General features: G+C 38.9%; 1 protein-coding gene across 1 annotated transcript; it reads right to left on the bottom strand.

Moving 5' to 3' along the window:
• Window positions 1-18,142: 18,142 nt before the first annotated feature.
• Window positions 18,143-67,163, bottom strand: MTCL3 (MTCL family member 3). The gene is made up of 7 exons (XM_003932401.4): window positions 66,422-67,163; window positions 63,016-64,209; window positions 62,321-62,545; window positions 60,379-60,537; window positions 27,616-27,687; window positions 20,209-21,384; window positions 18,143-18,253 (listed from the first exon to the last, which is right to left on the bottom strand). The coding sequence occupies exons 2-7, from the start codon at window positions 64,111-64,113 to the stop codon at window positions 18,143-18,145; spliced, it is 2,841 nt and encodes a 946-aa protein (XP_003932450.1). The 5' UTR covers window positions 64,114-64,209; window positions 66,422-67,163.
• Between the last annotated feature and the right edge of the window lie 941 nt (window positions 67,164-68,104).

Below are 68,104 nucleotides of genomic sequence, written 5' to 3'. Positions count from 1 at the left end.
AAGTCACAATTTAAAATACCAGCTATGTAACCCTGGTATAAGTCTAAAATTTCTGAGATTTAGATTTTTACATTAAAATAGGAATAGTCATAGGGCTGTTAAAAAAGATTAAATGGCATACTGAATCCAAAGTAGTCTGAGAAATTTAAGAAAGTTTTCTATTTTGGGCTTTACAAAATTTTGTTTTGACTTCAATTAAAAATAATTTTGTATTAATAAAGTCATGTGCCTTTTTAGGAGGTAGAATGTTTAAAACGTTTGAATCTCTGTGTAAGATAATTATGCCTACAAGATGTCTAACTCTGAATTCAGTCACTAGGCCATTACCAAATTGCTATGACTTACTGGTGGCAGCTTATGCTAATTACAGACAAAGATCCCAATAGTCAGTAACTTTGTGGGTACTGGCATTGCCAAATTAAGCCCACATACCCAAGCAGCAAGTGCCAATTTTGTATTCACAGAAGATAATGGCATATTTCATATCCTAAATATAAGATAAATATCGAAGGCTAATTTTATTTTTGTCAGACTGTTCTGAACATACATATCTGAGTGGTAAACAGTTTTGAACACATATTTTTTTGAGTCACAGTCAATGAATTAGAATAGAATAAGAATGAAAAACATTAGCTATATATGCAGGGTTCTACCTTCAAAAACACCCTAATAATTTTGGAATCTATATTGCAACTCTACTTTCAAACTTTATTTGCTAAAGACACTTTGATAATTTTTTCCTATGTCTTTGGCACTAACAGTATCATGATTAATTCAGTCAAGAAAAATATATAATTTCAGATCCATTAAAGGTGCTATCATGTCTCATTTTATCTACTTAGCCATGCTCAATTTCTAACCTCATTTTTCCACCCCCTCTATTACCCTTTCTGCTCTCTTTCCCACTTATAAGCCAGTAACCTCAAGTACTTGCCATAATAAATGTCAATGAAGAGCAAACAAAATGAAGATAGCAAAGAACATAGTTTTTTGTTGTTGTTGTTGTTTGTTTTAACTAATCTAATTTCCATTGATGTTGATTACCTAGTAATCTTTTAGGTTCATCTAACAATCTTTCATAGGAAATGCAGATAATGTTTGTCCTGAAACTAGCAGACTGCTTTAAAACTGTATGTAATTAACTGTGTGGTGAAACTATCCTGCTGACTAGAAAGTATTTGCCACTGGAATTTCTTAGGAAGAATGGTGTGGTTTGAGATAATAAGAGATAACTGCAGATTTAACCAAAGAAGCTAAAAAAAGATGAGGACTAATTTCAAACTACCTGGAAAAAAGGAGCTATGATATGTCATGTTTTATCCCAACTGTCTTTAAACACTGGAAATGTTCAGAACTCACAATAAAGTCTTTTCTACAATTATGTAGCAAACGGCTCCAATTTTTCTTTCTATTCCTAACTCTTTTTGAACCGCTTCCACATGACTGTTGAAAGATGCCAGACCTTTCTCTTTTTAACCTATCAGAAGATCATCCAGGAATACTCTGAATAAGTCTTGCCCCTGGTAAAAGGACTATATTTAAACCCAGGTAACAGTCCTGAAGCAGACTGAATCCTGCACCTATTTGCAAAGAGCCAAATTCATCACTTAATATGGAGAAGAGACAATCTATGGAGCTTTTCCTTTCCAGGCCCAGAGCAATTGCTAGTGCCAAAAAATATAATAGTTATGGATCAAAAACAAGCATTTGCAAGAACATTTCTATAGAGAAATATCTGTGCCAATTTTTTTGTGGAATGATTTAGCCTTATTAGAATCTTAGTCTTGTCATAAATATAATGTTAGATGTAATGCAGCCAAACATATTGCTTCCACCTCTAAATATAAAGGGGGGGCGGGGCATAGAATTGTTTTGGACATTAAATGAGCAAAAGGGAAGATGCCTAAGAGAAGTGCTTAAACACTGCTCTGGATTATAGCAAATGCCTAATAATATTTGCTTCTTGTTTTCTTCCTTCCGTCCCTTGTTCCCTCCCTCCCTCTTCTTGTCTTCCCTCCTTCCCTTTCTCTTCTCTTTTATCTATCCCTCTCCCTGTTGTTATCTAGAAAAAAACCCTGATTATTTTGATCTTTATTTTAAAATGAGATAGAAGCAAGTGTAACTGTGTGAACGCTCACCTTCTCCATGATCATCTTTTGCCTTTTTTAAGTATTTTAAGGATACATGTCAAATTAAGTATTTAAAGAAAAGAAGTTTTATTGTTAGTAAAAAGTTGAACAAATCTTATGTAAAACTGCTTTTGTTATAAATATGACTTAAATATTACATAACAAACTAAAGGGGCAACTTTGTAGAGACATAATGTTTCGTAATGAGAAGTTATGGGGTAAAGTGGATCAGCAGATTCAAAACCTGATTTAAGTGCTCTCTACTGGGGCAAAAATAAAAGTTCTGTTTGTTCTTAGTTGTCACTCATTTTCTCCCACAGATACTGGCATCTATGTGGGAGAGAAGAAAGGATTTCTGCTATCTGTGCCCCCTACCCCATATCTCTTTGACTCTCCAGCTTATGTTTGTCCTTCTAGAATTCCATTCAGAATAAAAATTTATTAGAGCAAATGTAAAAGGACAGAGTGAGCTGCGTTACTTAGTTACACACCCCAACTCTAGACCAGCATTGCATAATCCTTTTTAACTTACTTCCCCTTTCCAAGGGCTGAAAGCCAGAATTATAAAGAGTTGTGAGTGGGTTGTGTAAGTATGGTGATGGGAGGCAAATAGTTCTGCTAGCCTTCCGGGCCTACCACTAAGCAAACTTTAAGAGTAACACACAAGTCTCACAAGAAATTATTTTTATCCCCCAAATTAGCCTCAGTTTGGTCATGACAGCAGTTCTTTCTCTGAGAGGGGCTCCATTCTTAGGACACCTTGGTCATTACCCTTTCAACCTCCATCTTGCCCATTGAAAATTGGATTATAGCCAAACAAACTCGACAGCGTTCCTTAGGGGTGACTGCTCCATTTCTACTTCTCTCTTTTTAGATTATTGTTTAGAGTACTTGTTTCTTGCTGTCCTTTTTTCCTTTTGCTAAACATACCACTTTTCATGTAATTAAAGACTATTCATTTATAAGAGGTTACATATTCCTATAGAAATGCCATACATAATAGGTGCTGCTAATCTCACAATTCCTAGAAGACTCATTTGGCCTGAAGATGCTTTGCTTCTGATTAACTTTGAGGGATTAGGAATTTCCAGGCCTATAACGTATCAGAGTAATGTACCATTTATCCCCTAAATTATTTATCCCTTTCTCCAGGCTATAATGAATCACTTGAGTTATTTCAACTAATAGATCTCATTCCTCTCTGTTTTTTACTTGCAACTGAATCTTTCAAAAGACCACCATGATTTGATTTTATTACAAAGTAAAAGGGAAATTTTTTTCATTGCACTTTATTGCTATTTCCACACATTCCTCATGCTCCAACAAGGTCAAAGAGACACTACCACATGCAATTCCAAATGAATCAACTTTATTGTCTCATTTAATTATCTTCTTCCTTGTTTTCTTTACTCAAATTAGAAAACATCCAAGCTGTAAGCATACTGATTTTACTTAACTTAAAAAATGCAAACTTTAAAAGCAAATGTCTGCTTTGAGTAAACAAATGTCTAAAAGTAACTATCATGAACAAAATATATAGTGGTAAGCTTCCCTCCTAACGATAGATTATCCAATTATAAATGGCATAGACGTCAGCTCAAATTACAGAAACACTCTACAGTGAATCCACCACCACCTTAGAGAAAACTAAAATTTATTTTTTGCTGCAATTTTCAAATACCAACAATCTCGAGGATTGTGAACTTCCATTTGCAAATGTTAAAAGTCTTCATACTAATAAAAAAAAACCCACATTCAAATAAACATACTTAGTGAAAATCAATGACGGGCAAAGTGCTTTTCAAATAACTGAGAAGCAGTGTTGGAAAAACAGAGTCTCAGACAGCGAATGGTACTGTCAGTCCAGAGTTGGGAAACTTACCCACAGCAGCTGAACAGCATTTTTCCTAAGAGTCAGTACAATCTGTTATGCACCCCGCCCACTGTTTTTAAGCCCAGACACAGACAACAGCAGGGACAGACGTTGAAATTACGCTCCACTTAAACAGCATGCGTAGTTTGAAACATCTCAGCAGCAGCCCCTCTGCATCCTGCCATTATTAGTCACTTCCTTGTAAGCTTGCCAGAAAGAAACATACCTGTTTGCACTGGGGAGAATTCCTATGGATGCTAGACCACTGGTCAATCTAGCAATGGAAGGAAGTAGAGTGGAGGACTAGCTGTCTTCAAGAGAAAAGTCTCAGCTCGGTGAATCTCGATTCTTTACAAGAAAAGGGGATGCAAAATAAGTCCAACCATTCCACAGAGCAGTACTGACAAGTCCCTTTGAAACCTTCACCACTTTTACAAGTCAAAAAGCTGCTCAGCTTAGTGTCACAGCAGCAGCTGAGACTACTGTGACGTCAGTTACTTGGAGGCGGCCTTCAAGCCACCTCTTCCAACCAGAGCTCTGTAACTTTAGAGCAGCTCATGCTCTGGGTAAACAACTCCAGGTCCAGGACATTTTTAGCTTTTATGATGGAGCCCAGTATTTCCAAACTTGCCAAAAGAGCTGGTTAACATCACACGATGACAATGGCCAATTTTAGATTTATTTTATTAGGAAAGTAAACTCATTTTTTTAACAGGCAAGAATTATCTCCCTTCTTCCATACTTCTCTCTTTCTCCTTCTCAGCTGGTGGCAGGATGTACTCTGCAGCGTACTTCTTTAGAAGTTTGCATCTGGGTGTGGCAGAACAGCATGTGTAGCGTAATTACATATATTATGTGCTCTCAAAAGATCTGTGAAAACTTATCAAACTTCTGTCTTCAAATACAATGGAGATGGGACCTAGGTAAACTCCAGCCTCTTAGCTCTCCGTGATTCTGACAGTGTGTTGCTTTTATCTACAATAACAGCGACATCTTTACATTAGAGAAAATCAGAGCCCATGGGGAAGGATGTGATTTCTTACTGTGGGAAGACAAAACACACAAACACCCCCACCCCTCAAATGAGATATCCATGGGCTTGTTTTCCATTAAAATGTGCTGCAGCCATAGGAAAAGAAAGCAGCCCAAAGGTATGGAAGAGCTCTCTAAATGATGATCAAATCAGCCTGTTCTGAAATGCTAGGAGCTCTTGCCTCCCCAGGGACATTTCCAGGTTTATTGTGGCTTTGTACACACAGGCATCTGATGATATTTGGTTTAATTTAGTCAAAAAAGTCTCTAGAGCAATTTTGTGCCTAACTTTCTGCAAATATACAAGTTTAAATAATAAGACCTTATCTTCAAGTCTGAAGAGCTTCCCTGGTGTAGTCTTTAAAGCAATACAACTTCACTCACATTATTTTCACTTACTTTCAGATAAACATTTCATGAGGAGCTACAATTTAGTAGTAGTAACCTGCTCATAGTAGGACTTTAATACATGTAGGACAATTGAATGGAACTTTCCAGACAATTGTCTGGAAAACCTGACATCATAATCTTAACAGCTATAATAACAACAGTGACAGTTATAGTAATAATAGTGATCATTCACTGAAGGACAACTCTCTACAAGGTTCTGTGCTAAGTACTTTAAACAGACATTTATCTGAGTTCACCCTTATAGCAATTCTGTCTGTAGATACTGATAACCTGATCTTACTAAAAAACCCAAGGCTCATAGTGGTAAAGCATCCTGCAGAACACCCTTATAGCAATTCTGTCTGTAGATACTGATAACCTGATCTTACTAAAAAACCCAAGGCTCATAGTGGTAAAGCATCCTGCAGAAGTTCATAGAAATGGACCCACGTGGAGGAAAAGGGCTTGAAACTGGTTTCTCTGATTGCAAACCATGGAATTTTGTCACAGAGATCTAGGTTTCAGTTCTACTGCCACCACTTATCTGTGTGATCTTGCAGACCCTGTTTCCTCCTTAAAGGTATAATTATATTTACTTCAAGGGGCCATAAGAATATGCAGGAATATATATAGTGCCAAGCACACAATAAAGGTTAGCTCATGCCTACCTCCATGCTTATGAGGCTAGGAAGAAGATTCTGTGAGAGAAGAAGAGAGGGAGGAGGGAGTTGCCCAAAAACATCAATACAGAATTATCTTAACATTGTTTCCGGCGGGATGGGGTGGCTCATGCCTATAATCCCAGCACTTTTGGAGGCTGAAGCAGGAGGATTACTTGAGGTCAGAAGTTCGAGAACAGCCTGGCCAACATGGTGAAACCCCGTCTCTACTAAAAATACAAAAATCAGTTGGTCATGGTGGTGCAGGCCTGTAATCTCAACTACTTGGAAAGCTGAGGCAGGAGAATTGCTTGAACCTGGGAGGCGTAAGTTGTAGTGAGCGGAGATCACGTCACTGCACTCCAACCTGGGTGACAGAGCAAGACTCTGTCTCAGAAAAACAAAACAAAAAACATTGTTTACTTTACCTTTTCTTCTACTACAAACTTCTTAACTTCCATGTATCACTTGTAAATCAAATTAAGGCTATTTTCTAAATCCTATGAAAAATTCAGATAGTATGTGTCTAAGTTATAAGAGATGTTACATTGGGCTATACTTCATAGTGTACTCAATACTACCCATTTCAATCTCTTTTTCCATGGATGTCCTAGTAACTGCAAGTGCTTCATCTTCTTCATGACAAAGCTGATCTTACATTGTACACAGAGTCAAAAACTAGTGAAAGTCTTTGACAAAAAGTTTACTCTAAGTTTACCACTTATCCTAGTATTTGCCAAACTTTTCTATTGAATAATATATATATATATAATTTATATTGTGTTATTTATATATAATTTTCATGCCATATTTCATACCCAAAAAATAGAAAGTAAGACAATGAGATGATAGAGTGCAAAGGCAAAAAATGTTCAGCACAGGTTTTGAGATCTTCCCTTGAAAACTTTTTTTCATTTAAGAAAACTTTTAAAGGTGCCCACAATTATGTACATAAATGAGTGGATTTAAAAGATTGGTGCTGGTATACTCAGTCCTACAATTATATTCAGATATCTTGAACTGTCTGAGATTTTCAAGCAGGTGTCAGAATGACTGAAAACCTTATGAAAAAAAAATGCAATTTGTTGTGTAATAAAGTTTATCTTTAAACCATTTGAACATTTAAATCTTCAAATATGTAATTCACAAATGATTGCCCTAAGTTTTAGAAAGAATTACATCACTCATACCTGATGAGATACTACTCTTATTTCAGTGTATAACAGATATGTAAAGAAATGTACATAATGACACTTAATTAAAATAAATATGGAAACACCACCTGCTGTCAAAAAACAAAAAAGAAAATTCTGAAGAAAACTGGACAAGAAAATCTATGTTAACAGTAATACTAAGCCACAATAAAAAAACATTTTGAAAAGAGCAGAAGAGAAATACTGCGGGCATAAATGTCACTAGCAGGTGTTTCCAGACTTAGGGAATTTTGGAGCCAGAAAGAACTTCTGAAATCATCTAGCTAACCTTCTCATTTTACAGTTGAGGGAAGAGGCCCTGATGGTAAGTCATCTGCTCAAGGTCACAAAGCCACTTACTGGCCATGCCAAGAATAGAATCCAGGTCTTCTCATTCCTAGTGGAATGGCTTGAAGTTTAAAATTCCAAGAAGTGAAAGGAAGAAAATTGAAATAAGAATGCTGGATATGAGAGGAGACTGAGAAGTTGATTTCTGGCTTTGGCAAATTTTAAATTCAGTTTTCTTCTATGTCCAAATGAGAGAGATGATACTGTCTTCCAAGTATGACGTAAGAGTCATATAAATGAGTGTTTATTTTGATAATTATCTAAAGAGGCTTGTGTCCTTAGCTAATATAAACACTGGGCCAAAATAAAAAGGCAAACAGATTTTACCTTAGCAGTTAAAAAAATCTGAAGGTAAAAACAGCAACATGGCCTTAAGCATGTCAGCCCTTATTTAATCTTTAGTTTTCTGTTTGCAGAATGATCCTGCAGTGTTACAAAGCAGTTACTCACTTGTTCTCTTTCTGCTATGACAACCTGGTTGTTATGAGACTGGAGAGCTTCTGACTTTTTGCTTGTATTGTTTTCCCATTGCGTATTCTTTTACCCTTTAAACATATTTAACTCTAAAAGGGGAAATGTGTTTCTATTTTCACGGGAAAAAAGACAGAAAAGATTGAAAAAGAGAACAAGTTTTTAAAAATTGAACTTGTTCTTTTTTGTTTTAGTTTAGTTTTGTTTTAGAGATGGTCTTGTTCTATTAACCAGGCTGGAGTGCAGTGATGTGATCATGGCTGACTACAACCTCAACCTCTGGGGCTCAAGCAATCTTCCAGCCTCAGGCTCCTGAATAGCTGGGACCACAGGCACTTGCTTTTTTTTTTTTTTGCGATAAGGTCTGGCTGTGTTGCCCAGGCTGGTCTTAAACTCCTGAGCTCAAATGATCCTCCCTCCTTTGCCTTCTAAAGTGCTGAGATTATAGGCATGAACCACTGCCCCCAGCCTAAACTCGTTCTTGTGTGTGTTAAAGTTCAAAGGCTACTTTAAGGGACATATTTTAAGTGATCTTTCCTTCTTGAATAATGTCTGCCCCTTGCAATTTTCAAAGTACTTTAAGATCATGTGATCTCAGTTGTTTAGCAAAACTTTTTTTTTTTTAAACTTTTTTTTTTTTTTGACAGAGTCTCGCTGTCACCAGGCGCCAGGCTGGAGTGCAGTGGTGTGATCTCAGCTCACTGCAACCTCCGCCTCCCAGATTCAAGAAATTCTCCTATCTCAGCCTCCCGAGTAGCTGGGACTACAGGCACGCACCACCACAGCCAGCTAATTTTTGTATTTTTTAGTAGAGACAGGGTTTCACCATGTTGGCCAGGATGGTTGCAAGATCTTGACCTCGTGTTCTGCCCGCCTCGGCCTCCCAAAGTGCTGGGATTACAGGCGTGAGCCACCACGTCCAGCCTAGCAAAACTCTTGAATCTTACATTATCTTTAATTCCTAAGGTCTTGGGTAGTTCAATTAACATTCCATTTAACAAATATTTGTGAATACCAACTCTGTGCCGATTAGACCAAGAGGACTCAAAGAAGAGTAAGAAATCCTTGTCTTCAACAGGCCTGGTTGGCTCTGCTGAAATGTGATTCCCTGAAATATGACATGTAGTGTGACTGTTCACCTGCTGAGTAGCCCACTACACTGGTATAAATCCACAAATTTGGAGAGTCTCTCCTGGGAGTACCCACAGCATTCCACCAAGGCAATCACGGTTTAGTGTTACTCTCACTCAGCCCTTACTGTATAGGATGATCACACAAAGAATGAAAATGAAAAAAAGCAATGCTGGAACTCTCCTTCAGACTTCTGACTCAGACCATCCAGTGGTGAGTTCCAGGCTTCAGACTTTTGCTAAAGTTCCACAGCTGATTCTGTCAAGTTTAGTCCTATGTTATTTGAGTTCTAGAATGGCAATTTCAACTGTGTGTTATAATTTTGATCTTCCTAAAATACTATTTTAGGGTATAAAATTATGAGGGTCACACACAGAATATTTACTATCCATAGAGGTTACCTGTTTAGATTATTACTTGCTACCTAATGTACTACTTTTCCAGTGGGACATGTTTATCCCTAGAATCATGGGACGCTGGCTCTCTCTTCTACTCTGAAGGCTGATGACATGTCAACAGGTTTTTTTAGCCAAGAAGATCTGTCATAGGGCTTAGGCACAGGCATTTCCAGACGACAAAAATATCCAAAAGATACACATTTGAATGATCTATTCTTTTAAGTAGTGGTTCAAACCAAACAGTTACATATTTGAGAAATGTGGGCTATTTTAAAAATAGAAACAGAGCTTGCTCACATTTTTCAAATTTGTTTTTAGCATTTCATTGTATTATTTACAGATTCTTGACTTGGAGGATATTCATAATGATGACAATAAAATCAAAATAATAAAAGGACTGTTGGAGGGCTACCTCTTCTTTAGCCACCAGAAGAGTCCTGGGAACGTCCACCACAAGAGGGCTACCCTGCGCCACTTCTCTCTGCTAGGATGTTTCAGCAGTAAAGCATGGCTCAGACTTAGTGAGTGTACTTTGAAGGACACAGGAAGTAACTAATCCACCTATATCTTCTACGAGAAATGTTAGATTTATCACTACCAGGTGATAGCATTCTATTCCCAGTAATTGCCTAGTAAAATACCACTGATAGAGGCAATAACTATTGGCTAGTCACACTTAGGCACAGAAAAGAAGAGGTAGCACATACTAAGGACTAGGAGGAACAAATCAATATGGGTAGGCTTTGATTAGAGGTCGGGAAAGCCATCTGTTTCATTCACAGGGCACGGAGTGGGGAAATAGGCAGAAGATCTGAATGGAGAACTGCATAGGTGGGTGTTAGACTGAGCACTTAGAGGTCAGGTAAAAACGAATGTGGCATCATGATATGATAAGGATACAATATAGGATCTGGAGGTAAAGCTACAGAAAGGGAGGCCCAAAGTCACACTTCAGTGTAGCCCCCAGGTGCACTCTAATGAGACTTCTGCAGAACCAGCCAGACCCATTTTCCATGGCCAAGGTCCCTTAGTAAGTCCCCATTAGCATGATACCTTGATGAGTAATTTGCCCATGAACATCTCAAAAATTCATAAAGGAAGAGGGGTAAAAAGAGAGTTGCAAAATGGTGATATTGTGTAGGGCAAAAGCTATTCAAGTACAGGAAGGAAGCAGTAGGTATTTAGTACAACCCAAAAAGCAGCTGTGTCTGACCCACCCACTGTATTCTGTTGTTGTTGAAGCTATCAATATACATTGCAAAATAAGATTTCTATAACCTTCTTTTGTTGTTGTTGTTGTTGAGATGGAGTTTTGCTCTTGTCACCCAGGCTGGAGTGCAGTGGCATGATCTCAGCTCACTGCAACCTTTGCCTCCTGGGTTCAAGCAATTCTCCTGCCTCAGCCTCCTGAGTAGCTGGGATTATAGGTGCCCACCACCATGCCCAGCAAATTTTCGTATTTTTAGTAGAGATAGGGTTTTGCCATGTTGGCCAGGCTGCTCTCGAATTCCTGACCTCATGTGATCCACCCACTTTGGCTTCCTAAAGTGCTGGGAATACAGTGAGCCCCCGTGCCCGGCCAACCTCACTCTTTTATATGCAACTCTTTTTAATTCTATTTTAATACTATTTTGAATCTAGTCACTTTCTACAAATATCAGGTATTCTCAAACAAATAGCTGCTTCTGAATCAATTATGTTCCTCTAAAGTAAGGAGGCTGAACAGAGACTTGAGTTTCCTCTCTTAGAGAGTTTTCTCACATCAAGACTTGTGAGAGTCCTCAGTTTCCTCAACTACCTCAACTAGCTTCACTGTGGCCTTTTCCACTAGATGGAATCTAAGCTTGTTCACAAGTGCTAAGGCCTTCTATATACAACAGCTTCAGCAGGTACACATTTCCTTCCAGGCAAAGGCTCAGCAGATAAACATTTCCTTTCCTGCTTAGATTCCCAGGAGTCACCTAATAGCCAGAAAAAAAAATTGATTTTGGTAACTTGTCATGTTGTAACCCAGTTATAAATGACTGATCTAGGCCAATACACAGGATGTTCTATTTATAAAGTCTAACTCTATTTTGTCTGTCCAGGAGTCAATGATACAAAAGGAGTAACACAGAATCTGAAAAACTGTTTATAAGAAAGAAGGAAGGCAGTTATAAACTACAAACTAAACTGAGTTTTCTGACTTTAAGAAATAAGAATATATAAGGCATTTCTTTCAAAAAGCTCCTAAGTTATCTTCCCTTATTAAATCATTTGAGGTAAGTAGGTAAATTGATGAGCTGCTCTCTGCCCCTTATACTCTCTTAATATTTGAGTGCACAGGTTAAGGCAGGTACTTTTGGCATGAACTTAAAGAGCTGACTTTAAAGATACATCATGTTGGACAACTTCAAAAAAAAAAAAGATGCAATTTCCCAGCCTTCAGTAATCACTTATGCAACTCGCTTGTTAAACAGTTTAACTCAAAAACATTCAGAAGAGACTACAGAAAATAAATGTATAAAGCGCACTTTCTCAGAGTCAATAATTTCCACAGCTATGTATCTGGAGTATGCATGATATTGTAACACTTCAAACAGTCAAGATATTGCACCACTCCTGAGTACCTCAGGGTGGTTTGCCATATTCTTAAGTGAGTTGGTGTTCTATATTTTTCTGAAAAGTTCTAGTTTTTAAATTAGTGTAATGCTCTACACTGTTACTGTTTATTCGATGTTTATTTTAGTAAAAAATAAAAATTATTTAAAAGGATTTTTAATATATTGTCTAAAAACTTTACTGATAATTTAAAGAAAAATAATCAAAACAAAGGCAAATTTTTATTATCTGAGTTTAATATATGCTAAATAGGAATCTGGATTAGAAAACATTGAGAAAAACATTCAAATATGCAAGTCAATAAAATTATATGAACATTTTTGTAAAGGCTGAATAACTGCTAACAACCACTGATTATGTATTCTTAAGTTAAACTAAAAGTTTGCAATTTTATCTTCAGATGTTGGGTTTTTTTGGTACCTTATTTTGAAAAATAGCTATAGAAAAATACATACAACTCTGAACTAAAAAAGTTTATAACTGTTATAAAAAGTTTTTATAACAGTGGAATTGAATAATCTGGAAATGTCAATAGACTTAAGTTTATTAATCATAATTATCTGGGATATAAGATCAGATAGGGCTCTTTAAGGTAACACAGACTGGCTTAATAGTAAGCAATGCAAGACAGAGATTTTTGAGGTTTATCTTTATTTCTAAAGAGTAATGTTACATTTGTTGCTCTTATTCTTTGATCAAGTAGGTTATAACAGTATCTACTCAAAAGGTGCTCCCAGAAATATTTAAAATATTACCCACAACTTCACTAGGACAGACAAAAACTAGAACTGGCAGTGAGTACAGAAAATACACCTTTAAGCAGAGAAGACATGGATCAAAATGTATTTAAGTTACATGGAAAGGACCTTTAGAGATTCTACGATTTGCACACACTTTCAAAACGGCTAACATGAAAAACGGCCACTACTGCTTTCCCTTCTGTCAACTGATCAACACGAAAGTACTGTTTAGAAGCATTTAAGACATTATCGCCGGGCGCGGTGGCTCAAGCCTGTAATCCCAGCACTTTGGGAGGCCGAGGCGGGTGGATCACAAGGTCAAGAGATCGAGACCAACCTTGGTCAACAAGGTGAAACCCCGTCTCTACTAAAAATACAAAAAATTAGCTGGGCATGGTGTTGCATGCCTGTAATACCAGCTACTCAGGAGGCTGAGACAGGAGAATTGCCTGAACCCAGGAGGCGGAGGTTGCGGTGAGCCAAGAACGTGCCATTGCACTCCAGCCTGGGTAACAAGAGCGAAACTCCATCTCAAAAAAAAAAAAAAGACATTATCACATTTATCACTATAACTACAAAGGTGTTCTGCCATGTTCAGGCCACGAAACATTCTATTTTGCATGAGTTTCTATTTGAAATTCTACCAGTAGACTGCTGAGAATATCAGGACATACCCATGAAATGTGAGTTTCATCAAAATGTAAATGAAATTACCTATCAAAAGCCAGATCAAAATTAAAAACCTAGAATTAAATCTATCTTTCATTAGACCAAACTGGTTTACAACTACGGTTTAAGCAGTTATGTCTTCATGCATACTATGTTTTAACTGTACCATATCCCAGTAGTTTAATAAATGGTTGACTTTTCTTACTTTCTGGTACTATTCTCCACCACCTTCTCTTCAACCTCTACCTTCAGTTATGGTATCTGACCCAAAGCATGGCTCTACTAGATGAACTGGAATCCAGCTACAGACACTGCATAAATATTTGGAATTTAGGCTGAGCTACCAAATTGACACTCCAAAATTCGCTGGCAGCTGATTAAATAACCATGTCCCATTCTACCACACAAACTAAAGTGAAGATTGGAGAATGCAGGCCAAAACACATTCCACACTCAAGACTGAATTTTCCTTTGTTTTATGAGTTTAGTTAATTATGCTTAAAAATAGCCAACTGAATTCCGTTTTTCTTAGATGTAGGCCAAATTAACAAAGACACTTCTTCCTATGGTTAAGAATGTGCATACAAGGGAATTTTCTAGAATAAGCCTTGATCTTTTGAGTTTAGTTTGGTGTGATGTTTAAATAGCACAGCTTCAAAGGTGCAAACAAAAGACAATGCCTTGTCTTGGTAATTGAGAATCTCTGACCTCTTGGTGAATTGAAAAGCCTGATTGTTCCTCTTTCAGAAACAGCTTAATACAACAAAAATAGTGCAAGCAACAGGATTAAAGGGGAAGATGCTGGGGACTCTCTTTCTGAGGCTGTGGGCACCATCTTTGTTAACTTATCCTCCCAAATCTATGTTCCGTGCTTTAAGAGACAGGTGCATCCTGGATACTGGGTGCTCACTTTACAGCTTAAAGTTATAGGGAAAAGACAGCAAGGAAAAAGGTTACTTCGTGCTTGCTGGCAAATTTGCTGACCCCACTTTCCATCAGTTGGTCCCCAGCATGTCCCCTAAGATACAGGCAGGTCTGAATGCCCTGATCCTGGATGCGTTTCTCATTATATACCACAGTGTGAGGCACAACTGGGAAGCTGGTCTATGCAGAGTCGGGCAGAGTGGAAAATAGCCTCCCTGGAATTCAACTGCTCAGTTAAGTTGATTCACCAACTTCAGAAGAGCTGTTATAACAATCCCATATCCCCAAGAATCTGCGAGCAGTAGCCAAGTTGGTCCTGCTTGAGCCTACTTTTCCCTCCCCAATATTTTATGGGCATTTCACATATGGAGGATCTGGATGAGGTTTAAGAGTCTCATGAAATTCTTCTACAAAATCACTGCCTGTATTAGTCTACCTTTACACTGCTATAAAGAACTTCCCTGAGACTCGGTAATTAATCAAGGAAAGAGGTTTAATTGACATAGTTCTGTATGTTTAAGGAGGCCTCAGGAAACTTACAAGGGGAAGAGGAAGCAGGCACCTTCTTCACAAGGCAGCAGGAGAGAGGAGTGAAGGAGGAACTTCCAAACATTTATAAAACAATCAGATCTCATGAGGACTCATTCACTATCATGAGAACAGCATGGGGAAAATCACCACCATGATGCAATTACCTACCCACCCTCTACATGTGGGGATTACAGGTCCCTCCCTCAACCCGTTGGGATTACAATTCAAGATGAGATTTGAGTAGGTCACAGAGCTAAACCATATCACTGCTTTAGAAGTTCATAGGTAAGATTAATACCCTTGTTTCCAGAATGACCATAGTTTCTAAAAAGAGATCTACAGTTGAGGATGGTGTTTTGGTTAGCCCAGACATCTCTCCTTCCCTATTCAGGTCACAAGTTATCACTGAGGTATTTGCACCACCCTTGCATATATTTATGGTGTAAGTCCACCTAAAAATGCCTAGGGATTTTGTTGTAATAGCATGTTAGATCACTGTGAGATCATCTTGAATCTTGAATTCAGTGGGCACACATGTCTATGCCTCTCAGTGTGTGTGTGTGTGACCCTGTGCCCATACACTATTCATCTTGGTTCTCTTTTCTGTTAGGTATTATTACTATTTACCTCTGATTTTGTGGTTTTAAGAACCTGTATTAACGCAAGCCAAGTTTCCTGACACCACTCCCAGTGCGGAAATAGAACTGCTTTATCCCTGGCGGTGATATCTCTTCTGGCAAAGGCTATACAACTAAGTGGAAATGCTCTAGTGAGAATTCAGACATCCACTGTGTGGCTGAAACTTTGAAGTCTACTCAAACCTAGACAACTGAAGATTCTATATCTTAGTATCACATGGTTTACTGTAAGCTTTGTTGGGGGATGTATAAGTATTTTAGATAATTCAAATATCTAAAAGTAGTGGTTCTGGAGCATTTAAAAAAATATGAATGCCTAGGTCCATATATTTTATTTCTATTAGTAGGGAGTAGATCCCCGATTGAAAACATCCCAGAAATTCTGATGTGCAGCTAGCGTTGAGAACTAGTGATCTAGTTGTTTCATTTTTTATTCCTCTCATGATAAAGAAAGCTAAAATCTAAAGCCAGTTTCTTAAAGTCACATAGGGTAGTGAACAGGTGTGATGCTTCTAAAGTGAATGAGTGCATACCATATCATGTTTCTCCACAAAGATAACATCAGCAATTTGGACAATTCTTTATGATGTGGGATTTCAGGGATCTTGAAATTTTGATCCCTTGCCCTAAATGCCAGCGAGCTTCCCAGTCATTGTAATAATCTTCCAAATGCTCTGTAAGTGGCTGAGAACCATTCAACTTGTGTAACTGGCTCCAAAGGCAATAACTATTTCAGCTGAATTTCAGCCCTCAAACATTTACTTTTAGTTCCTGAAATGGTGGCCTGGAAATTTATCAAGGATCTAACAGACAAATTTTAGGTTTTAAAGTGGTTGTTACCCCTGAGATGAAAAATTTTAAAAAACTAAACACTTAAATTATATATCATTGATTAAACATGGCATTTATCTCATTTCATTCATTTTGTTGTAATGAAGTTTTACCTAGCTCTCTGTCTCTAAAATGAAATGTCAGAAGTGCATACTGACAGATTCCAACAGTTGATTAACCACTCCTCACTGTCTCTCCTCCCTCTACCAAAAAACAAACAGAACTGAAAACCAAAACCAAACAAACCCTATAGAAAGAGCAGTTGTTTGAAATTGAAGTTTTAAATTATTGTGAAGGTTTTTTGTCTGTTTAATTAATACTCAAATGGATGTGTGGGAGGATGAGACTATCAATAAATCGTAGTCCCTTGAAAGCTAAATTCCTAGGATTCCAAGGGCTGTTACTAGTAGCAACTTTTATGACAAAGTTTTTCCACATATTCTTTTTGCACAGGTGCAAGATACTTCACTTTCCACAGATTTTCATATCCACCAACCAACCTGTGAATATTTACAAGTATTTGACTTTAACAAGGGCAGAGACTGCTGAATCTTGGGTGGCACTGGATAAACTATCAATGAAATGGACAGAATAGGTCCTTTGGGTAGATGGAATCTATCCAGGCCACTTTAGGTATGGGGAGAAAGGGGGATGCTCAGGTTTACTGAAGTTAGTTTATGTCGCAAGAGCACCTCCCACCAGAACTATGCTATGGGTCTTGGATTGTGATCTAAAGAAATTCTAGAAAATGACTGTATTTTAATGATATCCTGGAGAAAGACTGTATTTTTTTTCCTACTCAAAACAATTCACTTATCATATTTATAGAGTATTTCCTGTTTTGGAGGTAATCTATTGTAGAGGCGAGGACTCTAAGCAATAAGTTTGATTAGCAATACACAACTTCAAGTATAATAAATAAAAGTAGAAATGGCAGGTATGGTGAGAATATGGTCAAATAGAGTAGGATGGGGGTAATTATTTCCTAAATGAACTAAGATCTAATCCAATCTCATGCTTCCAAGCATATCTCTATAGACAAAACACATCTGCATTACAACACATTACTTAGTGTTCGTGAGGGTCACATTTCATTTCCCATATTTTTTCAAATATTTATTGATGTCAAAATTATCTTGTTAGTTTGATGTAACCTGGCAAAGGTACTTTACAAATTTATAAACTTTTTGGAAGTGTGACCAAAATGTGAATGTCCAGCTTTTGGATAATAATAGTTAACTACTGAGAAATAATTATGAGACATGTAGTCCATTTTTATATTCAATATGCCAATTATTTATCAAGAAGAGACCAACAGGATGAAAAAATGGAAGCAAAAATTAAAATAATTCATACAGAAAAAAGACACACTTAATATCTTACCTGAAATATTTTAGTGGTTGGGCTTCTTATTGAATTTGATAGTGGTAAGATGAGTTGTGTCTTTTTAAAGAAATAAGCAGTCTTCAGTGTTTTTATAGCATTGGTTACTACAGAAATTATACTTCTTTTACTTCTTGTCTTGAAGGGTGAACAAAATAAACAAACTGAAAATACTACAATGAATGGTAAATGATGAAAGATTTACAGTACAAAAAACAGCGTAAAAAGGAAGACAAGTTTAAATATTGTTGTGTAAGAAAGTGATGAAAATAATACAAGAATGAGAATAAGTAAAATGATAGGCTGGAACATCTGGGAAGGTAAACGCAAAGACAAAGAGAAGAGTTAATTAATAATAATTTTTAAAACTTAAATTCATAACAACTAATTTAAGCATTCATTCAACTTAAGATAAAAAAAGAACCCCCACTCTCCCTTAAGTCTATAGCTATAAAATCTGAAAGCTTAATATTAGTTATACACTGTACTTTCTCTTACTCTAATTTCTATTATTTTCCCTGAGGGTATAACTGAAAACTTATCAAAATTCAATGTTTTATCATAAAATGATATTTATTCATAGCAAAGCGGAGCAACATGCAAGATAAATAAGCAATAGGGTTGCAATCTGTACCAACAGGCAGTTAATTTAAAATCATGCTTCTGTATGTAAACTGGCTTTTAAATGTCTTGCGTGTCTTAAAAGCCATGCATGCTGTTGTACTTCCGTGGGTTCTCCAATGGATACAGGACATCAGGCTTGCCAGAGGAAATAGCATTGCCTGTTTTATTTCATAAATTATCTTTCATGTGGTTAATTCTGACAAAATGCATTGGTTTTTAAATGGCCACCATACCTGGCCAAAGCAGCTCAGTCCAATTCATCCGGTGTGCCTCTACAAATCAGGATGGAGGAAAAATGCTGGTTTTCCCTGTTCTGGAATAGTTATTACTATTTCTCTGAATTAGTGTTGCCTTCAAGCTACTGTATAGACTTCTTCCCCACTCCTGAGATTCTCCACTATACAACTGAAAGTGATTTTCTCTGGAAATAATGATCATGTTACTTCGACTTAAGGTAAAAAAAAAAAATGGCTTTCATTTGTTCCTTTCTGGGAGGTTGTAGACACAAAATCATGTCTCTTTGCCACTGGTTTCTACATTGATCAGCAGTTATCCATTAATTTGGTTTTATTTAATTAAATTAATTTATTTTTTGAGACAGAATTTCACTCTCACCTGGGCTGGAGTGCAGTGGCACAATCTTGGCTCACTGCAACCTCGCTCTCCCAAGTTCAAGCGATTCTTCTGCTTCAGCCTCCCAAGTAGCTGGGATTACAGGAGTGCACCACCACACCCGGCTAATTTTTGTATTTTTAGCAAAATGAGGTTTCACCATGTTGGCCAGGCTGGTCTCGAACTCCTGACCTCCCGCACTCCTCAGCCTCTGTGATTACAGGCATGAGCCACAGTGCCTGGCCGTCAATTCTGTTTTATTTAGTTTTAGTTTTAGTTTCTCTTTCTTTCTTTCCTTTTTTTTTTTTCTTTTTCTTTTTCTTTTTTTTTTGGACAGGCTCTCACTCTGTTGCCCAGGCTGGAGTGCAGTAGTGCAATCACCACTCACGGCAGCCTTGATCTGCCTTTGGCTCAGGTGATCCTCCCACCTCAGCCTCCTGAGTAGCTTGGATTACAGGTGCACGCCACCACACCCAGTTAATTTTTTGTATGGTTTGTAGAGACGGATCTCGCCTTGCTGACCAGGCTGGACTTGAACTCCTGAGCTCAAGCGATCCGCCCTACTCGGCCTCCCAGTCTAGTCATTAAAAAAAACCCTAAACTCAATTTAGATCTTGGCTCAAAAACCACAGATCAGCAGTTAAAGATTCCTGTTCAGGACCATCTTGCAGTTCCATCTGCTAGCAGAGTAACAGAGAAAAAATATTGACCTGCTAAAATAATAATGTGCCTCAATATCCTTTACTCTTTCCACAGAAGTTGAGGGTACCGGTGTTGAGTTTTCCTTTTAAACAAAACAAGAGGAAGAAATGGTGACTACGTGATGGAGTCACAGAAACCTCAGGTCTGCAGAAGGAGAGTGTGGAAGAACGGGTGGGCCGGCCAGGGGCTTTCAGGCCCCAGCGCGGCCCTGAGCGGAGGGGCTTCCCTCAAGCGGGGCGCGGCAGTCCGGGCGCCGAGACGCCCCCCAGGGACGCGGCTCCGCGGGCCAGCCTGGCCACCGCCGTGGCTCGCAATAGGCAGAACTGTACCTGACTCACGGAAATGGGCTCCTCGGCGCCGCGGTCGTCCGCAGACTTGGGCACCTCGAGGCGGTCGATGAAGGTCTGCAGCTCCTTGCGGAAGGCCTTCATCTGCGCGTTGATGCGGTAGAGCAGCTCGTGCTCGCGGATGCGGCTGCCGTCGTCCTCCTCGTCCATGAGTCCGAACAGGTCCCCGTTGGCCACGTAGATGCGCGCCTCGGTGATGATGGTGCTGGTGTCGGCGATGAGCCGGTCGATGGTCTTGCCCAGGCGCTCGGCCTCCGAGCGGATGTCCTTCATCTGCTGCCGGTCGGAGAAGCTCTTGGGCCAGGGCCCCGGCGCGGGGTAGAAGGAGCGGGTGGGCGTGAGGCAGCGGATGTTGCGCACCTCCTCCGAGTCGCTCTCGCCGCCGATGGGCCCCTCGCGCTTGCGGTGCGGCGGCCGCGAGTCGTCGTCGCTCTCCTTCTTGCCCGCGTCGCTCTCGGCGTCGCTGTCTCGGGGGCTGCCGCGGATGCCCAGGTGCGAGGCCAGGTCGTAGCGCTGCATGTTGGACATGAGCACGCGGTTCTCGTACTGCAGCTGCATGACCTTACCGCTGAGCTCGTTGATCTGCAGGCGCGCCGCCTTCAGCTCCTCCTGCAGGGCCTCGGTCTTGGCGTTGTCGTGGTGCCGCGCGCTGTCGTGGCCGCCGGACTTGTACTTGTACTTGTTGAGCTCCGCGGTGATGCGCTTGTTCTGCTCCTCCAGGTCCGCCACGTTCCTCCGCAGCAGCTCGGTCTCGTCCTCCACCAGCTGCAGGTGCTGCCGCAGCTCCGACAGGGATTCGCTCTGCTCCCTCATGAGCGGGTTGGCCGAGCCGTTGAAGTCATCGCCCCTCAGGTCGTCCAGCTCCGCCTTCAGGCCTCTGTTCTCCACCTCCAGTTCGACGATTTTCCTGCCCAGGATGTTGGCTTCTTCCTCCACCAGCCTTAGCCGTAGCTTGAGCTCAGCCTCCCTGGTGCTGGGAGGGCCCCCGGCTTCTCCTTTGGGCAAAGGACTGTCCAGATCCCCATAGAAGGATCTGTACTTCTGGAGCTCGTGTTCGAATCTGTCCTTCTCTTTATCAATCTTGGCCATTTTCTTTCTCATCAAAGCGGCTTCTTCCTTAACGAACTGCAGCTGGCACTTCAGATCTTCATTGTCCTCCTCATTTGGGGGAAAAAAGAGGAAAAAGGATAGGAGATCATTTTTATGTAAATCAAGGAACAACCAAATGAGGACACCTGGAAAAATAATTTCTTTTTCTTGCAATCAAGATTTAATGACAGAGAAACAGAAGTAGATACTGTGTATTTTCTTCAGATCGCTTAACTCTTTTGGCAAATTAAAGATTAGAACAATATTACATCCTGGAAGCAAAAAAGGAGAAGTAATATGAAAAGAGAAAAACTGTGGTCATCACCATTGAGAGGCTATTATATGTTGTAGCTGCATACAACTGTTTGATGATCTGATTTCAGCAGTTTTTTTTTTTTTTTTCGTTTTGTTTTGTTTCATTATTGCAGTAATAAATATACAAGCTGTTCAAGGAGCATGTGGTTCATATGCATTTGCTGCCACTTTTTTTGTCACACTGAGCCAACCAAGTTCTGTAAATTGTTTTACAAATATGACCTAATTTGATATTCAGAGTAAACTTAGGAATAGGCATTAAAATTCCTGGTTTAAAGATATTCAGTAACTCTTTCAAGGTTACACAGCTAGTGAATAGCAAAGGACAAAGGTGAAATTTGAATCCAGTTCTGTCTAAAACGAATGTTCAGGCTCTTGATTTCTGTGCCACTTAGAAAATAATCTGCCCCCTGTTTTTATTCAAAGGAGAATTGTTTTAGAGGCCTTTAAATCAGGAAAGTTTGGTACTGGAATGGTCTATCCAGGGATAAACTGTTATCGGTTTTCCATCTAAATCACATTTAAATTAGGATGTACTCCCATCTGTCCGAAATGGATAAAGTTGGTTCAGCCTGGTGAAAGGACAGTGGAACTATAGAAGTTATTCTCACATATTCTTATGACAATCTCAGAGTCCAATCATTAACTAAATTGAAAAGTACAAAAGGAGAAATGGAAATCTTTCTCTGAGGGCTATTACAGAAGCATGTTATTATGTCTAAGGACATATCTCCCAAGGACAGTTTCTCAAACTATTACGTTATGAGCCAATCATGTAACTTGTGAACTTTGGTTTATTCATTTAAAAAGTAAAAATAAAAATTCTTTCTTTACCCAGTACTCAGTCATCTGTGTTTGAGATGCATTCTGGTAAAGAAGGAGCAACCACTGGTGAATAAGGTGAGGAGAATAATGAACTTCTGCAAGAGATGCTCAGTAAATACTGCCCAGAGCCTTTGAGATGGAAGAGATGGAGAACAGGGCACAGGCCTCCTGTCTTTCTATCCGCTAATGGGAATACGAAGGGTTTGAGAGCTGCTGGGTGTGCAGAGCCTGAACATCCTATTCCATTCCATATACAGTATTATTAAATCCTTATATCAGCCCTTCAAGACAGGTGATGCTCTCTCCCCTTTACCAATAGGAGAGATTTATTAACATGGCAGTGCACAAGTGAAAGAGCACAATCTGTATTCAGGCTGAGTCCCAAACTCATATTCCTTCTACTGCACATGTTGCCTCTAGAAAAGAAGCATAAAAGAAGAAAAATAGGGCAATGGGGTAAAATCAAAGAAATAAGATGTGTTGGCTTGTACACTTTCCTCTAGAAGAGGTTTAGAAGAAAGGAGAGAGGGATTGCCAGAAGAGATGAGAAAGCCTTAGCAGCATCCAGAGAGGAGGAAAAGAGGGTGTGTCATGGAAATCTTTGATGGAAGAATTCGTTTCACAAGGGAAGAGAGAAGCTGCCTGCAATATATATGTGTTGGGATCCTCCCACTAATTCAGTGAGGATGAGACCAAGGACATATTACAATGCTTCAGATCACATCACCAGTGGAATCATAGATAACCCTGAATTTTTGAGTTGAGGTGTCTCATTGGATTGTATGGCCAACAGCAAGGATAGAGAATGAACAAAGAGAAGCATTCCATCTAGATCATTTTAAAAATAAGATGTACTCCCATCAGTCTGAAATAGATAAAGTTGGTTCCGTCTGGTGAAAGGATAGTGGAATGAAACCTGCAGAAGTTCTCATACATTCTCATGACAGTCTCAAAACTCAACCATTAATTCAATTGAAAAGTACAAACGGAAATGGTTTTGTATGAAGAATATGGTTAAGTTTTTAAGAATGTTGTCTGTGAGGCGTTTTGGTGGAGGGATACGGGGTGGAAACATCCATTAACAGTCATGTTGAATCTCAGGCTCATGATTAGGTTACTATGATTACATCTTGGCACTTAGAGCTCAGGTCTGGAAGTGAGGCCATGTGGATGAGAGGTATAGAGGTGATGGCTGAAGCTACCATAATGGTCACAGACGCAACCAACAGAAGAAAAGAAAGGGAGATCGACAAGAAATGGTCAAAGGTTTGGGAGGGAAAGTCTAAGGTCATGCAGGCCAATAACTAGAAACAACGTTTGAACAGAAACACGACCAACAATGTCAAATATGCTTTTACATAGGCTAGCTTTTATTTGACATGTAAGAGTGGATACGACTGGGAAGCAAGGTAGGGTTACATGTGGTAGAAATCCTTGATTACAAGGCAAGGCCTTTATTTGCTAGTATAAAAAAAAGTTGGCATAGGTCACAAATTGAATCTAACCAAAACAGCAGTGGGTGTGATACAAGGCAGAAACTGAAGCAGAATAACATTTCACTGGGCTATGTTAAGCAACTAAAAAAGAGAGGAATATCTGATTTGTGTATATGTAAGCTCTCCTGCCCAAAAGAATGAAAACAATTATTTTAACACTTGGACATAGACTGCATATAATAGACTTATTATGAGGGAAGGAGCTGCGTCAAGGGCTGATGGGCATGGTAATTATTTCACTTATTTAAAAATAATTTTTTTCAAGATACAAAGTGTGCTTGTTTTTGCAATGCTAAAAGTTTACAACCTTGTATGCCAATACGGCTTGCATCCTCATCTTGTAACCTAACTATTGTAGGCTGCATTGGAAACTTGGCATAGAAGTATCATATATAATTATTGAAAGAAATAGGAAATTGCATGCAAAATGCCTGGTCCGCAGTAATTGAGCAGTATATACTTGTTCCTATTTTCCACAGTGAGTGGTAGGCAAGAAAAATGAAAATGCTCTGAGGTATGACGTAAGTTACTTCTTATTTTTGTGTATGGTAAAGACTCACTCATAAGAAGATGTGAATTATATGTGAAGAGGGGACCATAAAGATATGATGAAGGCCAGTAAGAAATGAGCGAAGCCTGGCTTTGACTTTAAGAGCCACTACGAGAAACTAAATTGCATTCTAATCAATTACATATGTTAAGTCATTTAGTCTGTACAACACCTCTTTATTACGATTCCAATTTTATAGATGAGGAAATAGAGGCACACAAAAAAATAAGTAATGGGCCCAGGTTCATACAGCTAGTGTATGCCAGGGATTTCAACCTAGGCAGCCTGGCCCTAGAGCTACAGTTATTAACTGCTGTGCAATATCATTTCTCTGTAGATAAAGTCACTTCGCTGCAGGAGGAACATGTGAGGAAGTGATCAAAGAAGGTGAAGCAAATTAACAAAATAAAATACAAAGCTAAACGAATAATAGAGGGCGGGACCATATGAAATTGCCATTTCTGGCAGCGTGTGGTGGCTCACACCAATAGTCCCAGCACTTTGGGAGGCTAAGGCGGGTGGATCATCTGAGGTCAGGAGTTTGAGACCATCCTGGCCAACATGGTGAAACCCCATCTCTACTAAAAATACAAAAATTAACTGGGCATGGTGACACACACCTGTAGTCCCAGCTACTCGGGAGGCTGAGGAAGGAGAATCACTTTAACTGGGGAGGTGGAGGTTGCAGTGAGCCGAGATTGCACCACTGCACTCCAGCCTGGGTGACAAGAGTGAGACTCTGTCACCAAAAAAAAAAGAAAAAAAAAAAAGAAATTGCCATTTCTGTAGATCAAATTCAATAGCATATTGGCAATTTTGTGTGGTTTAACCTAGAAAAAGGAGACATGGGAGTATTTAAAAGCATGTATTGAACATGTGCAGAGTGCCAATCACTAGACACAGATGATTCAAAGCTGAGTAAGATGGCCCCTGTATACAAAAATGCCCTGGTGAAGTAGGAGAGATGAATACATAAACAAGAATTACAATAGAATGTTATATTTGCAGTAATACAAATACGTGGATTGATGGCCCGCAACCTTGACTGAGCAATGGAATCACATTATAATTTTGTAAAAATGGACCATTTTATAATTGAGATATCCCATCGGAGATAGCCTGATCAATCTCCTGGGGTGGGTTTTTTGAAAAGTGACAGGTCATAACCTCTGAAAATAAATGTGTTAGAAATGATAGTAGAAACTTCAAATGCTGCAGTATACTTATAAATAAGGAAGTTTTTGCCCATGAAATAAAAGCTGGTGGATTGCATGGCATCTCGACTTTTGTAAGGTCCCTGACCTCACTGAGAAACTGATGAAAGTTGTGGATGTTTTTGCAGAAAGTTGCCTACATGCATAGGGGTTGGAGCTTCATAAAGCCAAGAATAAGCAGTTAAGAATTCCTTCATCAGAGACTATGGTTGAAAACAATGTAGGAAAGAAGATTCATGGTAACATGTGAAATGATTCACAACAAAATATTTAGGGTGAGTTGAATAAAGTGACAGCGAAGACAGAGTGGAGAAATGGTAATGACAGAGCATACTGGGGCTTATTAAGGGAACAGAGAGAAAGGTACAAAAAATGGTATCATGGTCTTGGTTGTGAGACTCAGGGATTCTGGAAATGCTGAGGTCTATACATACTCTGGTACAAGTACCAGCAGAAAACAGAGCAGGAACAGAGCAGGTAGAGGGAAGAAAAAGGAAAATAATATACAGTTAATATGTTATGCTTAAAAAATATGGTTGAGATCAACTTTTTCAAATTTTAAATATTTAAGATCACTTTAATTAAATTATCTATCTAATGTGAAAAAAGCCTTGTAGTCGTAAAAGTATACTACAGTACCATAGATTCCAACTGACATAGTTTAAAGGTTAATATCTAGCCAAGTGTTTCTGGAGAGTCATAATGTCAGAGGAAGGTGACCCAGAACAACCACATCTTGAATAGGAGCTGGGTAAAAAGAGGCTGAAAGCTATTGGGCTGCATTCCCAGATGGTGAAGGCATTCTGAGTCACAGGATGAGATAGGAAGTCGGCACAATATACAGGTCATAATGACCTTGCTAATAACACGTGTTCCAGTAAAGAAGCTGGCTAAAACTCACGAAAACCAAGATGGCCATGAGAGTGACCTCTGGTCGTCCTCACTGCTGCACTCCCACCAGTGCCATGACAATTTACAAATGCCATGACAACATCAGGAAGTTACCCTATGTGGTCTAAAAAGGAGAGGCATGAATGAGACACTCCCTGTTTCGCATATCATGAAGAAATAACAATAAAATGGGTAACTAGCAGCCCTTGGGGCTGTTCTGTCTATGGAGTAGCCATTCTTTTATGCCTCTACTTTCCTAATGAACTTGCTTTCACTTTACTCCATGGGATCACCATGAATTCTTTCTCGCACAAGATCCAAGAACACTCTTTTGAGGTATGGACCAGAATCCGTTTTCTGTAACAATAGTGTTATTTTTATCCCAAATGTTTCCTCTTCCATTTAAAAATCGTCATTAGAACTATCAGCACCTCTGTTTACCTTGGAAGCAGAGCCAGCCTGCACTGTGGCTGTGTTTGTAAGGTTTTTTAAAAGCCCATGTTGAGTACATCTTTCAAGTTTCATTTCTATTCCTTTGTCTCCTTTCTTTCGCTTCTCCAATCACTGGTATGGAGAATTACTTCATTCCAGGGCTCTCTAAAGATAAAACGAGCCTTTCTCTCCCTTTTGACTTCCCTCTGCAACATTCCTTTCTTTGCTCTCCCCTAACACTATAGGAACAGCCATCCTATTGACCTTATTAATTATAAAAGGACACGATTAGCATCACGGGTATAGATCTCAAATATAGCAGCATATAAAGGACAAATGACATTTTTTTTCTGTGGCTTACAATGTAAAAACAATTAAAATAGGGATGTTAAGGCTGGCTTTAGAAGTAAATATACTGATTTATACTATCTGTATCTATAGCTACATAATTAATATGCAAATTTGACTTTGTTTTGTGTAAGTTTTTCTGGACATTATATCTATTTATAAATGTAGCTTATTATTATATACACTTAGAGGTACCTGATATACTAGTTGAAATTTTATTTCCACATACCTCTGTGGGAGTCTGTTGAGCCTTTTTTTCAGATTTCGGCAAATCTTTGCTTCCTCTTCTTTTTAAGGATAACTGAAACAAAGTACAAATATATTTAGTTGGACACACTATAATTTTAATTCAATTTTATATATTTAAGTATTATAGTCTCAAATGACAAAACCAAAGCAAATAAAAAGAGTTAGTTCAATAATCAAAAAAGAAGGAAAATAATTCCTAAACCAGATAGACTTAGATATACTTTTACTTTGGACTAGGATACACATCACAGTAGAATGTAGCTGGCAATTATTTAACTAATTTGAGAAATACAGGAAACCTACCGTGAAAAATGCAGAAAAAAACAACAGGCAACATTTAGATTGATGACTCAATATGCTATATAGTTCAAATGAAAACAAATGCTTGTTAACATTCCACATCACTGAAGAAAAAAAGTAAATTATTTCCAATGTTGGAGTTGCTATAAGCTTATAAACACAAACTTTCCGTGAATTTATGTAGAATTGGAAGAATTTCATTCTCCTCTCACCACATATCACCCCCCTGCTCCTCCCTGACACGTGCAAAATGATAGGGCACACTAGGGGTTGCAGTGAAATGGAGAAGGCATGACCCATCTCAAGGAGCAGGTGGACCAGCAACAGCTTCAGCTCAATGTGTGATACAGGAATGTGGGCTTTTACAAGAGAAGCTGGAAATCTGGATTGTTATGTAAAATCTCCCACATTTTACTGGTTGATCCTAATTTAAATTCAAACGAACAACACTTGGAAGTCAAAGAATACACATCTTGTGCCAAACTGTTTCAAGGACAAGTGTTATATGATCTCTGGTGCTGAATTTCTCACATCAATATAATAAGAAGGGTCTCTGTATGTAAACGATAATTATCCAGATGTATGAATGTCTACCATACAGTAGACACTGAGGGGGAGACTCAAAGTTCAATGAGATACTACATCTACCATCAGGAGGCTCAAACTTAGCAGGGGAGGAGACAGAGAAGCAAACAATTACAATTCAAGTTGAAAAATGTTATGTTATGCTTTAGGTTCTGTGAAGCAGTATTTTGTTTTAGAGTGGCATCACCACTGTAAGAATAGTGCTTGCCACATGGCAGGTGGTGAAAAAAATACTTGCTGAACTAATAATGCATGAATACGAAATATGAGGTTCTGAGGTCAAAGAGAAGGAGTGAGGATAGACTGACAGTAAAAATAGGAAAGGCTTTTCCAAAGAGGAGGCTTCATAAATTTGCAAAGAACTGAGAATTAAAGTCCTCACATGTTAATTTCTAACCCATATCCCCTGTTAAGTAAAGGCATATGTTCAAGCACAGAAGGCAGGGGAATACTTTGCTGTAACTGCTTTCATTCAGTATGAAACTGAAACTGCAGAGACAAATGAATAGCCCACGTGGTTATTCATTTCTAGTTCTTTATAGGAAGAAGTTCTTTCTGTTGCTTGGATAATCTTCTTAGAAAGGAAAGCTTGGGGACTGACTCACCATAACCAAAAAGTAATTTAGGAAGTAATCAACAAAACAGTCCCAAGAATATCATAAGCAAAACTAAGAAACCTGGAATATTCTAGGGAGGGGCTACCTACAAGAAGCGTTCAATTGAGATGAATACTTATCGAATGCTTGTATTTGAATTCACTCCATTATATGTTTATTTAGTGAGTACTAATGCACTTCATAAGGTACCTGTGACACAATAATAATAAAACCAATCTGATCTTTGCTCTTTTTGGGTTTCTCAGTTTACTTGGCATGATCTCTTCAGTATGCAATTCAACACAGTGTGATGAAAGCAATGATAATGCAAAAACAATATTAACTGTGACTGAGCCCTAATTCATGTCAACTCCTTCACATACATTATCTCAACTAATTTTTAAACACTCCTTTTATCCTTACTTTGCAAATGCCGAAACTAAAGTTTACGTGGGTAAACAGAAGTAGATGAATAAATTATCGAAAGCATCAGTTCTCTCTGTGTTCCTCAGAACATCATCATCAGCGTCACCCAGAAAGCTCTTGGAAAAGCAAATTCTCGAGCCTCATCCCAGACCCACTGATTCAGAAACTCTGGGGATGGGGCCCAGTGATCTACGATTTAATAAGCTAAAGTTTGCAAGGGTCTAAAGTTACTAGTTGGTAAGCAATAGCATCAGATCTTGACCCAAGTCTTTCTGATATCTAACTGTTAGCTATTAGATCACTAAGGAGAGAGACTTAATCTCGTCTGGGGCTGGAGATCATGTGGGAAGCTGGGGATAATTTCCAAAATGAGTAACATCTTATCTAGAATCTGGTGCATGAGTAGTCAGCCAATGGAAGACGAAGAGGAGGAATAGGGAAAAACAAGGCATTCCACATAGAAAACCCATTTCTGGGACACAGAAATGCTGTATGGGTGTAACAGAGTGAAAGAGGAGGAGTGACGTGAGATTTGCTGGTGGCATAAGTCAGATCTTAAAGGGCATTGAGTGAAGATAGAATTTTATGTCATTCAGGTCAAATTATTGTCCTAGGGTCAGTTTGGAGCACTACATGCTCCTAATTGAGCAAGGAATGTCATAATTAGATTGTCATAGAAGACACACAAAGACACAAGGGTGGCAGTACAAATGGCTGTGAGATAAAGAGACGACATGCAAGGGAGTCAAGGGAAAAGTATGTTCTAGTTCCGGAAATGTTTTTTGGTCTTTGTGTTTCATTCATTTCACAGATATTTAGTTTCTGGTTTATATGTGGTACTGTATATATGCCAAACACATAGGACTAAGAAATATTGTACTCCTTCCCCAAAGAGCTGTTTATGATGATAAAAGGATGCAATTAGCGAAAACAGTGGGCAGAACTACCTCAGGGCAATAAATGAAGAACGAGGGACTGAGAGAGCAAAGGAAGAGATCCGGGGAATCAGAGAAAATCATCCAAGAGAACTGACATTTGAAAGACGTGCAAAATTTCAAAAGGAATAAAACTAAACAAACTGTTTCAGGAGTTAAGATATAGAGGAATGAGTGTGCCTTTCAGATGCACTAAGTTCTGAAAAGAAGTAATGGAGGTAGGGCCACTGAAGAGATGGGGTAGAGGAAGATGCAGAAAAGATTGAGGTCATCATGTGCAGCTGAGAAATTTAGACTTTATCCTGTGGGCAATGTTAAAATGAGACCTCTAAATTAATATAAGAGAAATGCTGAAATTAGGGCATTCTTTCCTAAGAGGCATTTTCTGTTTTACTTTTATTTAAATATCACTCAAGTGGGGTGTTAAGCTCAAAATAAAGCTCTGAAGTAAAGCCTTCCCCTCAAATAAAGGAACACTGGCTTTCAGGTTCCTTTAGGGCTACTAGGACATTTCAGTATCACATTTGCATTTTCAATAAATATTTCATCATCTTTTTATATTCCAGTAGGTTTTTATTAACCTTCTGAATCCTATGAAACAAAGATGAGACATTTCTGTGGCTACAGAGAGTTAAAGAAACAATGTAAATCCAAGTAGTTCCTTTCCTGTGAGGACGAAACTGTGTAATGTTCCCCCTTGTCATGCTCCCCCACCATTGTCCACTAATTCTAGTAACCTCTGCTAGGGAAGCAGTTTGGGAGGCCACAATGAGATCTCAGATTTTCATCTTTGCTGGCAAAGCAGGCACTTCTCTAGATGGTTCTGTAGATAAATATGTTGAAAACATTTCTTGTCCACTTCTTAATTCTTTACATTCCCAGCCTCAGCTTGTCCAAAAGAGCCTGCTGTTCTTTTTGACCATGCGAAGGCCAGGAATTAGAGAGCTCTGCCAGTGATTGTGTTTGCACAGCAATGATATAAAATGGGTTGCTTGTTTTCTAAAAAATGTTTTGAGATTACCTTCTTTTTCTCAATTAAAATTTACTCCACTTAATATGTAGCATCCTTATGTTTTCATGAATTAAACAACAGAGAAGAATGGGCCTAAAGATACATTATTATAAAGATATATTGTGTACAAAGATACATTATGTATATAGTAATCTCCTTTGCTGTTGATAAAATTAAAGAGAGATTCATTTGTGTGGTGATTAAATCAAGAAGGAAACTATGAGACATTAATATCTAAATTTTTTGAGCCTTAAATATGTGTCATGCAATTTTTTTTTTTTGAAATGGAGTCTCACTCTGTTGCCAGGCTGGAGTGCAGTGGTGCGATCTCGGCTCACTGCAGCCTCTGCCTTTCAGGTTCAAGCGATTCTCCTGCCTCAGCCTCCCGAGTAGCTGGGACTACAGGTGTGCACCATCACACCCAGCTAAGTTTTTTATTTTTAGTAGAGACAGGTTTCACCATGTTGGCCAGGATGGTCTTGATTTCTTGGCTTCGTGATCTGCCCGCCTTGGCCTCCCAAAGTGCTGGGTTGATAGGTATGGGCCACTGCGCTGGGCCATCATGCCCTTTTCTAAGTACTTTATATGTATCTACTCATTCAGATGGACAAACAGCCTTATTGACACCATTGTCTGAAGCACACAATGGATATATCACTCAGCTAACTAGTAAGTGTTAGAACCAGGATGCAAATTAGCCAGTTTCAGAATTACCGCTCTGAACAACTACATTATACTGGTTTTTTTTTTTTTTTTTTTTGGAGACGGAGTTTCGCTCTTGTTACCCAGGCTGGAGTGCAATGGCACAATCTTGACTCACCGCAACCTCCGCCTCCTGGGTTCAGGCAATTCTCCTGCCTCAGCCTCCTGATACCTGGGATTACAGGCACGAGCCACCATGCCCAGCTAATTTTTTGTATTTTTTAGTAGAGACGGGGTTTCACCATGTTGACCAGGATGGTCTCAATCTCTTGACCTCGTGATCCACCCGCCTCGGCCTCCCAAAGTGCTGGGATTACAGGCTTGAGCCACCGTGCCCGGCTATACTGTTATTTCAAAGGGAAAAAGGTCCAATTTAGAGAGCAGGCTTATATTATTTCTGAATATATCCTCTATGGTAACAGAGCATGACTGCAGGGTTTGGGACACTAGGTTATTTATATGACACAAGTGTGAGGATTATCATATTTTTGACATAGTGATCAGCAGAAGGAATCACCACTTACTGCTTCTTAAATCAATCTGCAAACACTGTGACTACAGGGTAACACTGGGAGGGAGGCCCAGGGAGTGCTGGCTAAAGGCTGGAAGGAAACTAGAAAAGGTAGGAGCTCTGTCCCCAGACTTGCCTTGGAAGGGGACAGGAGGGGCTCTGGTTCCTAAAAGTCTTCCTCTTTTCCTTCTATTACATTCTTGACACTTATTCAGACAGCCTGGGGAAGGCAGAATGGGTGAAGTGCCCAGAGAGCTGGCTCAGGACCATATTCGCTCTCTTCCCTGAAAGGGTGAGGCAGGATCCCAAGCTTCATAAGGTATATCATGCCTCTTCTTCACCCACATTCCCCTCTGGACCTTAAGCTCACTCCCAAGGCATGAGCTTAAGGTCCAGAGGGGAATGTGGGTGAAGAAGAGGCACACGCCAGGGCGATCAAGCTGTGTCATTCGGTGCAAAATCTTTCAGTGGCTTCCCGTCTCACTCAGAGTCAGAGCCCATGCTTTACTAAGGTACACCAGGCCTTGACTACACACTGCATTTATAAAGACTTGACCAGACTTCAACCCACACCAACTAAAACAGATTTTGAGATTGGGCCCAGTCATTTTTTCAAAGCTCCCAGGGTGACTACAATGTGTACTTGGCTCTGTGAACCACCAGCCAACTCCACGTGGTCACCCCACCTCCCACCCCACATCCCAAAGGAGACCTTCAACCTCATCTCCCGTCACACTCCTCACTGCTTTCTTTGCTCCAGTGTCACAGGCATCCTTGCAGTTCCTCAAACACGCTGAGCATGCCCCTGTTTGGGGCCTTTGGACTATGGCTTCCTCTCCCTGCAACATTCTTCCCTCCTACACTCTCATGACCACTCCCACAGTCTCCTTCAGGGTCCCTAATCAGAGAGAACTTCCCAGGCCATTTCATATAAAAAAGCAAATCCTTCCCCCATTTCCCTTCCTCTGCATAAGCCTTGTCTTCCTAATCCTGCTTTTCTTTTCTCCTTAGCTCCTCTCACCAACTGACTTGTACATTTGTCTGTTTCGTGTCTGTTTTCTCATTCTGCATTGTGAGCTCCACAAGAGCAGGCTCTTAGAATTGGTCTCTTTTATAGCTCCTGCTCTTGGAAACACACCTGACACAAAGTAGTTGCTCAGTCTGTGTCAGTTCAATGAGGAAACAGCTCCTGTGGCTTTATTTCTTACCTAGATTTGTTTTGGAAGCATTGCTAAAAGTTGATAAATGATAAAAACAAATAAACAATAAAAGCTCATTTGAAAAGGTCTACTTTTAAAGTTCTACTTAAAGCTGGAAAAATAAAAATGTCTCCGGCTTTTCAACGAAAACACTAAAGAGCAAAAATTGTATGAGCTGAAAAGTATTTAAAACAGGACATATTACATATAGCAGGCCCTCTGTATCTACAAGTTTCACATCTGTGGATTCAACCAACTGCAGATTGAATTTTTTTTTTAAAGTTCAATAATAAAATATAATACAAATTTAAAAATGATACAGTAAAACCACTATTCACACAGCATTTACATTGTACTAGGTATCATAAGTAATCTAGAGTTGATATAAAGCACCTTGACTTACTGAGTTTCACTGTATTGTACTTCACAGATATTATAATTTTTACAAATTTAAGATTTGTGGAAACTTTGCATTGAGCAGGTCTCTCGTTGCCATTTTTCTAAAAGCATTTGCTGATTTTGTGTCTGCGTTACATTTTGGTGATTCTCTCAATATCTCAGACTTTTTCATTATTATTATATCTGTTATGGTAATCTGTATGAATGATTTTTGATTTTACTCTTGTGGTTATTTTGGGGCATGATGAACTGTGCTGATATAAAATGGCTAACTTAAGTGTTGTGTGTGTTCTAACTGCTCCACCGACTGGGCTCTCTTCCTCTCCTCAGGCCTCTCTATTCCCTCAGACACAACAATATTGAAATAAGACCAATTAATAACCCTACAGTGGCCTCTTAAGTAACCAAATGAAAGAAAGAGTCATATATCTCTCACTTTAAATCAAAAGCTAGAAATGATTAAGCTTGGTGAGGAAGCCATGTCCAAAGCCAAGACAAACCAAAACGTATGCCTCTTGTGACAAACATGTAGACCTCTTAGCCAAGTTATGAATGCAAAGAAAAAGTTCTGGAAATAAATTAAAAGTGCTACTCTAGTGGACACACAAATGATAAGAAAGCAAAACAGCCTTATTGCTGATATGCAGAAAATTTTAGTGGTCTGGATAGAAGATCAAATAACCCACAACATCCCCTTAAGCCAAAGCTTAATCCAGGGCAAGGCCCTAACTCTTCAATTCTGTGAAAGTTAAAGAAGAGAGGTGAGAAAGTTGCAGAAGAAATGTTAGAAGCTTGTGGACGTTGGTACATGAGGTTTAAGGAAAGAGGCATCTCCATAGCATAAAAGTGCAAGGTACAGCAGCAGGTGCTGATATAGAAGCTGAAGCGTGTTATTTAGAAGATCTAGGTAAGATGATTGGTGAAGGTAGCTACACTACATAATAGATTTTCATTGTAGATCAAACAGCCTTCTATTGGAAGAAGATGCCTTCTGGGACTTTCATAGCAAAAAAGGAGAAGTCAATGCCTAGCTTCAAAGCTTCAAAGCTTCAAAGACAGGCTCTCTTGTTGGGGGCCAATGTAGCTGATGACTTTAAGTTGAAGCCAATGCTCATTTACCATTCTGAAAATCCCAGGGCCATTGAGAATTATGCTAAACCTAGTCTGCTCTGCTCCACAAATGAAACAACAAAGGCTTTATGACAGCATATCAATTTATAGCGCAGTTTACCAAGTATTTTAAGCTTGCTCTTGAGACCTATTATCCAGAAGAAAAGATCCCTTTCAAAACATTACTGCCATGGATAATGCACTTGGTCAAACAAGAGCTCTGATGGAGATGTGCAAGGAGACTAATGTTTTCATGCCTGCTAACACAAAATCCATTCTGCAGCCCATAGATCATGGAGTGACTTTCAAGTATGATTATTTTAAAAATGTATTTTCTAAGGCTATAGCTACCAGATGGTGATTCCTATGATGAATCTGGGCAAAGTAAATTGAAAACCTTCTGGAAAGGAATGGCATTCTAGATGCCATTAAGAATATTCATGATTGATAGGAGGTTAAAACATTAACAAGAATTTGGAAGAAGTTGATTCAAACCCTTGGGGATGACTTGAGGGGTTCAAGACATCCATTGAGGGAGTCAATGCAAATGTGGTGACCGTAGCAAGAAACTAGAAGCATAGTCTGAAGGTGTGACTGCATTGCTGCAAGCTCCTGATAACACTTTGATGGATGAGGAGTTGCTTCTTATGGATGAGTAAAGAAAGTGATTTCTTGAAGTGAACTCTATTCCTGGTGAAGATGCTATGAACTTTGTTGAAATGACAACAAAAGATTTAGAATATTCCATAAATTTCCTTCATACAACAGGGGGGGTTTCAAAGAATTTATTCCAATTTTGAAATAAGTTTTACTGGGGGTAAAATGCTGTCAAATAGCATTGCATGCTACAGCGCAATCTTTCTTAAAAGGAAAAGTCAACTGATGTGGCAAACCCCACTGTTGCCTTATTTAAAGGAATTGTCATAGCCACTCCAATCTTTAGCAACCACCACCCTGATCAGTCAGCAGCCATCAACATTCAGGGAAGACCCAACACCCAGGTAGATGATGACTTGCTGAAGGCTCAGATGATCCTTAGCATGTTTTAGCAATAAAGTATTTTAAAATAAAGGTATATACTTTAAAAAAATCATGCTATTGTGCACTTAACAGATGACAGTATAGTATAAACATAACTTTTATATGTACTGGGAAACCAAACAATAGTGTGACTTGCTTTATTGCAGTGGTCTAGAACAGAACCTGCAATATCTCTGAGGTATGTCCATAAATGGGAATATGTCAATAGACCAGCCTGGGTAACACAGTGAGACTTTATCTCAAAAAAAAAAAATGTTTAAAAGTTAGTCAGTAATGGTGGCATGCTGCTAGTCCTAGCTACTTAGGAAACTGAGCCAGGAGGATAGCTTCAGCCCAGGAGTTTGAGGCTGCCATAAGCTATACACCCACAACTGTACTCCAACCTAGGTAACCCTAGCTAGATTCCAGCAAGACCCTATCTCAAGAAAAACAAAAAAAAACAAAAAAAACACGGCAGAGTCTACTTCTATACTTCTTCTAACTGAGCTCACTTTGTGACTTACTTTGACTTGTAAAATGTGGTGGCAGAAATGGCATGCTAGTTCTGAGTCTACTCTTGAGAGATTGTACACTTTTGCTCACTCTGTCTTGGAAATCTGCTACCCTGTGTTCTAAGTCTGGGCTAGCCTACTCCATGAAAAGTCGTGTGGCCCAGTTGCTCCTATTGCCCTAGTGAACAGCCAGTCAATCCCTGATGCAGAGCCTTCTAGCTGTTAGCTCACCATAAATACATGCATGGACCTACCTGAAACCAGAAAAAAACAAAATAATAGGCCACAGAATTATGAGGCACATAAATGTTGTTGTAAACCACTAAGTTTTGGAATGGTCTGCTACACAGCAAAAACCCACTGACACACCTGCCAAACATTTCTCACCACTGGGATTAAAAAATACATTGGGCTTATGAATTTAGTCCATATTTATAAAAAAAATCCCTTATGCAAATTCCATAAAAGCAAAAACAAAAAAAAAATGAATGTAAAAGGTTAAGAGGAAGAATTGAGAAGGTTATCATATGTAAGAAAAGAAAGCTTAATGTGTTTTTCTTGTTTTTATTTCTCCCCTGCCTTTGCCACTATTTCGATTCCAGAAAAAAATTTTTAACGAAACTGAGCTTAAAGAAATTATTATTATTATTTTTTTTTATTTTATTTTTTTTTTTTGAGACGGAGTTTCGCTCTTGTTACCCGGGCTGGAGTGCAATGGCGCGATCTCGGCTCACCGCAACCTCCGCCTCCTGGGTTCAAGCAATTCTCCTGCCTCAGCCTCCTGAGTAGCTGGGATTACAGGCATGTGCCATCATGCCCAGCTAATTTTTTGTATTTTTAGTAGAGACGGGGTTTCACCATGTTGACCAGGTTGGTCTTGATCTCTCGACCTTGTGATCCACCCGCCTCGGCCTCCCAAAGTGCTGGGATTACAGGCTTGAGCCACCGCACCCGGCAAGAAATTATTTTTAAAGTTCACTTTTGCAGTTCTAAATTGCAGATTCTTCCCTCAATAATAGCAGGTGTTCAATTAGCATCAAAGGTATATATGGGTTAAAAGCTAATAAATATCATTCTAACAGTTAAGCTTATTATTGAGTGTGAATCAGTACATTTTGGAAGTATTTCTTTTATTTAAACTTTGCTTTTATTATTCATTTTTAGGAAGAAGTAATATATACATCTTCACAATGCCTTTATCTGTGGTTCCAATTTATATTTGTCCATTCCACCCTTAGTTTTGGCAAATTTTGTTTATCATTCTGTTTCTATAGTTTTTTTAGGCAAGAGAAGAAAAATAACTTTAAATTTTACAAAGTTTCCTACTTACGTAAATTTATGGAGTTGAAGCACAAAGACAAATACAAACGGAACAATACCCAGAAAATTCTCAATTTTAATTTAAGGATTAGATTTTCCACACTTACAGTGATAATTTAAAAAGCCAGACTTCAGAAAAGAAAAGAAGAGAGGAAAAGAAACATTAGTAATTCACTGACTCTAAGAAACAATGTTGAAAGATATGGGAAAGAAAATGGGCTGGCAATTTAAATCTGGAAATCGTTTCCAGAAGGTAATAAATTTTAAAAGTCCTAGATTTTCCACTCTAACTCCCTTCTAGAGACGGTCATAGAGGTACATGTCATAAGTGAGGAGGTATATCTGGCATACAGATGTTTATGTCATGAAGGCAGAGACCTGAATCTGCCAATAAATCAACCAACCCTTTTCTGCCAGGCAGCTAAACCCTTCCTGCATCCCATAAGCCCAGGCACCTTTCCTACCTTCTGAGTTATGAGGCTGCCAAACTTATTTTATCCTATCAATCTCCAGTGAATGCCTTAATAAAAGCAAATTTTAAAAGCTGAGAAAACTATTTTTCTTCCTTAAAAACTGATACAATGCCAAACTAAAATAGCTGTGATTGTGTATTTTTATTTTTTAAATTAAAGAATCCAATGAATTTTCCTTTTCTTAGCTCCTCTATGCTTTTCCCATTGTGCTTAAGTAGATATCTACAGCAGAGATCTGATTGACTACAGAGTTATGTGGATTCTTTATTGTTAAGGAATATTAAGGAGTCACTTTGTAGAGCATATTCTTGAAGCAGGCTACCAACAAATGAAAAAACTTTTAAGTCTTTTTCTGTGTGAGAATCAGAATTACCTTCACAGGGCCAAATAGGTTTCAATGGCCCTTCAATTGTACAGTGTCTTTCTAAGCCATTCTTTGGTGCCAGTAATTACTAGAACATCTCTGCCCTTTTCCTAGTGCATTACTTGGTAGTAATGCTTGGAACTCATGCTTTGTAATAATTAACGGCATTAAACATTAAAATGGCAAAACCACAATTACTTTTGCACAAACGTAAAAGTACAGTGAAATTTAGGTACATCAGAAACTTGGAAAGTAAAATGCTGAACTTAACTCCAGAAAATCTACGAGATCTTAAAAACCATGAGATATCAGCAAGAAGAAAATAAAGTAGAGGGTTCTCTTGTTAATGGGATGTGGTCACAATAGAACTGGAGGAAATATAATTGACAAGAAACGGTAATAGTTGAGGCCTACAAGATCTTTATTAAAACATCGCCTTTAAAGGTCAGGTTTGAACTCAATATTGGCTGCCTTCCATTGTGTAGTTCATATCGTATGATCAAAACATTTTCTGGGTCCTTAGGAAGAATTGGCCTCTGTATTTTCTAAGCTTCTCTGGGATTCTCCAGGAAACTCCAGGCTACCAATGAAATAGTTTATGATACAAATAACTCTTTCATCACTGTAGAACCTTCTTTTGGAGCAGGGTATGGGTTATTAGAGGGTCTGCCAAACTGACGATAATAAACTGATCACAAAGCAAGACAACCTTGCTTTTAAAAAATCAAAGCCAACATGGTAAGGGCTTCTTTTCTTTTTTCTATCTTTTTTTTTTTTTTTTTTTTTTTTGAGACAGAGTCATAATCTGTTGCCCAGGCTGGAGTGCAGTGATGCAATCTCGGCTTACTGCAACCTCCGCCTCCCAGGTTCATGCAATTCTCCTGCCTCAGCCTCCCCAGTAGCTGGGATTACAGGTGTGTGCAGTGCCACCATGCCTGGCTAATTTTTTTTTTTTTTTTTTTTTGGTATTTAGAAACGGGGTTTCACCGTATTAGCCAGGATAGTCTCAATCTCCTGACCTCGTGAACCGCTCACCTCGGTCTCTCAAAGTGCTCAGATTACAGGCGTGAGCCACCATGCCTGACCCTGGTAAGTGCTTCTTTAATGTATCATGTATTACACTTGGATGGCACCATGCAAAAGCCTCAAAGAACTCCACCCAAACAAATGGATTTAAGACTGGGATGTTTCTCAGTTTAGAGTATTAAAAAATCTGAAAAACTTGTTAATGACTTTTGAAATAAAGATTATTAAAAATTACTTTATATCTTAGAGCCACAGCAAAGGTATGTTTAATAAACCATGGATGACAACAACAAATGCAGAGATGTATTCTAATTTACTTTTGTTAATGGATTGGGTTCTAAGCATCACTGCATTGAGTAATTAAAAGACACTTAGAAAATTATGTCTGGGTAGTGACCACAGTTCCTTAAGGCCTTTGTTTATAATTGAGGCAAAGGAAAAAACTGTGGTCGACATTTATAAGGTGAAATGATGAGCTGTCCAGTTTATTCTACGTTGCATCTCAACCAGCTTTGAACTCATTAATGCAGTGAAATTAGCAATATTGTTCTATCATGTTTAGAATCCTGTAAGAAATATGCTTGAATGTGCCATTACAAGATGGCAGGACACTAAGGGATGGGCATTACACGAATGTTTAAAAATCATTCTTTACACAATTACATATTTATGATATTTCATAATAGAAATTTAAAGGTCAGAGAATTCATTCATTTCCAAAATGCACTGAAAGGATGTAGAAGCAAGTTTCTGAGGGTAATTCCTGGAGTAGCTTAAAATGTGATAGCCCTCAATTGTGCCATAAAACTTTTGGAATTAGTTACCAAATTTAAAAATGTAAAGCATTTACTTTTGAAAAATCCAAATTTTCAGTTTCACCTGAAACACCTGAAGAACGGGTAATGTTGGCTCCAGATTATGGCATGGCAATGCTGGGTTAAAACTGAATATTAAGACATATGCTCTTGGCTGACCATGGTGGCTCATGCCTGTAATTCCAGCACTTTGGGAGGCTGAGTCAGATGAATTGCCTGAGCTCAGGAGGTTGAGACCAGCCTGGACAACATGGTGAAAGCCTGTTTCTACTAAAATACAAAACATTAGCTGAGTACGGTGGTGGGCACCTATAATCCTAGCTACTCGGGAGGCTGAGGTACTAGAATCACTTGAACCTGTGAGGCAGAGGTTGCAGTGAGCCAGGATCATGCCACTGCACTCCAGCCTGGGTGATAGAGTGAGATTCTGTCTTAAAAAAAACAAAAACAAAAACAAAAACAAAAAACGTAGATTACATACACTCTCCAGTTTGCTCCATCACTTCCAACATAGACAGTTTCACTCAGTTCATATACACTGCTTGGCCTCTAGTGACACTGGAATGTTCAAACTCTGCCCTGGACTGCCAAGGTCATGTATGTGGAAAGAGTCCCAGAAGCACAACTTTCCATCTGGTGCCTTACAAAAATCTTTCCTACACCACCTACACCCTACCTGTGTTTTTCTGGTAGCCAGAAGCTTGCTTCTCTATGAGGTAGGGGATACATTACCTTTATAGATGGCTCTAATGAATAACAAAGTCTTTATTTTGATCACAAATCTACTTAAAGTTAAAAACCATTTAAAGTGATTCAAAAAATAAACATAATTTATATTCTATAGGTGGTACATCTCTTCAAACATTGGAAGAGAGTAATTACATCTCAAATATTTTCTTCTTCAGGCCATATGCACTCCCCAGTTCTTTCAAATATTCATCATAAAACATGAATTCATATCTAGTTTATGGTAAACAAAACTTCCTAAGCCTTTTTTTGTGTGTAAATACCTATGAATATTTTCTTCTTCTTCTTCTTCTTTTTTTTTTGAGACAGAGTTTAACTCCATCACCAGGCGCCAGGCTGCAGTGCAGTGGCATGACCTCGGCTCACTGCAACCTCTGCCTCCCGGGTTCAAGCAATTCTCCTGCCTCAGCCTTCCGAGTAGCTGGGACAACAGGCGCATGTCACCAACACCCAGCTATTTTTTTTTTTTTTTGTATTTTTAGTAGAGATGGGGTTTCACCATGTTGACCAGTATGGTCTCAATTTCTTGACCTCATGATCCGCCCACCTTGGCCTCCCAAAGTGCTGGGATTACAGGTATGAGTCACTGTGCCCAGCCCCTATGAATATTTTCACTCCTCTTGTACTTGTGTGAATAAAAAAAATCAAATTTCAAGACATTGCATTAATTCATATTAAATTTCATTTTGTAAATTCAGGTTTATCATTCTAGTATGTTGATGATGTTCTGATTTTTTGTTCTATCCTTGCTTATATCTTCCTTGGTTCCTAGTAAGAATAATCCTGCCTAGATCTTTTTAAATTAGCATTTAATAGGTATTTACAAGGGACATAATTGAAGTAACCTGAAAAAAAATAGCAGAAGAAGAAAAACTGAGTTAACTTTTTGTTCCAAATTTATGAAAACATCATGAATAAAGCATGGCGATCACAACTTCTGTAATCTCTATCCACGTACCATTAAGTAAAAATCATGAATAAAGTATGATTATAGAATATTTTCCCTGCAAAACTTAAATGGATTAAAAAATTTTTGTCTTCATGATTTGATTCTATAAGAATCAACTATTTTTCAGGAATTGGTCTTTTCCTATTTTTAATGATAAGGAAAGTAGAGGCAGAAGTAATTAGTTTTAGTTTAAAAATTCAGAGTATATTTAAAAGGACAAAGAACAGAGCCCAATCTTTTAAAAGCAAATAACACATCCATTTCAGCACACTTTAAAAACTGCTTAGTGAATTCTAAAATAAAAGGACAATCAGAATCTCTGAAACCTCTATCCATATTCCAAATAGATAATTTTGAAATCTATCACAAATATTAAAAGACATGTCCATTGAAATAAGTTATAATTTGATTTTACTTCATATTAGCAGACATCTTGATATCCTCTGGAATTGTACTGGTATGTGTTCAAATGAGTCAGCTCATTTCTAAGTTATTTTAGGATAAATTGACAATCACTAAATTTCTGAAAATTTAACTTTAACAAAAGTAAGTACCATGTTTTAGCCTAAGGAAACTCCTTAGTTTCTTGATATAATGCTAAAGAATACACATACATGCTCATCCATCTTTTTGGACCTGAGAGCAACTTAGGAGCTACACATATAGCAGAGCCTTAAAGAATAACAAGTAAGTACCTGCGGGAAGTACATGCATGTACACAGAGCATGAGATATCACTGCCACAGGAATAAAATATTCCATGTATTAATGAAGTTAAGAAAAGTAATCAAAGATGAACCAGATTTATTTCCTAAAGTGTTTTTTTTTTACAGAAAATTTACCCTATTCATGTTGTTACTCAAATGGACAGAATTCTGAGTTAATACAGCATGAAGCTATCATTTACTCCTGATTAAAATATATCTGAAGGCAAAGACAAAAATGTAAACATACTAATACCAAAAACTAAGGTGGTAGTGAAACATTTACCAGAATCTGAGAAAATTTTTCTTTTAACAATAACATCAGAGGAATTCAAACAAGAAAAATAAGCTGTCTAATAAATGGCTTTCAATGTCTGAAACAGAAGGATTGGACATGCAGACCAGTAAAAACTAGACATCCTGTTTCTTAAAAGGTTAAATATAAATTTGCCAAATGACCCAGCAATTCCTTAGGTATATACCCAAGAGAACTAAAAACGTATATCCACAAAGGATTTGCACAATAATATTCCTAGCAGCATTCTTCATAATAACCAAAAATTGGAAACAACCCAAAATTCCATCTACTGGTGAATGAATAAAATATGATATCTGCACAATGGAATATTATTTGGCAGTTTACAAAAGGAATAAACTACTGATACATGATATGACACAGATGAACTTGAAAAACACTATGTTAAGTAAAAGAAGCCAAATCTAAGAGACCACATGTAGTACAATTCCACTTATATGAATGTCTAGAAAAGATAAATGTATAGATTAAAGGAGTAAATTAGTGGTTGCCTGGAGATAGCCAAAGGGAAGGAAGAAATAGGAATTAACAGGAAATGGGCATGAAACTCTTACTACTATGGTAATGAAAACATGCTAAAACTCATTTATGGTCATTGTTGCACAACTTGGAAATTTACTACAAAATCACTGGATTGTACTGTTGGAGTAAATTGATTATATGTAAAATATGATTCAATAAAGTTATTAAAAAAATCAATCAGCCAGCTAAAACTTCTGCATCCCAATCCTATTTTCCCCAATACATGCGTAAGTATTCCCAGAATCTTGCTCTGTCGCCTAGGCTGGAGTGCAATGGCATGATCTCGGCTCACTACAACCTCCGCCTCTTGGTTTCAAGCGCTTCTCCTGCCTCAGCCTCCTAAGTAGCTGGGATTACAGGTATGCACCACTACGCCAGCCTAATTTTTCTTGTATTTTTAATAGAGACAGGGTTTCACCATGTTGGCCAGGCTGATTTTGAACTCCTGACTTCAGGTGATCCATCTGCCTCGGCCTCCCAATGTGCTGGGACTACAGGCTGCATAAGTATTGCACAGACAATACTGTAGCTCTCTTGTTGTTAAATTTTCAAACAAGTAGGAATTATGCAAGGAAAAAGAGCTAGGTGGCTGGCTGTGCAATGAATCATGAGATATATTCTTTCCTCATCTAAATATTCAGGGGAAGAAGCATAGATAGAAAAGGCTTGGGAATACCCATGTTGAGGTTTATTGTTTTTCATATACTAAAGGGAGGTAAAGAACAACTACAAGCTGCTTCAAACATTTCTAAGCTATGTCTCTCTCAGAGTCAGTGCTTCTGAGTGCTGTAGTAGCCGCCTTTCCTGCTTTAGTCAAACAAGCCAGAACTAGTGAATGTTTACCATCATCAGTAATTGAGCTCGAATTGTGCAGGTCAAGCTGTTCTATACCTTTGGCTCTGAGAAGGGGCAACTAATAGCAAGTGGATAGTGAGAGGGACTAAGAAAAAAAGCCATACAATGAGTATCTAAAGAATCTATAAAGAATGCTTGGCATTCAATGATGATATTTTCTAAAAGAAAAAGGAGAAAAGAAGATAAAATTGCATTGAGTCAAAGCAATTCAAAATAAAGGATAGTCTTTTCAACAAATGGTGCTGGGGCAATTCGAGATCCACATGCAAAAAAAAAAAAAAAAAAAAAAGAATTTAGACCCCCAACTCACTCTACACATGAACATGACTCAAATTGGATTGTAGATCTGAATGTAAGAGCTAAATCCATAAAAGTCTTAGAGGAATCTGTTTTCACATTGCTGATAAAATAAAATACTAAAAAAGAAAAAAGTTTTAGGGGAAAAAACACACACATTTTAGTGAATCCTCCTGTAGGTTAGGCAAAGATTTCTCAGATGTGACACCAAAAGTGTAAGTGATAAAACAAAAAAAATATATAAATTGTACTTCATCAAAATGGAAAACTTTTGCACTTCAAAAGAAGCTATTAAGAAAGTAAAAAGACAAACTTAAGAAGAAAACAATTTCAAATTATACATCTGATAAAAGACATATCCAGAATACAGATAGAGCTTAAATTGGAACTCAGAAATAAGTAGAGAACCCAATTAAAAATGGGCTAAACATTCTGAATAGATATGGCATAAAATAAAATATATGTGTGGACAATAAGCAGATGAAAAGATACTCAACATCATTAGGGAAACAAGTTAAAACCACAATGACGCATCATTTAATGCCGAGTAGAGTCACTATAAAACAAAAAATACACAATCAGTATTGACGAGAATGTGGAGAAAGTGAAACTCTCATCCATTGCTGGTGGGAATGTAGAGTGCTGCAGCCCCTTTGGAAAACAGTTAGCAGTTTCTTTAACAATATTAAGCACAAATTCACCATATGACCTCCAAATCTAATCTTAGCTATCTACCCAAGAGAAATGAAAACATATATCCATCCACAAAAAAAAAACTTGTGTATGTGTTTATAACAGCATTATTTATAAAATGAGAAAATATTCAATGTCCAAAAACTGCTGAATGAATAAACAAAATGTGGTATATGCATACAATTAAATATTATCTGAAAATAAAAAGAAATGAATTACTGATACATGCTACAGGGATGAACCTCAAAAACACTGCTCTAGCTGAAAGAAGCCAGATACAAAAGGTGACATATTTTATGATTGTAATTATATGAAATATTCAGAAAATAAAAACTATAAATTCCAAAAATAGACCAGTAGCTGACTGGGGTTAGAGCTAAGAATGGAAGGTGACTGCAAATAGACAGGAGAGATTTTTATGAAGTGATAGAAATGTCCTAAATCGGCCAGGCTCATGCCTGTAATCTCAGCACTTTGGGAGGCACAGGCAGGCAGATCACTTGAGTTAGGGCGTTCAAGAACAGACTGACCAACATGGAGAAACCCCATCTCTACTAAAAATTTGATATTAGCCAGGCGTGGTGGCACATGCCTGTAATATCCGCTACTTGGGTCACTGAGGCAGGAGAATCACTAGAACCCGGGAGGTCGAGGTTGCTGTGAGCTAAGATCACGCCATTGCACTCCAGCCTGGGCAACAAGAGGGAAATTTCAACTCAAAAAAAAAAGAAAGAAAGAAAAGAAATGTCCTCAATTTGGGTTATGGTGATGGTTGCGTAACTCTGCCTATTTACTAAAAACCATTAAATTGTACAATTAAGTGAATTTATGCTACGTAGATTATACCTTAAAGCTGTAAAAGTAAAATGCATCAGGATGATTTAAGAAGTCAGCTTAAAAAAGAAAAAGAGTCCTCAAATATTTATGAAAACTATTTGCTATGAGAAATAGAAGATAGCTTTAGAAAATACTGTATTCTTAAAAAGATAACAAAGATGGCCTGTATGAACGAACAAGAATGTCGTAAGAGGAGATAAAGCTCTGAAGACTAGGAAGCTGTCAGGAATAAGAAAACTAAAAAAGGTCACTAAAATTCAATGCAAGAATTAAATTTTGCACTGATGGCTTTAAGACGCACAACTGACATGACAGAACATGGATTCAGTAATATTGAAAATAAACTTGAACATTGTCTAAGGCCACAGCGGAAAAGGATTAAAATATGAAAGAATGAGAAGGTAGTAAGGAATACAAAGTGAAGAAAATGCTAAGAAGAAAAAATAAGCACGTATGATGATCAAATCTATAATACAAGAAAGTTTTTCTGAAATAATGGATAAGCAAGTGTTAATTTTTAGAGTAAAGAGTCTGTATGTTCTGGATATGTTATAAACAAAGACCATTACCTAGATATGCCCAGGCAATATTTCTGAACTGAGTATTCTTCTTTAGCTACCCAGATTCATGCTCGATCCTTCTCTGCCCTGCTCTGTGCTCCACGAGGCTGACCTCTCCAAGCTTTACCCAGGCTCCCTCCCACCAGTTGACACCTCCTTGGGTTTGGCCAATAGAAAGCACTAGCAGGCATGCTGAGGGATGGAAGGTGAGAGAAGAGATGGTTCAGAGTATCTCTCCTCACTTCCTTCCTTTTACAACACAGTTTTAGGCAGTAGCTAAGTCCCCTTCAGGCGATAGATCCCACTGGGAGGACCCTATTCCACAGTTAGTTTCCACTGGCCTTTATAATACTATTTCCTTAGCTATGTCTTCATTTCTAGGGGTGGTGATGGTTTCCAAGAGTTGCCAGTTTTTTTCTCAATGCCTTGCCAGGCCTGTTTTCTTCCCATAATCCTGCCTACGTCGCTGTGAGTAATAATCTCTTTTCATTTGAGCCATCTTGGGTGAATTCTGTTTCCCACTGGGGAACTCAGATTAATATAAATGATGAATAAAAATATACATAAATACATAGAGAGAAAATAATTTGACCTACAAAGGAATCAAAGTCAGACTGATCTGATATTTCTCCATTGCAAAATGAATCCCAGGGCTAATATATAATAAGACAGAATTTTATTTGACTCAGTAATTCCATTCTGCCTTTCCTGTGTGAAATCAACCAAAGGCTATTTTCAAGAGTACTAAGGTTCAGAAAATATTTATAATCTTTTTCCTGAAAAATAATGTCAAGTATTAGCTAATCAATGAAAGATATTTAAAACTATGATCTTAGAATTGTAGAAGTTGTAGTTTAAAATCATTGATAGCATTAAATTGTTTAAATACATATAATTTTTTTTTTTTTTTTTTTTTTTTTGAGACGGAGTTTCGCTCTTGTTACCCAGGCTGGAGTGTAATGGCGCGATCTCGGCTCACCGCAACCTCCGCCTCCTGGGTTCAGGCAGTTCTCCTGCCTCAGCCTCCTGAGTAGCTGGGATTACACGCACACGCCACCATGCCCAGCTAATTTTTTGTATATTTAGTAGAGACGGGGGTTTCACCATGTTGACCAGGATGGTCTCGATCTCTTGACTTAGTGATCCACCTGCCTCGGCCTCCTAAAGTGCTGGGATTACAGGCTTGAGCCACTGCGCGCGGCCTAAATACATATAATTTTTTAAGTTTTTTTTTTTTTAACTTTAAGTTCAGGTGTACATGTGTAGGTTTGTTACATAGGTAAACTTGTATCACGGGGGTTTGTTAAACAGATTATTATATGACCCAGGTATTAAACCTAGTGCCCACTAGTTGTTTTTCCTGATCCTTTCCCTTCTCCCACCTTTCACCTTCCCACAGGCTTTAAAATGGAAAGTACATACTATAACAATGGAACATTTAGTAGTAATAATTTTAGTCTATAATCTCACATTAAATTAACAAAGACCAAGTCATAGTGTAAGGAGTTAAACTAGCTGAAAGAATTTTTATTTTTATTTTTAGAGGGAATCTTGCTCTGTTACCAGGCTGGAGTGCAGTGGTGCAATCTCAGCTCACTGCAACCTCCACATCCTGGGTTCAAGTAATTCTCCTGCCTCAGCCTCCCAAGTAGCTGGGACTACAGGCATGTGCCACCATGCCCAAATAATTTCTGTATTCATAGTAGAGACAGGGATTTCACCATGTTGGCCAGGATGATCTTGAACTTCTAACCTCTTGATCTGCCCACCTTAGCCTCCCAAAGTGCTGAGATTACAGGCATGAGCCACTGTTCCCAGCTAAGAAGTTTTTTTAAGTTTCATTTTTGATTTTAGCAATTGGAAAAACTGAGAATTGTACACGTATTACAAAATAAAGTTAACACTAGTAGAATTAAAAATAGGAAAACGACTTTCAGAATGATTGTAGAACATAATTATTCTAATTTAAACTTAGCCATACTGCTAAATGAATAAACCCAATAGCTATATTTTACCCTTGAAAGATAATACTTTCCATATAACAAATCTTCCTAAATACACACAGATGGATCACTTGATAAAGTTCTATCAAAATTTTTCTTTTCTTCCATATGTAAAGAGGCAGTGGATACAACTACATACTAACATATTAGTTGCTCATTATGTACCTGAATAAATAAGCAATTGCTCTATTATTTCTACTATTATTCAAAGTTCTTGGCTAATGTAATGGTAAGAAGCTCTTACTTTGTGAAGGGAAGAAAAAATTAACAGTTAATTGTATTAACCACTTACCCCATGATTAATTGACTAGACAAATTTAAACAGCTGAGCTAGCCAGCAGATCTATGTAAAATACTTTGAATTTTTAATTTTAAGTGCTTCTAAGTTGAATCATGCGGAAAATAAATGGCCCAATTAAGTGAAATATATAAATATAAAATGGAAAATGTCAGGAAAAAGGCTAAATGACAACTTCAAATGTCATTTTCAAATGTCATTTACCATCTGGATAAAGATTAGTTTAACTGACCCTGAAATGTAAAAATGGAATTAGAACAGAAGCATCAAATAAATAATTATATTTCCATTCAAATTCAGTCAAGCCTAACTTCAAGATATAATTGAAATTTTAGCTGGAAAAATGCTTTCCAATATGCAGTAAAATTGCACATTATATTTACCCAAAAGTAATATCACAAGTATTTGAAAACAAAATAACTGAGTAAATTATAATTTAAAAAGCTAAAGATGAGCTTCTATGACAGCAATCTTATCTTTCTAAAAACCTCTTCTCTTGCCCAAACATTTATTTGTCATTCTTATATGTATCACTGTGTGTGTGTGTGTATTAAACAGAAACATGGTTCTTAAATTCAGAGAATATCAAATTTAGCGGCAGAGTCAATAAAAACTACAATGCAATCTAAATTATTTTGTGCTTGACCACTTTTGATCCAAGAACAGTCCTCTTTCTCTGCTACTGTGTTTCTTTGTAGGAGGCAGGTTTATCCAACAGCAAGGTAGGGAGAGACATTTAACAGGACAAATCAGCATAGTCAGCCCTGTTGTCCTGCTAATGAACGCAGTGGCAGGTAACCCATCCAGATTATCTCCCCGTTCATCAGAACATCTGCAAATGTGAGCTAGTGGATCGTTAAGCAGTAAGGACTAAATACAGGCCTAATGGAAGAGGCAATGGGCCAGATGGAAGAAGTCAGCATGGCTTTATAATGAAGTAAGATTTAAAAGGGAATTTCAGATAGTAATAGACATTCATAAAAAAATGGAAAGCAAAAGCATTTCAAAGTTCTAAGAAAAACGTTAGGGTCCTGGATAGCTCCAAAATTGTGTTGTCATAGACTTCAAAATTATTCCTAAGACTTGTTGTAATTAGCTAACCTAGAGCTATGTGATAATAATAGCAATAACATCTGATATGGTACCTTACAATTTATAAAGCACTTTCACGCATTTTATCTTATGTTACCCTTGTGAATAGACTGGATAGGAAAAATATTTATTTTCCTTTAAAAGGTGATTAAATTGAGAGTCAGCTATTACGTGACTTATCTGAAGTAGCATAGCTATTACATTTGTAAAAAGTGAGACAGAATTGACAGACCTGAAAACATTTTTATAGCCCTGTTTCTAGTTTTTTTCTCCAAAGATTCCCTTTCTGTGAGATAAAATGGATTTTTCCCTACAGCCACCTTGGAAGTCTTCTCTCAGTGTTTACTCAAAACATTCTCTAATAGACCCTAGAGTATGAGAGAGGATTATAGATTCTAGGAGTACTGAGGTCCCTAAAGAGGGTAGGTTATTCATGGGTCAGGAAGAACATGAGAGTGGCAGTGGAGGGTCAGCCTGAGTCCTTGTAGTGAAGCCACGCAGCACTGACTACCGGAGACCACTCATTGGAGGCGGACAGACTTAGTTGTAGGCCTGGCCTGCTAACTGGTGACATTAACCTCTCTGAGTCTGGGAGTTTTCATGTCTAAAATAAGGCTATTAACAACATAATTATACATAAACTATCTGGTTCAGTCACTGGCATGTAATTAGCACTCAACACTGGTGGCTACTGAGCCACTGCAGCCCTGGGGTCATTTTCCATATCTCTCCAGCCAAATTAACTGCTAAATTGATTGTCTCAGACATTGAAGATATAAAGCAAATTCCAATGGATAGTCTTTGGTAATGACAGGATCTGCAGTCTTCTCTTACTCCTTAAACCTGTGTTTTACCCCCAAAGCACAAAGCAGTTAAACTGCAGAGCTGATGCCCAAGATGTCAGAGGTGTCTTCTTGTTCTTGGGTTTCTGTCCTCATTCTCTTTCTCAAGAATCAAATGGGAACTTGTTTCAGAGAAGACCTGTTGTTTCTGGGAGATAACTCGAATTTGAGAGATGCATAGCAGAGGACCAGAAGTTTCTAGAAGGTAGCAAGATCTTGGGAGACCTCTATTTCTGGAAGTGGGGTGAGCCTGGAGTTACCTATCTACTTCCTTTTCATTGTGTTTGCATTGCGCTAAGCACCATGGAAAGAGTCCTGGTTCACAGTCACTTTATTTTTTCTACAAAATTGGGCATGAAACACCTTGCTTAATTACCATTATTCTCTTTTCAAAATTACTTATTGTTTATCAACTTTTTGTGCCCCGTTCTCTTCTGCTTTTTTGTGGACACAATAATATGGACTCAGTCTTTAGTCTCAGGGAGTTTATAGTCAAATGCAGCAATAAAGTTATATACAAATTAGACAAGAAATAATTGTTGTAATATTAGAGAAGAAGGTGGTCTCATTGCTTATATTCTAGGTACTGAACTTAATGTTGGGAGTGCCACAGTGACCAACACAAGAGGGGCTCTTGTCCTCTTAGAAGTCACAGTCTCGTTGGTCTCGTGAGGACTTCATGAGAAGTATTTGGTATAGTGATGTGTATGTGCAGCTATAGTCGAAGTACAACCTGTATGAGGCTGTCTTTCCTGTTAGAAAATAATTAACTTGTGGGAAAGGAATACCCACCTGGTGACATTATCTGTTATTCCTCATACATATAATATATTAGCTTCACAAATATTTACTAAGTGAAAATCAAATCCAAGTTTATATGTTTTTAGTTTTATGTAAAAGGCTGAGGCAGAAATAAGATGTTATTTCTGCCAGTACTTGGAGCAAGGCCATTCACAGGCAGCCAAGGGTGGTCACGGTAGAAGGGAGTGGTGAAGAACAGTGTCATTTATTACTGCCCCAAAGCCTGAACGCACCTCATGGACTACTTGAGTTACATCTGTGCCATGAGAATCTCTTAAGGAAGGGATTGAAGTTGTTTAATTGGGGTCTTTTCTGCATGAGTTTGATGTCTGTCACACATACAAAGGCCAAGTAACCACAAAAAAAAGTTTTACTATGCTCTTGGAAATATAAAGACTTGCAACTTCAAAAAACATCAGAGAAGTCATGGGAAATAAAAAATAAATTTCAATAATAACAACATACAAATATTTGGATGTTTAACTGAGGATCAGTGCTCATTAACTCAATGGCCACACCCTGTGGTAAGAGCCTGGCAGCCTTCCAGGGTTAGGGAGCAGGGGCAGATTTCATCTTAAGAACTGTATGGTTAAAAACCCCACTTTGAGACTTTCTGCAGAAATTAGGATGTTTAGGTGCCATCATTGAACACACTGGTTTATTTACTGGAATAGATGATGAATTATTTGGTTACCACATTGTCTTTGTAGCTTCCAAGAGTGTAGAGCTAAGGTCACATCAAAGGGCATGGCTGGATTATTAGGGAGGTTCAACTTGTACTCATCCCCACATATCATGTCTTCAGTTGTAATTTCTATAGCACTAACACAGGCCCTGAATGCTGAGTAGCAACAGAGAGATAATTGTAGGTCTTACTTCTTGTGTTGAAAATAGAATCAACATAAATGCCTATCAATCAATTATAGACTGGATAAAGAAAATGTGTTACATATACACCATGGAATACTATGCAGCCATAAAATGAAAGAGACCACATTCCTTTCATGGATGTGACTGGAGCTGGAGGCCATTATTCTTAGCAAACTAATGCAGGAACAGAAAACCAAACACTGGTTGTTCTCACTTACAATGATGAGAATACCTGGACATATTGAGGGGAGCAACATTCACTGGAGCCTTTCAGAGAATGGAGAGTGGGAGGAGGGAGAGGATCAGGAAAAATAACTCATGGACACTCGGCTTAATACTGGGCTGATGAAATAATCTGTACAACAAACCCCCATGACACAGATTTACCTATGTAACAAACTTGCACTTGTACCCCTAAACTTAAAATAAAAGTTAAAAAACCCAAGGCACATGTTCCTCTAATGTTCATTTTTCTCAATTAAAAAATGTTTATCTGGAAAAAAAAAACTTTCAGTAGGGACCTTCAGTGGGTGCAAACTTGGAGTTTAATGCAACACTTTGCCATCTATATCTTCATATCCTCTGTGTTATCTACATGGCCACACTACAACAGGCATTCAAGAAATACCTATTGACTGACTATAAGAAAAAATAATTATAGTATTTAAATAGTAATGATACTGAATTTTATACCTGACTATGAAACTTTCAGGAAGAACAGAGATGGATAACTGACAAAGTAGAAAATGAAAAAAAAAAAAAAGCTTCTTTATAGGAAGCTTTGAGAGCACTTGGTTTAATTTCTGCATTTATATATTAAAAAACTGAGGCCTATAAATTTTAATTTATTCACTCAAGGTCATAGGCAATGACAGATAAGTTCTCGAAACTAGTTTCTAGACTCCATGATAAATGTACTTTCTAACAATCACACTCAAATTCACATCTAATTAAAAAAAAATGACAATTTTATTTTCTGTAAAATTTTAACTCATAGTTTGTTGATTCCATAGAAAAGACCTGTCAAATATTTAGAAAGCTCATTTATCCATGATGGTTGCCATGTAAGGTCTGTGTATAACTGCAACACTTTGTTGTACTAGATCGATTTTCACGATTGTCCCAGAGGCTTCACATAAAACTCAGTGTTGCTTCTGTATCTGGTCACAGCTAGGAAAGAATTTCTTACAATATTTAGTCCCCAGCCTTGAGTCATACTAAACTAAGAACTGTTTCATAGCAATGTACATCCTTTGGATTAAGTTTTTCTTCATCTTCCCAGCATTTTTACCTAATTTTTAAACCCTTGTTTCAATAGTTTTATGGTTTTATTGTGAACCATTTCAAATCCTCTTTTAAGGTAGTTGGATACAGAAGTCAGAGTAGTAAACAACACTTCAATAACTATATAAGTAATACACATCTATGGAGATACTTAACATGGATAAATTGCTAATCTCGCAGGGGTGAGTCCCCCAAAGTTCATCCTGGAACCGTTGGACCAAGTTAAACTGGCCTCTGACAGTTCAGGGTTGGAGACTTAACTCATAAATATGCTTTATCAGCAAAGGCAACAAAAATGTAAATACACATGTATTAAACAATGTCTACGAAGCCCATTACATGGCAAATATCAAAATCAATAGATATTTTAGATGGGAACTAGAAATGTACTCAGTAGGAGATGCTTAATCAGGTAAAAATCTGTATTTGTTCAGCACTTTACAGTTTCAGGAATATGAAGTGCAAAATTTCAGCCAGGAAAAAAACTGGAATCTGATCAACAATGTGGGGGTGTATAATGCTGTCTTGTATTTTTATGTGAATAACAAGAAATTTGAAGTGTATAATAAAAAGCACAATATATTGCACAAAAAAATCTGCCAATTTCTGATCTGTATAATACTTTGCTTCTGCTAGGGGCTTGGCATCTGAGTAAAAGAGTAGTTTACATTTGACTGAATATTAAAGATCCTTTCAAAGTGCATGCAACTCTATATCTAATTTCACTTAAAAATCCAATAAGGTTCATAATTCCTAAATAAGTAAATCTTTAAAAATGCATTCATAACATATGGTGACTTTCTGGAAGACAAGCTTTTCTATGCTTACCTGACAGTCTTCCTTGTTTTTAATTTAGTCTCATTCCTGCCTGTGTTATTCGACAAACTATTGGCTCTGAGAAGATATGACTAAAATTATAGTGTTTAATTGATGCATCTAAATATATTTATGGCCATTTCATTTAAAAATATCAATTACTACTGTTTCATTTTAAAATGTTAAGTAAACTACCAAAACCAAGGGAAAACATTTGTATGTAATGCCCCATTAAACTGTCTTTTGAGTTGCTTCTTCACTGATTTGTCACTCAACATTTCTTTTTCACATTTTATTATTTAGGTAAACATGCCCTGTTAGAACCAAGTGTAGTTATGATCAGTTCTTTATTTTATATAAGAAAATAAATAGGTAATTGGAAATATGTAGTACAAGAATTTGCCTATTAAAGGGTTCCATTTGAAGGGAATCTGGGTAAATAAATATACTCTCAAGGGACTCTAAAATACAAAAAAAAAACAGAGATGCTGTTAAAATTTATAGTACTAATTATTTTTGTGTTCTAGAATGAAAGTTTATTGTAATAGATAGGATCTATTATACTAAGTGCACAAAAAGTAAAAGTCTCAAGATAGATGGTGCTATTTCAGTAGGCCAGTTAAGACTGGAAAAGTTAAGAAAATTATTATCTTTTAAGAACCTTGCTATGGGTGAGGTATGAGACAATATAAAGAGTACAGATTCTGAAAAGAATAAAGATCGGATAAACAGTTCTCATCATCATCATCTTACTCTTTCTTTTCTTTGTTCCTCTGTTGGTTAATTCTTTGCTCAAATGTCTGTTATCAACACTTCACCAAGCACCAGACCTTAAAAGTGACAGGAGATGACCCCTCTTCTTTTGAGGATTACAAGGAGTTTCAAAGCTTTAAAAAAAATAAAGTTCACTGCTAAAGCAGCAGAACCACATGACAGATGGTGATCCTCAATTTAACTGGAACAAAAACTCACCCCTCACAGGGAATGCATTGTCTAGACCCTCCTCCACAACTGCACTTTATCCTGTTTGTGCATGAACCCATTCTGGCATTCAAAGAGCTAGTTGTTTGCATGAAATAACTAATAAAAACCTCTGTCTGTTTGATCATTTGCAATGTTGAAAGATAGAATGCCATTTTCTACAGGTTACAGAAAGGTAAAGGCATTCTTCTACAGCAAGAAAGCACACTGTTAGTAGCAATCAATGTTTTATAAGTGGGATGAAAATGCTATTAAGATTCAAGGGCAGCATTCAAAGAGGTTCCTCTTGTTTGCCTTTGGTGAAATATCAACTATTTCAATACAAGCAGTGAGATGCGGTAGATGCAGCTACTTTCTTCCATCCTGCTTCTACTCAATTCTTCTTACTCCCAGGTGCCTACTCCATCCTCTCAGGGGGAGAAGATAGGCAGATATGAGGAGGTGCATAAGATCCTGTGCAGCCACCAATCCTGAGACCAATCGGTCAATACTCTTGAAGCTAGTTAAATTCTTAGCAAACAGTTCCAAATTCTAGCAGATGGTTTATTGGTCTCAGTGGTGCTGTTCAACATCTATATGACTCCACATAAAGATCTAAAATCTTGGAATTAGAGGATTGCTTCTCTTGAGCATATTCTATTTAATATTTTACAATTTTACTCTATAACTAGTGTCTCTTCTCTTCATGGAGAGCTTGGTCTCTTTCTACTTTTCTCCTTTAAAACAATGACACAAAGGGATGACAATTCATTACTTAACAAGTTAACCAAGTTGGTTAACACTCACCAAGGGCTTGAATATGTTTTCATTTTGCAACCAATGAAGCAGATGGTTAACTGAAGTTGTGGCAAGTCATCCAAGGGGAAACTTACAACTCTTATCCACAGAGTAAGCCAGTTATTACTGCAGCTCAGTTTTAATATTTATCTCCTTAGAGGATCATAAAATCACTATTGCAAAAATCTTATCTGAATGAAACACTTCTGATTTCTAAACATATTGTTAAACAACTTTTTCTATTTCCGACATTTTTCTAAACACTCTGAAAGTCAACCTCAAATGAGTAATTATAGAGCACTGCTACCAGAATATTATTTGGTTTTCCTTTATTACATTTAGTATCCTCCAAATATTTATCTTCCACTCTCTCACTTTCTCTGTTTTTCTGTCTCTGTTCCCCACCACCTTCCATATTCTCAAACTGTGAACGCCATTTTCCTAATAAAGGGTTACTTTAAAGGCTGATATTCTGCATATTAGCTCCTGTATTATTTTTACTTTAATTGTTGTATTCCTTAATCAGGCATTGGCATTTGTTTTTTTATAACTCCAAGGAGAATTAAATTGCCTCTTTGGTATGAACATATCTACCCACACTGTTTGGTGCCAGAACAGCATTTTCTCAACCCAGAATTAGAGCCCTGAAGGAGGAAATAGTCACAGGAAAGAGTGTGAGCAAAAGACTCAAGGAAGTGCATCTTTACAATCTCCTGAGGACATTCCCAAGTTCTATCCCTTCCTCCTAGTGGCCAGATTATTTTGGCTTTTATTATAAAATGGGAGAGGTCCTACCATTCTGGCTAATGGATAGACAGTCTATGAATATTTTCCCCTTTAATGGATGTGCAATGAAAATCAGAAAGCTTTTATGCCATTCTTAAGTATAGTTTTTAGATATCCACCTGAAACATTCACATGCCAAATTACAAGGCATTTCTTTTTTTATCTCTGGTAATCAAGCGAAGTTTGTTTGTACTTGAATGTTTTAAATTGTATAAACGAGGAATATGAGAGAACACAAGTAATTTATGAATAGGAAATGCAGCCTATGAGACCGACAATGAACTCTTTGCTTGCTCATAGGAAGCTATTAGATTGTTGCTTCTCTGGGTTGAATTCTGTTCTCTCCTTCTATCCTCCCTGTCAAATTCACATGTTGAAGTCCTAACCCCTAGTTGCTCAGGATGTAATCTTATTTGGAGATAGGGTCTTTACAGAGGTAATCAAATTAAAATGAGGGCCAGGCATGGTGGCTCACGCCTGTAATCCCAGTTCTTAGAGAGGCAGAGGCAGGAGAATAGCTTGAGCCCAGGCAGGTCAAGTGAGTTCCTTAGGGTAAACCCTAATCTAATATCACTGGTATCCTTTCAAGAAGGGGAAGTCTGGAAACAGATAGCTACAGGGAGAATGCCATGTGAACATGAAGATGGTCATCTACAAGCCAAAGAGGGAGGCCTGGAACAGATCCTGCCTTCACAGCCCTCAGAAAGAACCAGCCCTACCAACACCTTGATTCCAGACTTCTAGATTCCAGAACTGTGAGACAATATATTTTTTTGCTATTTAAGTCACCCAGTTTTTGGTATTTTGTTACAGCAATCCTAGAGAACTAATACAGCTACCTATTACTTTTTTTTTCTCTAAATGAAAGTCAATTTTTGACACATCTTCAACTGTACATTATTGCTGAAGAAATATATACTTATAGCTATATTAATTTCATATTTGATCTCTTAACTTTAGGAACTTTAGGAAAAAAATCTCTGCCATTCCTTAAATGGCGATGCCCTGAATTTCATGAGAAAAGTCTTACATACTATCAAAGGTGTCGAGAATCATCAAAAATGACCTTTACAGTTTAGAACTGGATAAAAGTAGACAAGTAGAAGTTACAGGCCTTTTAAAGTCACCCAGTTACAGGTGAAATTAGATCACACAGCTCCCAGTCTCTATGTTTTTCTACTACAGCACGGAGTGACTCCTAGCAGTAGCCAAGGATTTCATATCATTAAAATAACTTTTTACTATTTCATCATGTTAAAAATAGTTTAAAATCAGGATAATATAAGTAAACAGATCACAAAAAATAGTTTACTCCACTGAAACTGTATTCTGGAAAGTCCTAACACATATTCTTAGTCAGACTGTTGATATTTTCACTATTATATGGTAGATAGGTTTTTGTACCATTTTGAGATAAGCACAACAATGACAGGTGAGTCAATACCTCAGTTAGTCTGTGGAATGATTAGGATTTTCTTTAGAATTCTGCTTATCCAAGCAGAGGAAATTGTTCACAAGACAACTTGTGTGTTTGCTAATTCTCAATGGTACTTTTCACAAGTTGCATTGTATGTGTTCAGGTAGCTATCAAAGAAAAGTATAATTTAATTCTAATCAAATTGCTATTTATCTTAAAGTGAATCATTTCCTGATAGATGTTTCTGTCTCTTTACTACTCCATTTCTTTATCCTGATTCTGTTCTTTGAGAAGACTCCCGGTGTATGTGTTTGGAATCTTCAAATAGCTAACATGATGGAGAACTTTGACTCTTCTTCCCTAAAGGGTAGAACTAAGACGACCTGGCTAACATTACAATGTAAATATATCTAATATAAAAAAAATGAAAATCTTTAAACAGAGCTATGATATGATATAATTAGCTACTCTGAAAGATGTTCAGGGATAGTCACTGGTGGTATTCTAAGCATTAGACCATTGTGGGAAGGGGTGGCTTAGTTATAGAGAGAATTCAAGCAATGACTGAATTAGACCAAATGGACCTTATAGTCTTTTCCATCCTAAAAATTCATGGTTCTATGAACTCAATAGTAATCTCGTGGGGCTAATTATTCCACTCAACAATCACAAGGCTCATTCCTTCACACTCTTGACATCCTTTGCTGCGTAATTTATTTAATTAACATACATTTAGAAGACACAGAGATGAAACACAGAGATCAGTCAAAGTTCATCATACATGTTAAGTTAGATACAGTGTTTAGGTGAGAATCTCATTTGTTGTTGTTACCCATTTATTAGTATGAAATCATGTATTTTTACTATTTGGGTGAGAGTAAGAAATTGTCCTGCCATCATAAAAGAAATTTTTAGTAGTCATATTAGTCCTTGGGATTCTTTTCTAAATGGCTAAAAATACATAGTACACCATGAAATAATCAAACACTAACCTCTTTCATTTTTTCCAGTTCATTCTGTAAAGCCTGCTTTGCAATTTCAACTTCTATGAGCTGTTGCCTCAGTTTCTCATTTTCATCTTCTGTTGTTGTTCTCTTTTCTTCCACATTTTCTAATTCATGGTGAAGTCTCACAGATACATCCTTTGCAACCTGAATTAAGGTGTTCGAAACAATAAAACATAATTAATGACAATATAATGATGGCTAAAATTTTATTTGCATCAAAAGCATTAAGAGCCAATGTTTGTATGATGCTTACCATGTGCAAGGCATTACTCCACAAACTATACATATAAGCCATTCACATATATCTATCATTTAACCCTACAAAAATCCTATGAGATAGGTACTATTATTACTTCTATTTTGTAGATGAGGACACTGAGTCTCAGAGAGGTCAAGGTCACACAGCTAACAAGTAGACACTGCCAGGCTAAGAAGGCTGGCAATCTGGCTCTAAATTTTGTTCCCTTAACTTCTGCACTACCCTGTGGTAACAAATGATCTATTGTATTTTATCACATGTAAAGAAATTTCACAAATGTCCTTTATTTCATCAAAACAATGAGGTAGATATTTCCATTATAATCTATGTTAAAGAATGAAAAACTGAAGTTTTTGCAAGTAGTGGGTTGGGCTTGAATTTCACTCTTATAACTAGAATTCCATTTGCTTAATTTTAGGAAACATTTTAGTACTTGAGATTATTATTTTTTGAATGACTGTGCATTTTTGCTTCATGTTTTGAGATTATCCTCGAAATTCTAGGGTTTGGAAGAAAGGTGGAGCAGTATAGTGTAGAGGCTTAGGACACAGGTTGTGATTTTGGACTGGATGGACAGTGAGCCTGGCACCTACTGTTTTCCAGGCCTGGGCACTTAACCTCCATAAAAGGTGTGGCTTCTGCATCTGTAAAATTGTGATTTAATAATCCCTACATTATAGGATTTTTTTCCTTGAGAATTAAATGAATTAACAATGTATGTAACAATGTTTGCCACACTGCTTTTTTTAACATTTGTTGAGTGTTTAAACACTTAACAAATGTTAAAAAAAAGAGTAATACGATGTCTTTCATAAAATGTTTACAGTTTTCTTTAAAATAAAGAATAATTAACACGTGATGTTTAAATCCTGATAAAGTTAATACAATGAACAGTATATTTATTTGGTTGTGCAAGGAGATTAGGTTAATATCTAGTTCGCATTGTCAATGACTCTGCCTACAGTCAAACTGAACTGGAGACCACCTATGTCTAGAAAATGCGCTTCAAGGTTGAGGTTTTTCCTCTATAAGAAATTCTGAAGGAGCAACGTCACTTTAAAAAATGAGATTCTTTCATTTACTTCACACCAAACAGGCAGTTTCCCGGCGCCCCCACTCCCACCCCCTCCCCCAAGGAGTTACCTAAGAGGCAAGTGCAGAAAGGAAGAAGTCCTGAAAGAAGGAGGTGGGGTGGACACTTGCTGAAAGAAATCTTAAGTCTAGTGTTTTCCCAGTGCAGTTCCTATTGTGGATTTCAACTTCCCCAGAGGAGTCCTTTTAGCGAGGCTCCTGAGTGCCGGATTCCACCGGCCTTCTCTCAGAAGACATACTGAAGGCCAGATCAAAGGCTAGAGCCTGCGCTCTGCCACGCCCTTGCTTCTGCCCAGAAGGGAGCCTTCTTCTCATCACTTCTTGAGGAGCCACCGTTGCTCTCAGAAGAGCACACTTAGCTCGTTTGCTGGCAGGCCCTCCACACACACTGCACTCTTTAGACCCATTTGCCAGTTCTCTCCCTTCCAAGACCCTAGTATTTTGTGGTTAGCACTAAGAAACTGTCCCTAAGGCTCCTTGCCCGATGCCACTGAAGACCTCTCAGCCTAAAGAGCACTTGGCCAAAGTCCCCACCCGCCGCCCCGCCGCGCGCCAACGAGCCCCCGCGCCGCAGACCTTGAGGTCCTGCTCCAGGCTGCGCAACAGCTCTCCGTCGATTTCCCCGGTCTGGGCGTAGCGGAGCCTTTTGCGCTCGGCTTTGCGGAGGCGGTACTGCAGGATCCGGCAGTTTTTGTTGGCTCTTTCCAACTCGTGGCGCATTTCCTGCAGTTGACAAGCATCCTCCTCGAAGAAAGTGTCCCTCATCTCGTCCATCTCGGTTCTCAGCTCATCGATCTCGTTCTGGGGCGGTGACAGGCCGCGCGTCAAAATCAGCCTCGCTTCCAGCCCTTCCGACACATACCGTGCACACCCCATTCCAATTCCAAATTCTCAGCTTTAATTGCCCCTCTCCACGAGACAGGAGTGACAAGGAGCTGAGTGTAGAAGAGGAAACTAGAATAAAAGGCCGACTTTAGGCCTTCTCTCGTTCTTAGTTGTTACCCTCTCTCCAGGAAAAAGTGTGGCGAACCATTATAATAGGAGAAACGGAGGCCCGGATTTGAATTTAAATGAAAACCTCGCGTTACTGAGAAGTAGATTTCGTTTCAAATTTGGACAAGGCCTAGGAAACCCGCTCCCTCCTTTGCCGTTCTGTTCCCTTTTCAAGGCTCCCTAACAGGTTAGCAGCCTCTCGCCCCCGCCGGGACACGCCCTAATCCTCCCAGGCCTGCTCTTCCCATCCCCCAGCCAGGCCCCCCTACCCTCCTCACCTTGAGAGTCTCGTTTTCCTCTCGCAGCTTCTCCATCTCCTCCTGCATTTCTTCCTGCTCTTGGAGCTGCTGCGGGTGCGGCTGCGACGAAGGGGGCGCTGCCGCCTGCATGCCCCCGCCGCTCCCGCTGCCCTCTGCGCTCTGCTGGGGGCCCTCCGCCGCCGCCGCCATTGGGGAGGCGGAGGGGATGGCCAGGGTCTCGCAAATGGCAGGGGCGCCAGAGACCGGAGAGCTGCGGCTACTACTGCCGCCGCCGTTCTTAGTGTGCATCTGAGCCGCGGCCGCCGCCGCTGCCGCCCGCTCCTTCTTGAGATGGAACTGGATGAGCTCAGACTGCAGACATCCCTCCTTCCAGTAGCTCCCTCCACCACCGCTGCAGCCCCCCGCAACGCTTCCGGAGTTTCTGCTGCCGGTTCCCGGGGTTTTGCCCGCAGAAGAGGAGGATGGCGAAGGGGAGGCCCCCTCCCCGCCACTGCCGCCCCTCTGCTGAGCGCGTACGCCTTTCCCTCGCCAGCCCCTGGGCGGCGGCGGCTGCGGAGCGCCCCCCTCCCTTTCTCCGGAGCCGCCGCCGGCTCCTCCTCCTTCCCCGCCCCCTCCTCCCCCTTCCCCGGGCGGAGGGGGTTCCCCTAGTTTCGAGGGCACGGACTCTAGCTCCCGAGGCGGCTCCTCGGGCGGTCCGGGCCTCCTGCCGCCCAAAGCGGCCAGGGTCGCGGCGGGGGCCGCTTCAGCACCAGCCAACGGCTGGACAGCTCCCGGAGCGGCCCCTTTGGGCGCCAGGGGCGTCGCCTTCTCGGCCCCGCCTCCGCCTCCTCGGGCGCCGGCTGGAGGCCCGGTGCGGCTCCCTGTCTTGTTACCCTGATGTTGCTGCTGCTGCAGCTGCTGCTGCCGAACAGAATTGAGTTTAGTGCCGGGCCCCACTGGGGACCGGGTGCCCGCGGTTGTCTGTCGCAGCGAATTGTCCCTCGGTCTAGCCGGTGACTGAGCTCGCTGCTGCTTTCTGCTGCTGCCCTCCGGATGCAGACGAGCCTCAGTGGCTGCAGCGGCGGGAGAAGCTGCTGCTGTGGCAGGGGCAGCGCCCCCGGTCGGTGGCTGACTCATGGCTGTCTAGGAAGAACCTACCAGATGCGATTTGGAATAGCCCATTGCTAGAGCATCCTCTTCCCTCTTCACCGCCGCCAATCTTCCTTCCCTAAGCTGGGACAGAGACAAAAGAAGAGAAGAACACAACATGTCTGTAAAACAAAGGGTGATATTGCTCTACAAGAGAAGCCCCAGAAAATGATGAGATTTGGAAGGCACTTAATAGAAGCTTTGACTTTAGGAATAGGATGCAGGGCTGTCTTTAGGAATAGGATGCAGGGCTGTCAGTTCTCATTTTGCCCAGGGTGGCGCTGTCTCCATCTCACTTCACCTCAGCAAAATGACGAATCTGAAAGCAGCTGAACCTTACACATTCATGGTAGCAGGTTTTGAAAAGGGTGAGAGACACAGAGTCAGACAGCAATCAGTGGGAAGGGAGGTATAAAAGAAAAGAGGATAAAGTCGAAAAGAAGTTTCAGAAAGGAAAGATATCCATATGGGTTGTAAAATCCCTGCTTTTACGACTTTGGCTTTCCTCACCATCAAATCTGTATGTAAAGCCTAGTTTAGTGGAGAAAGTTTTCATTTAATTAGTATTCCCAAGTTCAATTAGAGGAAAAGGGTTATGATGTAGTGCTCCTAGAGAAACTTTCTATGGATAAATGAAACTTTCCCCACGCAGCTCCAACCCCTAATATTGTTTTTGGGGAAATGCACCCAATTTCCTTTATAATAGAACTAAAATAAAATATAAATAATGGCTTTAAATTAGTCTCAGTTTCTCAAGAAAATAGCAGCATTAAAAATTGTCTATATGGGTTAGTTATTAGCAACTCCAAAAAGTACTTTCTCCCGTTTGGGAAATAATTTTTAAAATACATTTTGAAAAGGTGATGGTCAGTTCTACAGTTTCTTAAGTTTCTGGTGATGAATTTTCCTAAGCTTATCCAATTTTGTAGTCCTTGTGAATCGCTTTAGGTTTTTTTTTTTTTTTTTTTTTTTGAGACGGAGTTTCGCCCTTGTTACCCAGGCTGGAGTGCAATGGCGCGATCTCGGCTCACCGCAACCTCCGCCTCCTGGGCTCAGGCAATTCTCCTGCCTCAGCCTCCTGAGTAGCTGGGATTACAGGCACGTGCCACCATGCCCAGCTAATTTTTTGCACTTTTAGTAGAGACGGGGTTTCACCATGTTGACCAGGATGGTCTCGATCTCTCGACCTCGTGATCCACCCGCCTCGGCCTCCCAAAGTGCTGGGATTACAGGCTTGAGCGACCGCGCCCGGCAAATCGCTTTAGTTTTAAGTGTAATTGGTAGATAGAAAATATTTTCATTCTTACCCATCTTCTTACATTGCATATCATAGGCAAAGTTTTACTTTTTGAAGTGCCCTTTCCCTCCTATGTAGCCAAATTCTGAGAGGGAACCCAGAAGGCTGGTCCATCTTCCCTCATGGTGGTAAGATCAATTTCCAGTGTGTATATTTCCAAGATAAATCCATCACTAGCTTCTTTAATCTGGAAAACAGCAAGCTACTGCCTTGCGGGTTCTTCTCCCTAGTGATCCAGGCAGCCAGTCAATTGGTTGCCTTTTCCTGAAAATTATTTCTGTCTAAACCACCGAAAGGGGCATGACTAGGCATAAGTTGCTGCTTTAAAAATATTTGTCCTATACAGAGAGGATGTTACTTTACTGCCAGTTATTTTACTTGCATTATTCTTGTTAACATCTCTTTTTAGCATCATAACTTAGCATGCAGTAATTCCTCATTTTATGAGGAATATTACTGGAGGGTTCTTAATCCACCTCCCTTTCTGTTCCTGGCATCTCCTTCCAACTCACTTTGAAATATAAAGGTGAACAAAGAAGACATCGGGGGAAAATTTGCCCATCAACTTAGCTTCTACATCTTGTCTCTCAGCCGCAATACTACTAGAAGGTCTGGCCTAGTTTATCATCATGGGTGACACTAACATGGGCTATCTAACTAACTTATATTGCCAATGCAAATTTATTTTTGTTTTTAATCAGGCAGAATAATTCCAGAGCTGAGAAAGCAATGTCTAAACTCAGCTCCCAGACAGCATTAACCCCGGAGAAAGCTTGTGTTCCAGTAACTGGGCTCCACAATCAAACATATCTGGCTGCTGTTACGTGGTTGCCACAAAGTGACAAGATGCTGCATCTCTTCAAGGCTTTCCCGGTGAAAATTGCCACCCAACCAACCCCGGTACGGCTTAGACCAACACTTTTAATCTCAAGTTTTATCCGTCCGCTAACCCACCCCATTTTTCATCCCCAACCCTTTAGAAATCCAGAACTTGCTCACTTCTCAGCAGAGGCGAGGTTTCCAGGTAGTTGATGCAAATCAACAGCACTTTCCTTCTGATATTCCGGAGATCTCGGGGTTTACTATTGTGCCTTTCTGCGCCGAGGAAAGTTCAACTTCGTATTATTGTATGCGACTTTGGGCTCGCTCACCCCAGTTCCACGCCCACTCGATTTCTCCAAACAATGGCGGTAACGTCAAGATTCAGCTGTCCCCAGAGCGGGTGACTTCCCGGAGGTCCGCGGCTGGCCTGGAGCTGCGGCTCTCAGCAGGCTAACACGAGAGGTACCAAGCTGAGCCAGACGCTCCCTAGGAAGTGCAGAGATATTCATGAGCTGACCTCACCGGACTGGGCAGGGGAGAGGGCGGGATTGCAAGGGAAGACTGGGTAGAAATAACCAAAGAGAGGTTACTTTCAAGAGGAAAGAGAAGAAGGCGAGGGCGGGGGGCGGGAGTGGGGAGTGGCAGGATAAAGAGACAAAAAGACCAGAGCCACGCCCGAGGTGGAAGATTGGCAGCAGCCCTCAAAGTCCTGGCCTATTCTTTTATCTTGTACTTGGCAGAGGATTCCAAAACCGCTTGAACGCGGATGCACTGGTTTCCTGCAAAGCTTTGTCCTGGGTTCGGTCAATCTCTATCAATTATTTACTTGAGCTCCTTTTCCAAGGAGGCGGACTGGAACAGCCTTCCGGGATGACTGACGTCTCCTGGTGCAGCTGCGAGGCGCTGGCGGGCGGCTGCTGGGAGTTCTCTTTGTTCACTCACTTTAATTCTCAGTCGAGCTCTCCACGCGGTTACTCCCTCCCCACCCCCAGCCCGGGCGGAGTCATCAGATGTCGTTTCCACGAATAGATAATGGTTGCCATGGTAGGACCCACCATCCCACAGACAAAGGGTTTTTGCGAAGCCAGGACTAATTTAGTGGAAACCGAAATAAATATCGGCCCACAGAGATCCTTTAGAGAGGGGTTTGCCCTCAGTACATTTTCCTGTTTCCTATTGCATGCCAGTTTCCACCGTGAAAATAAGGAGTAATTTCTGGGATCCATAATCTTTATGGTAGTGCATGGGAACAATAACAGAAACCAGGAAGAATGTACTATATCAGCCTAAAAGGGAATTTATTTAAAAAGAGGAATTCAGAACATACATGTTTTTACAATTTATACTAACCCATACTGTTTCACAGTAATAGTATTTTTTAAAATTAAGTAGAAATTTATCTTTTTCTTTTTAGTTTCTTCTTGTGGGGGACATGGGAGTCTCCCTTCTACCTCTAAGAATTCCTCTGTGAGCTTGAGTATGGAAATAAAAGTAAGCACTGCTTTTGAAAGGGCATTTTAAAATTTAATTTGTCTTACATTTATATGATGGTTTTTGTAAGTAAAAAAGAAGACGATATCTTGAAATAATATTTTGTGCTAACATGAATTTTAGCTTAAGAGATTGAATTTCCCAAGTGTTGATCTTGCATTAAAAGTGAAATAAGAACAATTTAGGAGTAGTTTGCATACAAGCAATTATTACAACAAAATTAAAACATGCTCAGGCTCTGGTCATTATTAGCTTTAGAGACATATAAAACAAATATGGTATCACGACAAAATCATTCATGTTCCCAAATAGATATTAAAGACAATTTTGAGCCGGGTACTGTCCAAGGTGCTGGGGCTGCAAAGCTGA

The sequence above is a fragment of the Saimiri boliviensis genome, chromosome 4 (genome assembly GCF_048565385.1).
Source record: "Saimiri boliviensis isolate mSaiBol1 chromosome 4, mSaiBol1.pri, whole genome shotgun sequence".
Classification (NCBI taxonomy): Eukaryota; Metazoa; Chordata; class Mammalia; order Primates; family Cebidae; genus Saimiri; species Saimiri boliviensis.
This window is presented reverse-complemented; position numbering and strand designations above follow the sequence as displayed.

Coding starts and splice junctions, on each gene's coding strand:
- MTCL3 (XM_003932401.4), bottom strand. CDS start 64,113: ATGAGTCAGCCACCGACCGGGGGCGCTGCCCCTGCCACAGCAGCAGCT. Junction 21,385..27,615: donor CTCAACAGACTCCCACAGAG/GTATGTGGAAAT, acceptor CCCCCAAATGAG/GAGGACAATGAAGATCTGAA. Junction 18,254..20,208: donor AGCCCATTTCCGTGAGTCAG/GTACAGTTCTGC, acceptor TTACCTTCCCAG/ATGTTCCAGCCTATCATTTT.